The 53,785-nt window shown below is 44.9% G+C and overlaps 2 protein-coding genes and 1 long non-coding RNA gene across 3 annotated transcripts; 1 reads left to right on the top strand and 2 right to left on the bottom strand.

Annotated features, from left to right (window-relative positions):
* Window positions 1–13,787: 13,787 nt before the first annotated feature.
* On the bottom strand, window positions 13,788–20,362 carry LOC117842059 (probable folate-biopterin transporter 6). The gene is made up of 5 exons (XM_072292226.1): window positions 19,704–20,362; window positions 17,191–17,450; window positions 16,998–17,096; window positions 16,397–16,570; window positions 13,788–14,946 (listed from the first exon to the last, which is right to left on the bottom strand). The coding sequence occupies exons 1-5, from the start codon at window positions 20,089–20,091 to the stop codon at window positions 14,344–14,346; spliced, it is 1,524 nt and encodes a 507-aa protein (XP_072148327.1). The 5' UTR covers window positions 20,092–20,362; the 3' UTR covers window positions 13,788–14,343.
* On the top strand, window positions 14,822–16,546 carry LOC117842060 (uncharacterized). Its single transcript, XR_011897647.1, has 2 exons — window positions 14,822–14,960; window positions 16,264–16,546. It is a non-coding gene; the product is annotated as an uncharacterized lncRNA (long non-coding RNA).
* A 9,639-nt stretch (window positions 20,363–30,001) lies between the features above and the next one.
* On the bottom strand, window positions 30,002–34,056 carry LOC117842283 (uncharacterized). Its single transcript, XM_034722674.2, has 2 exons — window positions 30,753–34,056; window positions 30,002–30,652 (listed from the first exon to the last, which is right to left on the bottom strand). The coding sequence occupies exons 1-2, from the start codon at window positions 33,679–33,681 to the stop codon at window positions 30,237–30,239; spliced, it is 3,345 nt and encodes a 1,114-aa protein (XP_034578565.1). The 5' UTR covers window positions 33,682–34,056; the 3' UTR covers window positions 30,002–30,236.
* Window positions 34,057–53,785: the final 19,729 nt, after the last annotated feature.

The raw sequence follows: 53,785 nt of genomic DNA, 5'->3' as shown, positions 1-53,785 counted from the left end.
GAGCTGCCAGAGGCCGAACCCGTTGCGGAGAGTACTTCCGCAATGGTGACGGAGCTGGTGGCTCTGATGCTAAATCCAGAGGCCGAGAAGGAGCCAGAGGCCGAGGTGGAGGTGGCGGCTGTGGATGAAGTCCAGGCTACACTTGTAGCCCCCGAGACAGAAGCTGTTGTCGAGGTTGCTGGGACACGTCAAGTGTTAGCTGTTGTCCTGCCGTCTGAGGCGGAGCCGTCAACTAGTTATGGTGTCGCCTCCCTTCCGTCTACCGAGGTTGGTCCGTTGACTAGCCAAGCGCTGGTCCCTCTCGGTACACTAGATGCTGGGGAGCACACCGGGTATGATGATACTCTACCTCCTTGTGTGAACCTGGAGAATATCCAGCTGCTAGCGGACCCTTTGCCCACCATTGAGATAGAGGCCACGGTCCTGGAGATGCATCGCCATGTGGGCGAATTTACAGAGGTAAGTATCACTTTTGTCTGTTGCTTTGACTTGAATTTGGTACTCATCACTCATATGAGTACTTTGTTTTGTGTTGTAGAAATTGATCCAGCACTTTCGTGAGAAGTCGAAGTATATCCAAGGGTACGGGGACACCATTCTGCGGGCTAAGGAGCTGGAGCAGAAACTAGCCGAGGAGCGGCAATATTCCTCCCGGCTGTTGATGAAGTATGACGGCTAGACCGCTGAGTACCGGAACCTTGTGCAGAAACTGATGAAGAAAAGAACTAGCTCCGAAAACTCAACCGAGGCCCGAGGAACTGAAATGAAGGTAGACTGTTATCCTCCATTGTCTCCGAGTACTTGTTTGGCCTTAGCGGTACTGACTTGTTCTTTGCCTTCGTTCTTGCAGAGCTCACCAAGGAGAATAGAGATCTCTAGGTCGTGCCATGGACTGACAAAACTCATACTACTGAGTTATGGATGAGATTGACAAGCTGATCGCAAAGTACGAGATCCTAGAGCACAAGCTTGAGAAAGAGAAGAAACTGCGCGTCGATGGGGAGTTCCAATTTGTTGACTTGATGGAGAAACTCCGAGCGCAGCAGGCTGAGTTGGAGGCAAAGGACCTCGCTCTTAAAAAGCTAACAGAAGCCGCTCAACCTATTGCTGACAAGGTGGAGCCCCCGGAGGAAGGCGTAGAGCCCCGCACTTTAGCAGTAATACTCAGGGAAGTACCCGATAAGATTACCAGCTATGTCAAGAAGACGACGGACTCTGTCTCCAAGCAGTTCCTGGTCATGGTGAAGTCGTTCTACCCACAAGCCGACTTGCCTCATGTGGTAGAAGGCATCACCGAGGATTGTTATGATGAGCAGTTCCAGCAATATCTGGAAGAGATGGCTCCTGTTGCCAAGGAAGTAGCCGGTCAAATAGACCTTGAGTAGCTGCAAAAACAATTGTTTGTAATATAATCAAGTTATGTATATGAAATGTAATATTATTTGAAGTCTTGTCACAATTTTTGCTTGCTTGTCGAATTGTTTAAATTTTGTCAGTTTAGTGCATCTCGCGACCTACCCTGATAATTTCTCGTGCGGTAGTCGTGAGTGTTTGTGCACAAGGCTACTATTGTGAGCCTCTTCAGATACACGATGTTGAGTACAATTAGGATGCAACCCTTTTTGCGGGGTGCAAGTATTCTAGTACCTAGGCTGTCAAACTCTTTAGGCGAGTAGACTCTTCAGGACTTCATCATTTGGAGCCTACCTTTGCAACCTCTCTGAGTTGTTTAGGTGTTGTGCTCTGAAGGCTTGGAACTACAGAGTTGTTTTTACAAGTTGCGACTAGATAGACTTGTCTAGGTAAGAACTTGGGTAGTGTAGATAACTCCCAAGTGGCTTGACGACTTTTGCGAAGACCGTCGTTGGACAGATTTGTCGAAGGAGCTAACAAGCTTGCTTTGCTGCTATCCAACGAGTTTGATAACCAGAAAGATATGTGTGCAGACTTGTGAATACAAGTTGCGGGTGGGCAGAGACTAGTCTTTTGCGACAAAAAATAACTCTACTTTATTAAATTGTAACTATACAACTGTGGTCGATGGCCAATTTACATGAGTATGTGAACTATGGGTAGAAGCTACACAAGTGTTCAATGTTCCACGAGTTGTTGACTTCTTCGCTTGTGAGAGTTTGGAGCATGTACGATCCAGGTCCAGTGACCTTGGAGATGATGTATGGACCCTCCCAAGGCGAGTTTAGTTTGTGCAGCCCCTTGGTGTCTTGAATATGCTTGAGGACCATGTTGCCTATATTGAATGAACGTTCTTTGATGTTTCGATCATGATAGCGGAGAATTCCTTTAAGGTATCTTGCTAACTGGACAAACGCTGCACAGCGAGCTTCTTCGAGGCTGTCTAAATCTAGATGCCTTGTTTCTTCAGCCGCACCTTCCTCATACTACTCGAGCACTAGAGATTTCCACATGACGTCGGCGGGGAGGACAGCTTCTGATCCGTAGACCAGGAAGTAGGGCGAGTACCCCACGGTGGGCGCTAGATGTCGATGTTTTATACCGGCAGCCTACCAAGGGCGTACCCGAGGTAGTCGATTAGTCGATTGGGGGATCACTGGACCTGGAACCCGAAGGTAAAAGCGAGGGCACAAGACACGGATTTATACAGGTTCGGGCCGCTAGAGTAGCGTAATACCCTACATCCTGTTTTGGGGTGTTGTATATTGCGCCCTGCGCTTGGGTGTTGAGCTTAGGTGAGCTGCTGATCTAGGTACCCTCACCCTCCTTTATATACTCGAGGGGTCGGGAGTCCTAGTCGGATTACAAGGAGGAGTCCTAGTAGGAGTACACGGTATGAGTCCTAGTTAGATTACAGGGGAATCCTAGTAGGAGTCCAACTTCTTCCTTCCTTGCGGGTACTAGGGATCTATCCCTGACACCGCCCAAATTAAACCAGCTTAAGTGTGCTAACCATCATCTTAATGGTTAATCCGGTCGCACACACTTAAACGGTGTAATCTGACCATCCATCGGGTCAAGCCCGATTCAACCACTGAGTACCTCGATCAAAACAACATGCAACAAGTCTCACTCGAAGGTGAGCGTAGATGATACAATATGGTATTTCAGGTTACAAACTTAGAGTTATTAATTAATTTACAAACCAAGTTCAAATTTCATAAAAGATTACAAGTCAGAGTTCTTAAAATGAAATACAGTAGAAGTCTAATCGATAAAGCAAGAATAAAGATACATGATGACATGAGAAGTCCGCTACATGTCATCCAACATGATACCACCTCAAGGCGACGTCGGAGACCACTCAACCGACCACCCTTCAGGTAAAGGACGGCCATCCCAAGGTTGGCCGGCAACCAACTCTATCATTTCATCACTAAAACCTAAAAATAAACAACAAAGCAAGGCTGAGTATGCTAATACTCAGCAAGACTTATCCGACTATGGTATATACTTAGCCGACTCCTAGTATGAAAGGCTTTTGGCTGAGGGGTTTGTTTTGCCAAGAAGCAACTAAAAGTGGATCCTTACTTTCAAGTTTGAGCATCCAATTTAAGGTTGAGCTAACCAGTCTAAGTGAGCAACATTTTTCAAAACTTTTCAGTGTGGAAAAATAACTGATTAGATAACAACATCAACATCATTTCACATTTCCTTTCATTCCACTTCTTACTACGATGTGACACGGTGATCAAGGTTCTCTTAAACAAGAGTGGCGGCAAATCGATTTGATTTATAACTTGCAAGGTGGACCTATACACACGACATATGCATGCCCCGTCGAGCCGCATATGGCAAACGCTCCCCTTAGAGAATGATGGCAGTTGCGAACTCCTACGACCCTTGGGTGCTAAACCCCACCGGTACCTCCCCAGGCCTGTCGTGAGTTACTGACTAGCACACGAATAGGAAACAAGACCAACTCAATCTGCAATCGCGCCCTAAGGCACTAGGTTTTACCAGTTTCAACTACCTCTTACTTCCAGCATGTGTTAGTACTGTTCAAACTCGATCAGCGGGGCCACAACGAACAGATCTTAATCGATACAGGCGGAATGCAACCACAATACTAACTTCAACTTTATTTTCTGTGTCCGCTTGGTCTCCAACTTTTCTTTCATCAATGATTCATTCTCAAGTAACTTGCCATAAATATCGAAAGGTCCTATGTCTCACGAGTGATAGGCAATCACTCTACCTCTACCATTCTTAATTAAGCATGACACTTCTATCAACCTATACATACTAGTATTTTGAACCTAGGAGTCCTAGGGATCATGCAACTAAGGTTTCATTCAACTCCTAGGAACTTAATGCATAAAAGTAAACACGTACTTAAGATAATTGCATAGTTTTGAAATTAGGGGTTATGCTCTGGGACTTGCCTTCCAAATTAGCCTTGGGCTCTTTTGAACTTTGGTTCAGATCTTGGGATGCTTCAAATGGAGAGGCTTCACGCTTCTCACTCTCGGGCGCGACGATCAATTCATACAGACCATCGACTTGCGGGTTATCTACATGAAAATGCATATATATAAGTTTATTGAAAGATGATGACACATGCATGAAGTCAAGTTTAGAGAGTGCAACAACTCAATCATACAAGATTACGAGTTCCAGTAGAGCATAAAAACATATTCTCTCTACCCAAGAAATATGCTTAGGGCTAAAACTATAGCAATAACATACTAGAGGCCAATAAATGACATATACAAGCAACCAGAGAGATTCTACTAGCAAAATTTTCAGGGATGATCATGCTGTGGGTAAAGATCATAACAATAATTTATTAGCTCAAAATTCTAGCAGCAAGTATTTTTAAGAACTTAAACTAGTTTATCTCAAGAGTAATTATTCAGGAAGCATTCTATGCTATAAGAATATAAAGCATTTACAGGAGCTTTCTTATCACACCAAAAGTTTTTTGTAAAAATTTGAGCATGATTGGATTAACATAGAAATTACTAAAAATCAAACATGGTGACATGGTAGATTAGAAAGAATAAATTCTAACTGGAGTTATGTCAGTGATTTGTTGCTAAAAACCTCTCACAATAGCTTTCATCACTAATCTATACTACGGATAATTTAATAAGATTTTATGAACAAGTTGTGCCTTCTAATTAAAAGGAGATTAAACAACATGCCTTTTTTCAGTAATGGAAACATATGGTGCACCTCAACAATAAGTTTTTCCTAGGTAAACAGTTCATAAGAAACCTAACAGGATTTATTTCGCATTTTTATCATTTTCCTACAATTTTCTATAGATTTCACAAACTAGAGCCCTTTTAAATAAAATTAAACCCGAAAAGAAGAAAAACGCTTTTGCGAGAAAGCCCTCCGAAACAACTTTTCCCAATAGATCCGCTCTTCCTTTTATGAACCAGCCCCTGAATCTTTCACTTAAGCCCCTTGACTAACTCCCACCTCACACTTAAACCCAAACTTTTCTACATAACCCCCCTGAACTTTCTATTCCTTCGCAACTCGACCCCCACCCTTCTTCTACCTTGGGCTCGCACGCATCCAGGCATAGCGGCGGCGGCGGCGCAGCCACGCCAGCATGGCGACAACTTTTCCCCTCTCGATGACTACCCCCATGCCTTCCCCACCACTAGGCGCCTCTTCTCCCTTACTACTTGCCCTGGGCCCTAACCCTAGCCATGGGCGCGACGGGTGGTGGCGCACGCCGGCGGCGAGCCACGGGAACGGGCGTGGAAAGTTGACCGAACCGGCTCAAGAGCGAGAGCACGAGCCTCTCTATGGTTCGGTTTTTGTAGTTGGTTGGTGAGGAGGAGGCCGGAAAGGGAGGGTTCGATAGAGGGACGAAGCTTGGGCGGGTGGCGGCCATGGCGGGCGTGGGATTCTCAATCCCCGGCACTATGGTTCATGGCGACGGCCAGGGAGTGGTCGAGGAGGGAGCTGTGAAGGTGAGGCAGGTTTAGGCAGCGGTGATCTGGAAAATGGCAGGGCTGAGGCGATGAATTTTGCCAATGGTGGGAGGAGCTCGCTCGGTTCGGTTGGTTCTGGGTCCTGGCTGTAGGGTGGAGTGAAAGGGAGAGGGAGAGCGAGGCTGGCTGGTGGGAAAGATGAAGTTGAGGGCGCGATCATTGGTCGTCCTAGCAAGCAGTGTGGGCGCAGGCGCAGCAGTGGTGACGCAGGCGTGACCGTGGTGGTGATGGCGTGAGCGGTGGCGAGGATGGCGTGAGCGGGGCGGTTGGTGATAGGATGGCAGCAGTATGACGTGCGTAGGGTGGGCGCGTGTGCGTTGACTGCAAAGTCGGCAGTGGAACAGGCGGCGGCATGGCGGTCAGTGGAGCTCACCCTTGCCATTTGTGGCAGAGCAGAGGCATGGGAGGAGGGAGAAGATGAAGGTGATGAGTGGGCCCGTGCAAAAATTTTGAAGATAACTTTCCCCCTTCAAAAGTGCAAGGTGCAGCTGGTCAAAAATTCCCCAAAAATACCCATTGGAAAGATAAAATCACAAAGAACACAAAGGAGCTTGAACCAACTCCAAAGCTAAAAGGGGTTGCCCAGAATTTGAAAAGTAAAACATTTAAAATTGAAACTTCACTAAATATTTAACACTAGCAAACAACACCCAAAAATTATGGAAATTTTTGTAAATTCATCATTTTGCATCGAGTATTTAAATAAAATAACCGGAGGCATAGTTACATAGCAATTTTTTGAGTTACTTCGTAATGTTGTATTTGAACAATAAACAACAATAAAATGGTTTTACGCGATCGCACTACCATGATGCTCATGTTTATGGAGATGATTAACTCTAATTACCATTTAAACACCTAGGGTGTTACACCCGTGGGTTTGCACGGCTGTGTGCGAAGCCCCTAGAGGATATTTGGTAGCTCTTTGAGCCATTTGCCTCCTTTGGTGTTGCCAATGTCGTGTAGCCTCTTGTTAAGAGCTTCCAGTACCATCCTGTTGGCGTGCTCAACCTGGCCGTTGGCCCGTGGGTGAGCGACAGAGATGTTCCGAATGTCGATCCCGCTATTCTCGCAGTACTCCAAGAACTTGTGATTATTGAAATTCGAGCCCACGTCTGTGATGATGCGATTGGGGAAGCCATAACGATGGATGATCTCGTCGAGGAAGTCAAGTACTCCGTCTGGCTTCAGGCAGGTCACTGGCTTCACCTCAATCCACTTAGTGAACTTGTTAGTCGCCACGAGTACTCGGTTGAAGCCCTCGAGCGCCGTAGGCAGAGGGCCAATCATGTCTAGCCCCCAGCATGCAAAGGGCCAGGAGGGTGGTATGGTGATCAGCTTATAGGCATGGACGTGTTGCTGCTTGGCGAAGAATAACTGACAACCTTAGCACCGGCGAACTAGTTCTTCGGTGTCAGCGAGAGCTGTAGGCCAGTAGAATCCCGCTCTGAAAGCTTTGCCCACGATCGTTCTGGATGATGCGTGGTTGCTGCAGATGCCCTTGTGGATCTCCTCCAGCATGTCCTTGCCATCTTGTCGTGAGATGCACTTTATGAGTAATCCTGATGATGCGCCTTGTATATAGAGTTTGTCCCCGACGAGGACGTAGTTATTGCCGCGCCATGAGACTTACTCTGCTTCTGTCTTTTCAGGAGGCAACTTGTGCTCCTTAATGTAGTCGATGAAAGGGATTTTTCAGTCTACATCGATCATCATAACCTCCCAGTTTGGCTCATTATTTTGCATCGATCGGTGGTTTTTGAAGGTGCCGGCTCCACTATGGATGGCTTGTGTAGTTCATGGATGAAGACCTCAGCTAGGACTTGAGCACGAGTAGATCTAAGCTTGGATAAGACGTCTGCGGCTAGGTTGTTGTCACAAGCTACATGATGGAACTCCAGACCAGAGAACTTGTTCTCCAGCTTGCGTACTTCAAGGCAGTATGCATCCATGTTGTCTTTGTGGCGATCCCACTCGTCGTTGACTTGGTTGATGACTACTAGTGAGTCGTCGTAGACCAACAACCGTTTGATTCCTAGCTAGACTGCCAGGTGGAGCCCGTGGAGTAGCGCTTCATATTCTACTTCATTATTAGAGACCCCCCAAAAGATTTGCAACACATATTTGAGTTGTTCGCCCTTGGGAGAGTTTAAGAGTACTCCTGTGCCAACACCCTCGAGCTTAAGTGATCCATCAAATTACATGACCCAATGCTCTGGTCATTCTGCCGGTGCAGGTACTTGATTTTTCAGCCACTCTGCCATGAAATTGACTAGTATTTGCGACTTGATAGCAGTCCTTGGCTTGAATTCCAGGGACAAGGCTCCTTGTTTTACTGCCCACTTGGAGATTCTTCCTGTTGCGTCTCTGTTGTGGAGGATGTCTCCCAAGTTAAGTTTGTGATAACGGAGATGTTGTGTTCCTGGAAGTAGTGTTGTAGCTTCTGCGAGGTGAGTAGTATTGCGTATAGCAACTTCTGTACTGGCGAGTACCTGGTTTTAGAGTCTGACAACACCTCGCTGACGAAGTAGACGAGCCTCTGTACTTTATATACATGGCAGTGCTGATGACATTAGTAGTCGCGACGATGTAAAGCAGCAAGTCTTCATTGGGAGTAGGCACCGTGAGGACCGGTGGCTTTGATAAGAAGTCCTTCAGGTGTTGAAGGGCTTGTTCCGCCTCCTCGGTCCACTGGAACTTTTCTTGCCGCTTGAGTAGTTTGAAGAAGGGTAGTCCCCTTTCTCCAAGTCTTGAGATGAATCTATTAAGATTCACCATACATCCAGTCAGCTTCTGGACGTCCTTGATGCACGATGGAGCATGTAAGTTGGTGATGGCAGCAATCTTCTCGGGATTAGCCTCGATTCCTCGATGACTGATGATGAACCCGAGTAGTTTTTCTGAGGGTACACCGAACACGCACTTTGTTGGGTTTAGTTTCCACCGGTATGCTTGCATTCTTGCGAAGGTTTCTTTGAGATTCGCAATTAAGTCGTCAGGATTTCTAGTCTTTACGACCACATCATCCACGTACGGCTCCACGTTGCGGTGTAGTTTCTTCTTGAAGAACTCCTTGATGGCTCGTTGATATGTGGCGCCTGCGTTCTTCAACCCGAAGGACATTGTAGTGTAGCAGAAAGTTCCGTACGAGGTGATGAATGCGGTCTTGATTTGGTCTTCTTCCTTGAGCGCTATCTGGTGATACCCTAAGAAGCAGTCAAGGAAACAGAGTAGAGCGCACCCAGCCATTGAGTCGATGACTTGATTAATCCTAGGGAGCCCGAATGGATCCTTTGGTCAGTGCTTGTTGAGGTCCGTGTAGTCAACACACATCCTCCACTCGTTATTGTTCTTCTTTCGCACCAAGATAGATTGGCTAGCCACTCTGGATGGTAGACTTGTTTTATGAAGCCAGCTGTGAGTAGTTTGGCCAACTCTTTTTTGATGGCTTCTCTTCTATCTTGGGCGAATCGACGTAGTCATTGTCGCTTAGGCGTAGCATTGGGATCCACATTCAAAGAGTGCTCGATCAACTCCCTAGGCACCCCTGGCATATCAGATAGCTTCCATGCGAAGATGTCTCGGTTGGCCCGGAGGAAGCTGACGAGCGTGTCTTCCTATTTGGGATCCAACCCTGAGCCAATCAGGGCTATCTTGGAGCTGTTGCTAGTATCAAGGTCGATAACTTTGATATCAACCTCTTCTGCCGGCTTGACCTTGGTTGCCCCGACTTCTTCTCTAGGATTTCGAGTTCTGTCGGGGTCAATTTCTTGGAGGCGGGGAAGACTTGCATCATCAAATTTAGCACCTAGGTAGTCACCTCTAGCTCCACAGCTTATGTGTCGCAGTCGTATGATCTCTTCAAGTCTCCGCGCAGGGAGAGTACTCCCTTGGGTCCCGGCATCTTGAGTACTAGGTACACGTAATGTGGGATGACCATGAACTTGGTCAATGTTGGTCTTCCAAGGATGGCGTGATACAAAGTTTCGAAGTCGGCCACCTCAAATCGGATGTACTCGGTCCGGTAATGATCCTTGGTCCCGAAAGTACTAGCAAAACCACCTGACCCAGGACCCGAAGACGATCCCATAGAACGGAGAGTTCGTTGGGGTGAGCATATCTGTAACGTCGAGGCCCATCTTCCTAAGAGTCTTGGCAAAGAGCACGTTGAGGCCACAGCCACCGTCGATGAGTACTTTTGTGAGTCGAGAGCCTGCGACTACCGGATCTAGGACGAGAGGGTAGCGTCCTGGGTCAGAGAAACTAGTCCACTAATCCTTTCTTGAAAAGCTGATTGGCACTTTGGACCACTTAAGGAACGTAGGCATTGTTGATTCAATGGACAAGATTTCCCGAAGGGCTAGTTTCTGGGATCGCTTGGTAGTACTACCCGGAGTGCCGCCGAATATGACGCTGACGGTGTTGGACGGGTTCTAGAATTTCCCGTTGTCATCCTCATCTTCGTCTTCTTTGGCTTTGCCCTTGTATTTTGCTCCAGAAGGTTCCGACAGATCTTTCATGACTCTGCGAAGACTATAGCAGTCCATCGCAGAGTGCTTGGAGTGTGGGTGCCACGGGCATTGCTTCTTTAGGAGCTCTTTGAATGGAGTCCTTTCTTGATTTCCGCCGCTCTTCTTGGAGGACTGGGACATCGCCGCAACAGTATTTCTAGCTTCCTCTTAAGGTTTTGACCACCCGAGTAGTTGCCTCGGTTGTCGTAGGGGCGATCGTTGCGATTCTTGCTGTTACTTTGGCCGTTGCTCTAGTTGTTGTTGTTCTGGCCTCGGTTATGGTTAGACTCAAAGCGGTCAATCTCTTTGTCTTATTCATCTGCCCAAGCTTGGATCATAGTCTTGAGGGTGGATCATAGTCTTGAGGGATTTGATATTTTCTGGGCACCTCCTGCCAAAATCTTGGAACATCCGGCGATCATAGAGACCGTTCTGGAAGGACTCTATAGCGTCTCATTTCATGATGTCTACGATAGTGGCTTTTTTCGAAGAAACAGTGTAGATAGCTACACAGGTTCTCGCCTTGTTGCTGTTTGATCTGCGACAAGTCGATCCTGTTGCTAGGACATTGCATTGCCCCTATGAAGTTTTTCGTGAATGCCGTCTTTAGTTGACTCCACGTGTTGATGGAGCCCGCTTCTAGGGATTCAAGCCATGTGAGTGGCCCTGCTTCTATATTGATGGGGAAGTAGATGACTTTTGTGTCATCGTTTCCCCCTGCCGCCTGGACTAACAATGAGTAGCACCGCGGCCATTGAACTGGATCTTGCTTCCCCTCGTACTTGGTAATACCCGGGGTTTTAAACTTGTCGGGTAGAACCGTCTTGCATACTCGTTTGGAGAAAGCGGGGAACCTGTCGAAGTTTTCTCCCAACTAGTCAACTTCTTGATCGCGTTCGCGGTGGCGTCCTTCGATAATGTTACAAGCGTTGCGATTCTAGTTGATCTGCTGACGGAGGTCGCGAGGTTGCTCAGGCTCTTGGCGGGGCCCACGGTGGCCATAGCCTCTCGAGGGTCCCATCCGACTACCTTCTACCCTGTGTTGATTTGCTCTGGGGTTCTTGATCTTGAGAACCTCATTTTGACTAGGTCTAGCAGCTTCGTTGCGACTTGGGTGCCTGCCACTGCTGCCATGATTGGAGGAGGTGTGTCGAACCGAGCTGATCGGGTTTTGTCAATCGAGTTGCTCGTACGCATGCTCCGCCAGTAGAGCCAGTTGCCTGGTGTACTTGTCTTGTGCCATCACGCGAGTGAGCAAGTCAATGGAGGCGATGGTGATCAGAGGAGTGTGGTGGTGATGCGATTGAACTGCTTCAAAAGCGTGATCCAAGTTCATGATGGATAGGTCAGATGCAAGGCGGCGGCGACGATCTGCTCATGCCGCATTTCTTGTACGCCGATGATTTCTTTGACTCTCGGTCTCTTCTCCTTGGACATTGGCAGAGAGTTCATCCGTCGACACATCATCTGGATGGTGCTCGCGTCGTGGATTTCTTTCTGGTGGCTCCTCGCCGTTGCCCCCATGAGGAGCGACGATGGCGAGCAGTTCTCGCTCTGGGGAGAAACTACTCGAACTTGATGTGAGAATCTCCGTGGGGCCGTCTTCTTTGTAGATAGGCGACAGAGGTGTTCCCTCTTCGTATGGAAGGTTGTCGAGGTATGTGACAAGGCGTGACTCATCGTCCTTGGTGAGGGCAGATGGCTTCATGTTGATCCAGTAGACGAATCTGCCTTGTGGAGTAGATGTGATTACCAGGCCCTGCCGTGGACCTGATAAAGGAGTCTCCTCGTCTGGATCTGAGTAGTAGTCGAGGTCCTCGATTGAATCCGAGTTGGATTGGGATCTGGATAGGGAAGCTTGGTAGACGGTGCTCGCGTTTTGGAGTCCGAACGGGAATCAAGTTGTATTGTAGACCGATTCACACGATGACTCGAGCGCCAGCTCGTGGGAACCAGTCCGACTGGTGGGAGAAGTCGAGTTGTACTCGAACTCATCCCTTGGGTCTCGGAAGAGGTTGAAAATTTCGTTGAATTTTTCAACGAAATCCTCCAAAGCTTGGCGACGGAGGTTGATGTCGTAGTGCTTCTCCTCTGGGGCTAGCGCAATGTGGCGGTGGAAGTTTCCAGCGCCGTCTGTGACACAGACCCAGGAGCTAAAGACGAATGTTGCGCCTTCTTCGAACGCGACAGTGGGCTTGATGATGAATGGAGCCATCGAGTTCGCCGATGGATCTTTGGCGAGAGCCCCTACCTGGCGCGCCAACTGTCGGTGTTTAGACCCAGAAACCTACCGAGAAGGTATCTGAGATAGTGTTTTATGTGTGGGGCTCACTGAAGACTAGGAACTCGAAGGTGAACTCGAACACACGATTTAGACAAGTTCAGGCCGCTTATGTCGCGTAATACCTTACATTCTGTGTATTGGTTGGATTATATTGATTGATGTTGTTTGGAGGGGATCCCTACCTCGCCTTATATCGGGGGGGGGGGAGGGAGGGGGATAGGGTTACTGGTCGGTTGTTTACAAGAGTACTAGTCGGATTCGACTAGAGAGTCCTACTCAAAGTACTACGAGTAGTTTCCTAATCCTCGACTAGTCCTTATCCTCCATGTAGCATGTAGACCACGCCGTTCTGCACCGTAGTCTCTATGTCTGATACGTCTCGGTGTACAACCCTGTATCTAGAACTATCCAAACCTCCCGGTGGGCCCATAGATGTATGGCCGATAATATACATATTTGCATAATATTATTGCTGGTCAAACTTTGACGTCTTTGATCATCAATATCTTAAAAGTCATATGTATTGACATTACTCAATTTATCATGAAATTATTTTATAATATGTATAACTCTTTCTATTTTAAATAATTAATTTTCTGCATATATTGCCAGTCAAGGTATCATATTGAAGGCGACCGGTGTCGACACTACAACAACTTATATTTGGGATAAGAGGATAATGGTGATCTGGTCTACAAAGATGAGATTTTTTTTCTAGCAATTTCTACAAAATGTCGTATTCCAATTTCCAACAAAAAAAGTTAAATAGATGAAGTAGCTTTCACGACGAATATAGTACACCGATCTTGCATTGTAAATTAAAATAATTATTTATATGTTTATGGGCAAAGTGGAACTAACTTTGGTTGTAAACCTTAGAGCATTGAGTTGCTCATCTTTCTTCACCTTTAATTGTATATAGTTAGGCTTTGGACCTTCCTTGTTCACAACTCGTAGGGCCTAGGCATTAGTACTTGATGTTTTCTTTTTGTCAAACTTTTAAAATTTTGGCAATCAATAACTCCAAAAAATTCTAGTTAAAAACATAAAAAATAAATATTCGGATTGACCTTGAAGATATTTTCTTAACTTCATATTAATTTTATTATATCCTACAAGCATATGCTAATAGAAAGTAGTGGTCAAAGTCGCATATCAAGGATGAAAAGTCAAAAGACTCGAGTATCTTTTACTAGAGTGAGTACATGCTATTTGATTTTAGAAATTCTGACTCCTTTTGACCAACAATCAGAGGGTCCCAAGTGGGAAACTTATCGGTGATTGGACCAGCAACTCTAGCAACTTTTTTCCGAGAGCCCGTGTAGTACCCATGAGTCCATTGCTCTTTTTTTTTTCCTTTAAAAAAATTCCTTTGCTCACTTTGGCTGATTCATTTCCTTTTGTACACAACAACGTGGATCATATATATCATACAACGTCAGTGTGGGCAGTGAGCATCGCGAGCTGCTGCCTTTCCTCGTCATCACCGGCCACAGCCGCCGGCGAGCTCACCACGAGCTCTCGCGGGACCAGCACGTCGGTCTTGTCGGCCGTGGGCACGAGGCATGCTCACTTTGGCTGATTCATTTCCTTTTGTACACAACAACGTGGATCATATATATCATACATCGTCAGTGTGGGCAGTGAGCATCGCGAGCTGCAGCCTTTCCTCGTCATCACCGGCCACAGCCGCCGGCGAGCTCACCAAGAGCTCTCGCGGGACCAGCACGTCGGTCTGGTCGGCCGTGGGCACGAGGCAGATGGCCCCCAGCGTGGCGAGCCTGAGCGCGTTCCTGAGCAGCACGGCGAGCCAGAGGCGGGCGAAGTCGTCCCTGGTCACGTGCAGCGCGCGCAGCACGGCGGCGCCGCCGGCCTTGGCCGCCAGCATGCCGAGGCTGTCGATGCACATGAGCAGCGCGAAGAAGGTGCCCTCGACGCCGGGCGGGCACAGCTTGGTGCTCAGCACCATCATCGGCATCAGCCGGACGCGGCCCACCACGCGGGAGACGCACTCCTCCAGGATCACGAAGGCGGCGTCGGGCACGCCGAGCGCCAGGTTCCAGCGGAGCACGAAGGTGAGGTCCAGGAGACCGGAGACGCCGTAGAGGAGCTGCGCGCAGAAGAGGATGCTCCGGAACGGGTAGTCCTTGAGGCACTTGTGGTAGATGAGCACGCCCACCATGGACGCCACCGCGCCGATGGCGTGGACCAGCCCGACGAATTCCTGCATACATGGAGGTGGGTGCAACAATGATTTTCATGCATACATGTATTATTCTCATGATAGTTTTGGCATTTTGTGGAAAAAAGTTTCATTAAAAAACGCAGGACTTATCTTTTCTATATTACAAGTAATTTTTCCTTGTTGAGACAGACAAACCTGGCCACTGAATCGGTAAAGATTGTTGTAGCTACTGCCTAGCAGGTTACCCTTAATTGCACAGCACAACTCCACAAAACAACCACAAACTGGCCATTTTGTTCCCAAATCCCAAGTAGTTTTTAATCATTTGTAAGGGACATTTTGCATTCTTCTTCTTCCACAATTCAAATGTAAAGTGTAGCACTCATTGTGCTAATACATTTTTTTTGGGTATAAACATCAGATGACTGATCTTTCTGAAAAAATGCTATATTAAGGATTCCATGGATTACTTTTCAGTTTAAACCTCTAAATCTTGGCCTAAGAGTCATGAAGATGCAGTGTTGCAGAGACGCTATTCAAAAGTGGACTGGCTATTCAAATGATCAAATCCAGGCTAAGATTCTAAAATATGGAGAGAGAAAAACTTGGGATAATGTAGTTTACCAGTCTATCATATAGTACAAAGGGACATTCAGGGCAGCATTATTGAGCAGCAATATTGGTGGACCAGGACCTGCATCCCAGATTTCCAGTCTGAAGGAGGGCAGCTTTTATCTAGGTTTCTTTTTGATAGATCTTGCTTTTGTTAGTTTCAGTTTACAGATAGTGATTGGTGTTGTACCTCAATGTTCTATTTCTTTCTTGCTTTTTGTACTTTCCTCCCAATTTCATGCACTTTTAGTATTATAAGGATAAAGTTATAAAATATGCTTCAGAGATTAAAAGGTAACTGTATGTCTGTATATAATAAAAAGTGAAAATCATCTTGAGATGAAGATGCGAAGAAAGCAAGCAAGGAAGTTGTATGCCTACAATTTGCTCACATGCTGCACTCTTTCTAAATGTTTTGAGAGCATAAGTATTATAATAAAATCAATTCATGTCAGGCTCGTATCAACGCAGAACAAACCACATACACCAAGTTTATTTTCACTGGTGTCTGGTAGTATTACTTCCAGTTTCCAGTTCAATACACCCCTTTCCCCATCACATGTATGACTACAGCAATTACTTCGACTAAACCTTTTGTGAAGATCCTGCACATCTTACTGACTGGCAGTAGATTCAGTTGGTCTATTTACTCTAAAGGCACTTCACCAATTGGGCTGCAATTCCGCTAGCAGAATCCAGTTGACCAATATGAGTTATAAACTAATTTTTCTGAACATTCTGTAGGTCAGGCTTCATATTTGGGTCAAGCATGCCATGGAGATTCAGATGGTGCAGGACCAAGCCATTAATTATAGCTCTAGTTAACAGATCTGCTAATTAACAATGCCATTAAGGAGGTAAGGAAAACTACTTTTACCTGCGAAAATCCAGGATTTGGTGGTGTTTTGTTAGTGTACCAGTAGAACTGCCCCTCATGGGTGCTGATACTCAAAGCCAGCGATAGGAACATGTAAAGAGATGGTTTCCACACTACTGGATACTTTATAGTCCGAACCATTCCCTTCAATGCCCCACTAACCTTGTTTAAAACCTGCATTTCATTAGCATATCAGTGAGAATATTCTGCACTTTTCATGTATCTTTCATCACTATAATTGTTACATATGCATAGATTCATAGATTCTTATTTCTTCCCCCACATGTATGCATCTACACCTCTTCAGTTAACTCTCTAGGTCAACTTTTGAGAAAGTATTTGTTTAAAGATTTACCTGAAGAATATCAAATAATGAAGCATCAGATTCATATTATTCTGAACTTTGCTAGGAGTAGGTATTTCGGAAGAATAATGTAGAAAATCACAATTCAGCTTGGACAAAACAAGCAACATAAGGTGACTTCAAATAGAACATCATGTTTGCCAAAGCGAAGCACTAAAATAGATTCAAATTTATAATTCCAATTCAAATAAATAAAACAATCACAACTGAATGGTGCAAGATCGGTGATCAACATACCTTCTCTTTAGCATTATGTTGGTATGTTTTCAGCTCATATATAAAAAATCCAAGGAAAACCACTGTAGCAGGAGGTATAGCCATCACACCTAATGCACCCTGTAGTGAGCCAGAATTCATTCAACATATGATTCCTCAGTGAACCAACACAAAGATGAAGCTTAGCAAATTAGAGCATTTGACTTAAATTGACCTGTGCCCCGAGATGGTGGACAAACATGCCACTTGTGGCATACCCAATAAGTGCACCTAGAGATGATGAGAATGCACAAAGACTCTGCATGTCTGGAGCCAATGCCGGCTTATCAATACTGTTCTTTGCGATGCAAGCATCTATCGTTACATCAGCAATGGCAACTGCTGTTGATATTCCCACCAAGCAAAGTACAGCAGAACTAACTGGGAGTCCGGTAGCCATTGCAACAATAGTAGCTGAAACCGTTCCAAGTATTCCTACCATCACAAAAAATAAATGAGGATTTATCAGTGAAGTCTAAAGTTGATGCTCTCAATTGGGAGCCTGACTGTTTCCCAAAAAGAAAACGCCTATATTTGCTGCAACTAATTGGCCTGCTATGGCCAAAACATGAAGTAAGAGTGATAAAGTAGCCTGAGAATTGGTAATCAAATATGTAGCTATAAATAGATCACTACGCAGCACCTTAAGCACAAACAACTGGATCAAAGACCTCGACCTGCGACACACAGCCTTCTCGGTGCAGACGTTCATCGAATATGTAAATCTGTGGACTGCAACGCAGCAAATCACCTTAAGACAGGAGCAAGACGATGAAATCACTTGGAAACTCAGCAATACAGGACAATACTCCGCAAGTTCAGCCTACCACGCACAATTCTATGGGGCAGTCAGTACAAATTACAAGGAACTCATTTGGTCAGTTTGGGCACCGCCAAAGTGTAAATTTTTCAGCTGGCTTGCGATCCAAAATAGAATTTGGACGGCGGACAGACTGAGTTCAAGAGTGTGGCCACACAATCCATTATGTGCATTATGTCGACACGCACCAGAAACAGATGCTTACATATTTTTTCAATGCCGGTTCACCAAACGCATTTGGACCAACGTTTCAAATTGGCTTCAAGCACCGGAGCTTCATCCAAATACCTGGGGACATTACGAGTCACTTCAAGCATGGTGGGAGGACAGGGCAAGAATGACAGGGATCTCGCGCAAAGGCCTGTCTCTCTAATCATTTTAGTTTGCTGGGAAGTGTGGTTAGAGCACAACTCTCGCATATTTCAGAGAGTTGAGGCACCATCGTTTAGGATTGCCACAAAGATCAGAGACAAGGCCAAGACATGGGTTCTAGCTGGGGCCAAGCATTTGGCACGTTTGATGTGTAGAGTGACCTTTTTGGGTTTACATGCCCCACTGTAAATCTCCGGCCATCGGCCGTCTTTTCTTCTAAATTAATATAACAAGCAGCTCTCCTGCCGGTTCGTTTCAAAAAAAATATAAACCTATAATATACTAAATATCATTTTTTGGGGACAGTGATAAAGTAGCAGTACGCATAACAATTATCTTTTCATTTTTCTCCTATTTTCACCTTATAATCTACTAGAATAAAATATTAAAATAGCTAACTCCAACTAATAATTTACAACACGATGTGTTACAGGTACAGCATTCTGAGAATCGGTACCAAAAAAATTAAGAAGTGAAGGGCTAGTGAAAAAAAGTCAAGAGCTTAGCTTAAATGTTCCTGTTGCCCAAATGATTCAAGAGGAATAACAACTTTTTACCACAAATTAAACTGATATAGCATTGCTTAAAATGAATAATCACACTGGTTTCAAAACTGCAGACATGGATTGAAGTGCGTACAAGAACAAGCCTACAGCACACAACTAGACAATACCTAGATGAAATATATTGAAATTGTGCCACAAATTATTAATAGGCCGAAAGTGACATGCACCAAATAGTCTCCGTAATGAGGGAAAAGCACCACACATAAATTTTCACTGACTAAATAAAATCAAACATCTAATAAACAATGCACAAATTGCCAATGACTTAAACATACTCCACGCCAGTGCGTCACAGTCAAAACACTACATTATCCACCTTTACCAAATCCTTTCCAACCTCACATAGAGGGCAACCAGAAACAGTCAAGCTAAATTAGAACTACACTGAGAAATGCTGAAACTGTGCTGAAAGTGACACATACCAAATAGTCTCTTGCACCCCCGTAAGAGGGCAGAACATCACCTCATTCATAAAACTTTTCTCCTAATAATTAAGATTTAAGATCAAACAACCAATAAAAAACACGAACATTGTCAAGGATTCAAACCCATTCCACATGACCTCATCAGTATGCCAGTCAAAACAGTTTCTCATCTACATTTACCAAATCCATTTCAGCGCCACATAGACAACAACCAGCAATGGTCAAGCTGAATTAGAACTATGTTTTCTGTTACACCACAACATCCGTCAAATCATTATCAAGCAAGAACATAAACAATTGCAACAAGCTAAAATATCCAAATCCGAAGGGCCTGATAGTCAAGCATTGGTAAATCCCTGAACTAAATCTGTATTTGCGTAGACACATTACTGAAATTAGTATATACATGGTACTAATAGCAACAGATAAAAATCATGGCTTTGAAATGATTCGTTTGAAGGGAAAAAAAAGTCTTTATAGATGGATCCCCGGCCGGCTGGCTGACCTGAAAAGAGGAAGTACGGGCGGCGGCGGTACCCGTGGACGGGGAAGACGTCGGTCATGACCCCCCAGAGCGGCTTGAGCACCCACGGCACGTAGAAGAAGACGGAGAGGAACTGCACGGTGGCCGGCTGCACCCGCTGCACGTCCTTCCAGTAGTAGTCCGACGCCACCCGGAAGAAGGAGCCGGCGAAGCCCTGGCTGAGGCCGTACACCAGCACCACCCCGGCCACGAACGTCGCGCCCAGCTCCCGGCACAGCATCCGCACCCACCGCACCGGCTCCAGCACGGCGGCCGCCCAGGCCGGCTCGCCGCCGGGTTCCCGCGCAGGCGACCCCGGCTCCTCGCCCACGAGGTGGTCCGCGTCCATGGCGCCGTCCTCCTCCAGCATGGTTTCTTGGCGAAGTACTGACGGTTCGTTTCTTGGCGAGTTCTTGAGCGCAGCGCGTGCTCACTGCTCAGATGTAAATGGGGTCGGAAATGGAATTAAGAATTGGAAGCGATCTTGGCATTTGGTATTAGTCTATGGAGTTCGTGCGTGGGGGTTGGAGATGGAGTGGACTGGGGAAAACTTGAGCTTGGGAAGGTGAAGCTGAGTGCGGACCAGCAGATCAGGGGAACGCGTTGACAAATTGGTGGAAGGCAACGAATGTAGCCGACATGAGGCGAAATTTTCGCCAAAAATTTGACCGGGAACGTAGACGTGCAGGTGCCGACAATGCCGTGGAGTATGGACAAATTGGTGTTGAAGGGACAGATCGTGGAATTTCAGAGGCAGCAAAGAGCACATTGTAGTCTGTCAGTCACAGAAAGACGAACAGGTAAAACCCAAACTAAATTTCTTATTGATTTTGATCTCTCGTCAGATATTGAAGGCACTGTCCCGAACGTAGTGATTCAGCTTTTGTTCTTTTATCTTCCACGCCCGTGGCTAAGTCACGCTCTTCAGTTGTTTGGATTTCAGGTTACGGGTATTGATAGACTTTTTTTCTTTCTTTCGAAGGTTAACTGAGCCAACAATGATAACAAAATGTAACATCTTAACTGTTGAGTATAGAGGCCGAAATAATATTTTATCTTAAAATAAGTTTATATTTATCTAAAAAAAGATTGAGCCAATAATAATGGTCTAAGCTCATACCGCTGCCATTGACTCAATTAACTAAGAACAAGCTTTGTTTTGGAAGGACTTTGAACTTCTTATTATTTGAAATCCATTGTGTTGGCTTGATGTTTTCTGGGAGAGGTTTGTTGTAACCAGGGAGGTGGCACATGTCTAGTTGTTTTTAGAGTAAAATCACATGTCTATTAAGTGCTTTTATAGCTAGCAAATTGGATGTAATTCAAATATACAACTTGACCACTTGTTCGGGCAATTCGGGCCAATCGGAATAAGAGGCCATTTTGTTTTCTGGCTAAATGGGCTGACCAGGCCCGCCGGACCGACAAGGGGTATTGTTTCTGTGGGCTGAGATGGGCTACCGACACTGTAATAAGACCATCAATCTATAACCCCCGGTCCAATTCGGCCCGACATTCTGCTACCCAGTCTCGGCCTTGAAGTACAATCAGCCTTAATTTGCGAGTAATTCTATTTAATATCCTTTTATTATTCTTGTTTTGAAAATTTACCTACTAACTTATTATACTCTACATGGGCTCTTTATTATATAATTTTCTTTCAAGTATCAATGGAAATCGAAAAACCATTTTTCATTATTTTATCCTAGATTTAGTTATTTATTAATTGTATTTGGCATAGATTATTTATTTAGCTATTTTGCTTCTCATGTGGTACAGAAATTAGCTACTAATCTCCTTGTTTTTCCTAATTCTAAAGTTATATATTTATTAGTTGTCAATATAAAATTTTTATCTCTTCCTTTTCTTCGATTAAGATGGCAACTTCTAAACACTCTTCATGGAACGTGGTGACTTATCTTAACACTACAATGCTAAACAGTGATAGATGAGATATGTTTCCATAAAGGAAAACCCTTTTTCTCTATTGCAGTTCTGCATAATCTATTACTATTTCTATGTATCACTGATACTGATGAGCCTCACATGTCATTAAGGTACATATGACCAAAAAGGAATTGTGAAAAAGGAGGTGAGATGTTGTAGAGATGAATTGGACCTCCTTTGGAACAAATGTAGTTCAGTTGGTTTTGTTCCTTACGATAGAACATGTCCATGGGTTAAGCCACGTTATTTTTTCAGTGGTAGGTGGTTGATAGCGAGGCGGCTATCATGACTTCATCAATCTGAAGATATATTGACATAATCTCTCAAAGGTGCTTATATAGATAGGGTATACATGCGTGTAATCATAGGAATAAGCTCTTTTGATTGTAGGAACTCAAATGATTTAGCTCCTACATGAATTTTCCCTACGGAAACCATTTAGAGATAGGGTTGCATTGAAAAAAAATTATGCATAATATTCTCATTTCCACCACATTTTGGAGGATTGTAACATTAGTTCCAACTTCCAACCTAATATTTAGAATCCCTTTAAATCTTTAATAATATGAGTGCACAATTAATCTATCTCTTTTCCAATAATCTTTTCCCGCCAAAAAGAATTGTGTGTTCTTCCTTGCGCACATCCAAATAACTTTGTTGTACAATTCCTCCATTTGATCTCACGTAGGATTTGAAGTGATTAGACAGTTCAATCCTATGTTTTTTCCTACTCCCTATTTTCCAGGATCTTGCATTCCAAAGAGGCACTTACTCCAGTTAGTGTTTTTCATAAGACCCTCTCTTATAAGCATAAAAGAACTTTGCATGTATACTACTTTGAAGAGTGTCACAATGATTACTCCCATCTCTCTGCACATCCTAACTACGTACCCAATGGGAAGCATCAGAAGTGGACCATTAGCGCATTGGATTTGGCTAAGAGCACGACACGACTCTCTTGCATCAGCTCCAGACTATAATACTATATGCATGATTGCATATCCAAATATCCAGTAATCCTTCACCGCTGGGATATTGTATTTGCTAGGCTGGTCCAGTTTAGGCATCGCTACTCGCGATGTGCTCCGGCGCACGCTCGATAGGTTTTATCCGGATCACGCAAACACAACTTTCCATCCAACTTTGGCACCGGCCTTAATTGTTCGTTTTGTATATGCTACCACACTTTTCCAGCCTGAAAATCTCAATCGTTATGCAGCTGCTTTTACAAAAGTCTATGCAGAAAGGCGCATCCTGACCTTGTGTTGCATGATGTGTATGCTGTTGGATATAATCTGAATTATAACGTGAGTCTTGTGGGGACGCTTGGAGGGCTCATGGTTTGGATTATGTGATTAGCGGATTTGTTTTCGTATTTGACCGCAGTCAGTTTAGTCCACCCTATATATACATTTTGTAATCGCACGGTAAGAGCAAGACGACTCATTGTATTCCCTGCGTTGTAACCCTCTCATTATATATTTTCCCCGCAAGAGTTTTCCATGTAAAAATCACGTCTCGTGTTCGATCTTATTTTCGCATTATTTGCTAACAAGTGGTATCAGAGTTGATTACGAGGTTTCAACCCTATTGGTCTCTCTGCCGCCACCTCGTCTCGTCGCCTATTGCTGCCTACGTCATCGAGGCAGATTCGACGGCTTCATTCACCGTCTTCTAAGTTCTGATCGAGTTTTGTCTCGGCTGTTTTGCACCGCGCGCGTGGTTTTGTGACCGAATCGAAATCGCCGGTTCGACGGTTCCACCGCAACTCCCAATTTTGGCACTATGCAAAAAGAAGATTCCTCATCACATCAAATTTCCGGTACATGCATGGAGTACTAAATATAGACGAAATCAAAAACTAATTGCACAGTTTTGTTGTACTTTGCGAGACGAATCTTTTGAGCCTAATTAGTTAATATTTGGACAATAATTTACAAATACAAACGAAACGCTACAGTGTGCTACAGTGCTACAACAGTAATTTTGAACACCCAAATTCAGGGCAACTAAACAAGACCCAGGTTAGCTAGCTGTCTCGGGGTTTGAGCTTTCAAGTTTTTTACACGCGAAGCTGAGCGAGTCAGAAGTGCGCTCCTGCACCGGCAAGCTTTACCTAAAACTACCAAACCTGCTCTAATTCCCTGTTTGCTGTCTGTTGCCGCGTGAAGGAAAAATTGCTGCACGTGGATCGAGCGAACAGAGACGACAGAGCCGTTGTTCCGTGAAAAAGAAATTCAGCAATTGTGTTACGTGCACCAGGAGATTTATTACTGTTTTCCTGTGTACGCGGGCTGCAGGTTCTGCTAAGGTTACACAGTAACATACCTAAATTATTTACTGCAAATTATTTTCTTCTAGTTATTTTTTCTTAATGGCTTCTATAAAATATGATATTCCGCTGCTAAACCGATATACCAGGTTCGCTCTATGGCAAGTCAAGATGCGAACTGTTTTAGCGCAATCTGATTTGAATGATACCCTTAAAAAATTCAAGAACAGGGATTCAAAGTCTTGGACTATGATGAGAAGATGAAAGATCGTAAGGCTTTATCTCATAGTCATCTTCATCTTTCAAATAATATTTTGCAAGAGGTTCTGCAGGAGAAAACTGCAACTGCTCTATGGCTCAAGTTGGAGTCAATTTGCATGTCAAAAGATTTGACAAGCAAGATGCATATGAAGATGAAGTTGTATACGTACAAGTTGCAAGAAGATGGTTCTATGCTAACCATCTTTCGGTCTTTAAGGAGATCGTTGCTGGCCTACAGTCTATGGAGGTAAAATATGATGATGAGGACTTGGGTTTTATTATTTGTGCTCACTGCCTAGTTCTTTTGCAAACTTCAGAGATACCATATTATATAGTCGTGATACTCTAACCATGAATGAAGTTTATGAGACATTGCTAGCCAAGGAGAAGATGAAACAGATGGTGTCTTCTGAAGGTTCCGCTTCCAATGGAGAAGCTTTGTCTGTTTGTGGCAGGACACAAAACAAATCAAATAATGGTTATAGAGGTAAGAGCTCGAATGGTTATAGGGGCCGTTCAATGTATAGAGACAAGGATGAGAAATTCTGCAATTATTGCAGGAAAAAGACTCATTTTATATCTGAGTGCTATAAGTTGAAGAACAAGGAGGAGAGAATTGGCAAATATAGATCGAAAGGTACATCTGATAAAAGTAATACTTCTATTGCTGCTACTAATGATAGTTCAGATGGTTCTGAGGTTCTTGTGCTTTTGCTGGATGTGCAAATAATGGTGATGAATGGATTCTTGATTCTGCTGCTTCCTTTCATATATGCATTAATAGAGATTGGTTCATCACTTATGATTCTGTCCAAGGTGGTTCTGTTAGAGTGGGTGATGATAGTCCACGTCAGATTATTGGCATTGGATCTGTAATTAAGATGCATGATGGTGTTACCAGAACTTTTGACAGATGTGAGGCATATTACAGATATGAGGAAGAATCTTGTTTCTTTGAGTACTTTTGATGGCAAAGGGTACAAGTACTCCGGTGGAGATGGAGTTTCAAAAGGTTCTCTTATTGTTATGAAAGGTGATTTGAAATCTGCCAATTCGTATAGTCTTCGTGGTACTACAATTACAGGTGATGCCGCTGTAATTTCTAATTCATTATCTAGTTCTGATGCTACTAATATTTGGCATATGCATCTTGGGCATATGAGTGAGCTTGGCTTGGCAGTGCTGAGTAAGAGAGGACTTCTCGATGGGTATAACATCACCAAATTGAATTTCTGTGAGCATTCTGTGTTTGGAAAACACTAGAGCGTGAAATTTAATACATCAAGTCATACAAGTAAAGGTATTCTTAATTATGTGCATTCTGATTTATGGGGATCATCTCGTAAGCCTTCTCTTGGTGGTGCTCGTTATATGTTGACCATAATTGATGATTATTCTAGAAAGGTACGACCTTATTTCTTGAAAAGATAAATCAGAAGTATTTTCAGCATTTAAAGAGTGGACGATTATGGTTGAAAACCAAACTTAAAGAAGGTTAAGAAGCTTCGCACTGATAATGGGATGGAATTCTGTTCTAATGAATTTAAGTCATATTGCAAATCTGAAGGCATTGTTAGGCACTACACTGTTCCTTATACACCCCAACAGAATGGTGTGGCTAAGCATATGAACAAGACTATCATCTCTAAAGTCCGTTGCATGTTGTCTAATTCTGGTCTGAATAGACATTTCTGGGCTGAAGCTGCTTCCACTGCTTGCTATCTTATTAATCGTTCACCCAGTATTGCCATTGATAAGAAAACTCCAATTGAGGTATAATCTGGTTCTCCAACTGATTATTCACAATTGAGAGTTTTTGGTTGTACTGCTTATGCTCATGTTGATAATGGTAAATTAGAGCCTATAGCTATTAAGTGCATCTTTCTTAGTTATCAACCTGGTGTTAAAGGTTATAAGTTGTGGAATCCACAAACTCGAAAGGTTGTAATTAGCAGGAATGTTATCTTTAATGAATCTGCTATGTTACCTGATAACCTATCTACTAGTGCTCCTGTTCAGCAAAATTCAAGTGTGCAGGTGGAGCATTTTATTGATGTTGAGAATACACTAGATAATGATAATGTTGTTGTCCAAGATGCACCTATTGTTAATAATTCACCAATTGTTGATGATTCACCTATTGTTGAGCATTCTTCTCCAGTTGTGCAGCCTCCGCAACAGTCTATTGCTACTGATAGGGCCAGAAGGGCACCTAAGCCAATTAAAAGGTTGATTGAAAAATGCAATATTGCTTATGCTTTGAGTGTTGTAGAAGATATTGAAGGTGCTGAACCTTCTAATTATTCTAAGGCTATTACTTCTACCAATGGCAACAATTGGATGACCGCTATGCAAGATGAGATGGAGTCACTTGAAAAGAATGGTACTTGTGATTTAGTAAAATTGCCCAAGGATAAAAGCATGTCCATTGTAAATGGATTTTCAAAAGAAAGGAAGTTATTTCTTCAAGTGATCTGAGCCAGCAAGCTATAAAGCAAGGTTGGTTGCTAAAGGTTACAATCAGATTTCAGGTATTGATTTTAATGATGTCTTTTTCCCAGTTGTGAAGCATAGATCCATTCGTACTTTGTTGAGTATTGTTGCTATGCATGATTATGAGTTGGAGTAATTAGATGTTAAAACTGTATTCTTACATGGGGAGTTAGAAGAGGTCATTTACATAGACCAACCTGAAGGTTTTGTTATTCCTGGAAAAGAAAACCTTGTTGTAGATTAAAGAAATCTCTTTATAGCTTGAAACAATCTCCTAGGCAATGGTATAAGAGATTTGAGTCATTTATGCTCTATCATGGTTTTAAGCGATATGTTTATGATAGTTGTGTCTATTTGAAGACAGTTAATGGTTCAGCTATTTATTTGCTTCACTATGTTGATGATATGTTGATTGCTGCAAAAGAAAAATCAGAAATAGCTAAGTTGAAAGCTCAATTGAGTAAAGATTTTGAGATGAAGGATCTAGGTGCAGCTAAGAAAATTCTTGGTATGGAAATTATCGGAGATAGAAAATCCGGTATGTTATACCTCAGTCAGCAAGGTTATATTGAGAAGGTTCTTCATCATTTTAATATGCATGATGCAAAACTAGTGAGTACTCCGTTAGTTGCACATTTCAAATTATCCTCAGCTTTATGTCCAGTGTCAGATGATGATATTGAGTACATGTCTAGAGTTACTTATTCTAGTGGAGTTGGTTCACTTATGTATGCCATGGTCTGTTCTCGTTCTAATTTATCTCATGCATTGAGTGTTGTCAGTAGTTATATGGCTAATATTGGTAGAGAACATTGGACTGCAGTTCAGTGGATTTTTAGATATCTGCGTGGTACTTCTAATGCTTGTTTGCAGTTTGGCAAATCTAAAGATGGACTTGTTGGTTATGTTGATTCTGATTATGCTGGTGATTTGGATAAGAGGAGGTCTCTCACAGGTTATGTTTTTACCATTGGTGGTTGTACTGTTAGTTGGAAAGCAACTTTGCAGGCTACTGTTGCTTTGTCCACTACTGAAGTTGAATATATGGCTATTTCTGAAGCTGGTAAAAAAACTATTTGGTTGAAAGGTTTATACTCTAAGCTTTGTGGGATTTCTTCTTGCATTACTATACATTGTGATAGCCAAAGTGCTATTTGTCTTACTAAAGATCAGATGTTTCAGAAAGAACAAAGCACATTGACATGAGATATCATTTTATTCGAGGTGTTATTGCTGAAGGTGATGTTAAAGTATGCAAGATACTCGTGACAATCCCGCTGATACGATGACTAAGATTATTCCTACAGCTAAGTTTGAGCTATGCTCAAGCTTGGTTGGTGTTAAAGTTTAAGTCCTAGTGACTTTTGGTGTCGGTGGTTATTTATTATTAAAGTGAGTTCATTGATGATACTTCTTTTGCTAAAAGATGAAATTCGTCTCAAGGTGAAGTTTGTTGGGTATAATCTGAATTATAACGTGAGTCTTGTGGGGAAGCCTGGAGGGCCCACGATTCGGATTATGTGATTAGTGGATTTGTTTCTGTATTTGACTACAGTCAGTTTAGTCTAGCCTATATATGCATCTTGTAAGCCGCACGGGAAGAGCAAGACGACTCATTGTATTCCATGCATTTAACTCTCTCATTACAGTGAAGATCGTTGATCGGCACCCGTGATTTTTTTACAGGATTTTCTACGTAAAAACCGCGTCTCACGTTGGATCTTGTTTTCGCATTATTTGCTAACACACGCATCCTTTGAAGAAAGAAAAGAAGTGATAAATTGTTCAGGTATACGAAATACACAATACTGACAGATAAATCAGAAGATCAGAAGACATGCACGAGTCACGAGAAACGGATGGGCAATTCAGTAACTCCATGCATCGTTATTGGTCAATGTGGCTCTGCTCTGATGAAATTGTTTTAACAATAAACCTCATTCATCTTATTTGCAGGCAGTTTTCAAGGGGCCTCCGCTAGCTAGCCCGCTGCGCTTCTGAATGTTGCTACAGAAAGAAGATCAAAAGGAACGACATCCTGAACGCATGCCTTGTCTCGGAGATGGTGGTTAAGGACATTAATATCAGCGAGAATGGACGGTGGTTTACTATATGTAATAATTAATTGATCTTCGTGTCGCTTATGTTTTTCCTTTTGATCATTCATGATAAAATAATGCACTCCCTCCCTCCCAAATCACGATTCATTTTATCTTTTCTAGGTATTTAATTTTTTTATATGCACCTAGCTAGATATATATTATGTCTAGATCCATAATAAAAATTAGGAGACGCAAAGCTAAACTAGCACGCGAGCGTCAGCAAGTGTCCCTACGTTCGATCTTGGATCGCGTCCACCGCTTCCCACCTTTCCGACCTTCCACGTAAATGGGTCCACAACTATTCCATACTTTATCCTCTTTCTCTATTCACACGCTTGCTAATTGCGTGTCTGCATCCTTCTCATTCTCTTCCTCATTTCTCCTCCCTCACCTGATCTAGATCTATCAATGAAATCACCAAGTTCGAGAAGGTGCTGAGGAGGGGAAGGAGTGCAGGAGCGGATGGCCTGCTAGGAGCTATGGTGTAGCGAGCTCCCAGTGCGGCAGGCCGGCAGCTGCGGCAGGTGCTGGCGGAGGCAGAGGCACGGCTTGCAGCGACGGGCACGGCAAGAGCGTTGGCAGGCATGGCTGGAGCAACGATGGGAGCGAGTGGGAGGGTGCATCGGTGGCCGCGGGTGGCGGTGGAAGAGGGAGAGCGCACCTTGCGGTGGCGGGCGTCGCAGGAGCCACAACTGGAGCGGCCGACAACGCGGCGGCCGCCGGAGTCTTTGTTGTATTTTCTTCTTTTTCTTTTCCTCTTTCGATATAACTTTGTTAGAAAATTTTTGTTCAAAAATTTTGTACATAGCTTTTTGTTTCCAACTTTTATTCCTAATTTTGTCCTCAAATTTTTATGTTTAATTTTTTCTTCAAAGTTCCGACCTCAATGTTTGTTTCCAGACTTTTTTCTCCAATTTTTTTTATAATTTTTTTCAGATAGTTATCTACAAATCAATGTTTAAACATTGTATACAAATTAATGTGCATAAGTTTGTCTACATATTTGTGCGTATAAGTTTTGTCTATTAATTTATCTCTATACGAGAAGGGGACCACTCATGATTCAGAAACAGAATGTACGTCGGAAATCGCTCTCTGTGCTGGCGCGCGCTAATTAGCAATCCCCGTTAGGAGAGAGCAATAGCTAATTGTAAGGCGGGTAATAGCTAATTGTAAGGCACCGTGCTTGAAAGATGCAAAAAAAATTAACTAGACACCTCTCTTCATTATCTAATAAAAAAACTGAAATCATAACTCGCTGTCGATAGATCTATGGCCAAGGCTTATATATATATATATATATATTACATCAATCAGACACATTCAAAGAATTAATCCTATGTTCTTGCATATTAATTTACTGGTTAAAATAAAATCATACCTCCAGGACGAATGCTAGCTATGCATCACAAATTCGTAGTACCTAGCTGCTCCTACTAGTCAATCGATGTCTTCAAATGTCGTCGAGGAAAATCCCAGCGACGACGCGAAGGTGACCGTGGTGTCGCCGCCGAGGTACCGCTTGAGCCGGTCCAGGTCGTCGGCAGCGTCCATCATGGTCGGCCGCGCAGACGGTTGCTCCTGGGTGCAGAGGATGCCGAGCTCCAGCAGCTCGCTGATGGCCACGTCCGACATCCTCCTCACCTCCGGCGTCTGGTCCCGGACCATGCGCACCAGTGCCGGGTCGACCACTGCGTCGGCGCGGCCGTGGTAGTGGATCTTCACCCACTTGTGCAGGCTCAGCCCGGCCTCGAACATGTCGTCGGTCGGCTTCCTCCTCGTCACCATTTCCAGCACCAGCACGCCGAAGCTGTACACGTCGCCCTTCGTCGTCGGGTTCGAGCCATAGCCGTACTCTTCGGACCATCATCAAGAACCAGTCAGAACTGACCAGGGAAATGAAGTGAATTGATCACGAGAAGGAAGCGTGCAATTTGATGCCACAAAACAACGTACCTGGAGGGATGTATCCGATGGAGCCGCAGAGCATGTTCGCGGTGGAGGCGCCGACGTCGGCGGTATTGGCCACCCCGCCAATGCTCATGACGAGCCGGGAGATGCCGAAGTCAGAGACGAGCGCGGTCATGTCGTCGTTGATGAGGATGTTGCTGGGCTTGAGGTCGCAGTGGATGACCTTGACTGGCGAGTGGTGGTGCAGGTACGCCATCCCCTCGGCGACGTCGCTGCAGATGTTGACCCGCTGCACGAGGCTCAGCTCCGCCGGCGGCCCCGCGTAGAGGCACCGCTCCAGGCTGCCGTTCGCCATGAATGGCAGCACCAGCGCCTTGAAGTCCGGCAGGCTGCACGCCGTGACGATCCGCATCAGGTTCCGGTGCCGGATGCGCTTCAGCACCTGGCACTCGCGGTTGAAGCTCTTTGTCGAGTTCCCCGTCTGCAGCTGCAGCACCTTCACGGCGACCATGGTGCCGTCGCGCAGCGTGCCCCGGTACACCCGCCCGTAGCTTCCCGTCCCGACGAGCCGGTCCGCGCTGAACTCCTCCGTCGCCTCGACGAGCTCCCGGTACGTGATCCGCGGGTACTTGTACTTCATCACCGGTGACGAGCCGCCGCTGCGCCGTCCCATGAATATGTCCTCCCGCATCGCCGCGAGCCGCTCGCGGATCTTACGGACGCTGACCGCGCAGATGATCGTCAGCGCGAACGCCAGCACGGCGGAGCAGACGCACAGGACGACCAAGAACTTCCGGGACTGGTACCACGAGCGGCGCCTTCCACACAGGCGCCTGACCACCGGACCGCACAGCCGCTGGTTGCCAAGGAAGGACAGGATGGTGAAATTTGAGAAGGGGCCGGCTGTGGGCACGACGCCGGTGAAGTCGTTGTACGACAAATTGAGATATCTCAGCTTGGTGCACTTGGCCAGGCTCTGGATCTCGCCGGTCAGGGAGTTGTTCGAGACGTCGAGGTTCTCGAGGCTCTGCAGGTTGCCGAGGGACGACGGCAGGAAGCCCGAGAGCGAGTTGTGCGACAGGTCGAGCACCGTCAGCTCAACGCAGTCGGCGAGGCCGGCGACGATGGCGCCCGTGAAGTTGTTCCAGGACAGGTCGATCGTCTGCACCTGCGGCATGTTGCTGATGAGGCCACCCGGCAGCTTGCCCCCGAGCTGGTTGCGCGAAAGGTTCAGCGTCAGGATGCTGGTGGCCACATCGGGTATCACGCCGGTGAAGTGGTTGCTCGAGACGTCGAGGTGCTGGAGGCCGGCGTGGCGGCCGATGCTCGCCGGTATCACCCCGGAGAGCCGGTTCCTCTGCAGGAAGAGATGGGTGAGCTGGACGAGGGTCCCGATGCTGCCCGGGATGCTCCCCGACAGGGCGTTGCCCGACAGGTCCAGCTCGCCGAGGTGCGTGGCGTTGCCGATGCACGCCGGGATCTCGCCCGTCAGGGCGTTGTTGGAGAGCACGAGCTGCTGCAGGAACGGCAGCCAGCAGAGGGACGTCGGGATGGTCCCGTTCAACATGTTGCTCGACAGGTTCATCAGCGTCATGTTGATCACGTCGCCGATGTCCGCGGGGATCGGGCCCTCGATGGAGTTTAGCTCCAGGTTGAGGTGCCACATGTCGCGCGGGAGCATCGAGCCGAGCCGGCTCGGCAGCCGCCCGCCCAACCCCACGCCGCTGGCCTCGACCTCCTGTAACGCGGAGCAGTTGGACAGCGCGGCGAAGAATGGCTCCAGGTTCCTGTTGCCGTCCTGGCTCCGGAACTGGTTGCCGGACAAATGCAGGTACATGAGGTATTTCTTCCCCGAGACGATGCTTGTCGGCAGCTCGTCGGCGAGCAAGTTGTTCTCCACATCCAGCATGTACAGACGCGAGCAGTTGGCGAGCCACCGTGGAAGCGTTCCGGTCAGCCTGTTAGAGTAGAGGTTGAGGACGGCAAACGTTTCCGCGAGGGTGTCCGAGGACGCCATGCGGGGGATCTCGCCTGACAGGTCATTGTTGCCGAGGTCGAAGACTCCCATTATTGTGCAGTTCAGGAAGATTGCTTCTGGGATGTGGCCAGACAAGCTGTTATGATGGAGGCTGAAGTAGTACATGACCGTCAGCTCCGAAAGGGATGGTGGTATGCCGCCGGTGAGCTGGTTACTGCTGAGGTCAAGCGCGCCAATTTTCCGGAGGTTGGAGAGCTCGGCTGGAATCTGTCCGGTGAGGTTGTTGCTTGACATGTCGAGGTTATAAAGCACCGTGAGGTTGCAGATGGCCAGAGGGATACCTCCAGAGATTATGTTCTCGTACATGATGAGGTCCGTGAGGAGCGTCAGGTTGCCGATGGACGGAGGGACGGCGCCGGAGATGTTGTTGTTGGAGATGTTGAGGCTCTGGAGTTGCGAGAGGCTACCGAGGGCCGGCGGGATGGCACCGGAGATGCGATTGTGGGAGATGTCGAGGTACCGGAGCTGAGAGAGGTCGCTGATGACGGGAGGGATGGCGTCGGAGATGCGGTTGTAGTTCATGATGAGCCTCTGGAGGCGCGTGAGGTTGCCGATGGACGCCGGCACGCCCGAGAAGCTGTTGTTGGACACGTCGAGGCTCCGGAGGTGCGAGAGCTCCCCAATGACCGGAGGAATGGCGCCAGAGATGTCCATGTTGGATAGGTCGAGCCCAACGACGTGCTCCCTCCGCCAGTCGCAGGTGACGCCGGTGAAGCTGCAGACGTGGCCGTTGGACTCGTTCCAGTCCGCCAAGGCCGCCGCCGAAGCCGAAGGCAGCGTGAGCCCTTGCTTCAGGGACAGGAGAGTAGCCTTCTCCCGCAGAAGGACCTGCCGCCGCATGCCCATGCCAGGCTTGTCCGCCGAGGTCAACGACGTCGACGCGGCGAGGAAGAGGACGAGATGGATTAGGAGGAGGATGGCCTTGCGGACCCTCATCCTCTCCTCGTCGGAGGGCACTAGTAACCACTGGAGGATGGAGATGATATGACCTACTAGCTAGTAGATTGTACCAAAGCTACTACATGACCGTAGCATCTGCCATCCGCGCTAGCTCGATCGTGATCAATTGAGCTTACGCGACGACCAGAGAGAGCTGCACCTGCTGGAGAGTGGAAGGAGAAACATTGGAGCTGCTGCAGGGATGGAGATGGTTGTGGAAAACGGCTGTGCCCATGCCTGCCGTGGGTCGGAACGGCCTAATGGAGGCCGCAGAGGTCTCCCGGGATGCCATGATTGTGCGGCGCACGAAGCGCGGCTTTTCACCTCGGCTTCGTGCATGATGAGTGGGCAGGGGCGCGCGCGAGCCACTGAGGCAGTCGCGTCGGAGGGCGCGGGGAGCATGTGTGCGCGGCCGCGCAGGCCCGGACAGTGATGGTGGCGAAAAGGACGGGGGTGTGGCAGCGGTGGTGGGCTCCGGTGATTGCGGGAGGGGATGACAACAGGGCTGTTGATTTCTGGTTTGGCGCCCGCACTCAGCGCGAGCGCCAGTAGCTCAGTGCATGCATAGGCTGAAGTAGTGCCTGCCAGGCACCTCTCGAATGGTCCGGGCAACATAAGTTGTTCCCCTCTTACCCGAGCAATCTGCTTCGTCGAATCCGGCATTAGTCTGAAAAATCCAGGATTCCAGGAGCTATCAAAAGCCTTGAGACACCACATGAAACAAGTCAGGAGAAACTGAAGAAAAATAATTACCGGCAACAAGCATCCAAACATGTTCCAACTCATACAATATTGACTTCTCCAGGGGGAAAATACCCTTTGGGGTTCAGAAAAAGGAAATGAAGAATATTAAAATTCGTCTTTGAGCTGAAATTCCATGGGTGCTTGGTGATAACATCATAACTTTATAGTTAACTAGCGACTAGCCTAGGCCATACGTCCTAGTTGTACCTTCAAAAGTTAAGAGGTCATCAGACAATAGCAGAACAAAGGAACTGTTCCCTGGCATTAGCTATGCTATTTTAGAGGGCAGATAATGAGGCTATCAGAAGAATATTATATCACAGGATTTGAAGGTTAAAAGCTTCGGGGATTCAATAGAAGGAAACAGGGAAGACAGAGCTACCAGAAAATGCAGGCAAAATTCTGCTCGATTGTAGATATGTTGCAGTCATTGACTTAGGTATCAGGCAGCATCAGGGGGACATCACTGATATTCTTGTTGCCATCAAGAATTCCCAGGGTATGGACCCATCGTACTGTGCCAAACATGCACATCCACCAGAGAATAATCTCAGCTTTCACTGGACACACACACATGATTCACATATTAGCTTTTCAACGGTTTGGTCCATGCAACAGCTTATGATCTATACTGTGCACGAGTGGGTGGTCCTGAAAGCTTAACCTAAGACATGTTTATGTGTATAGGTAACCAAGAAATGTCAAAGAATGATTAGCACTTTGTGAAGCAGAGCTCTGGCTAGAAAGATCAGCCTATACATCTAAATGGTATTATTTAATGGTCTTTTTTAGGTACATCATGCCTTCCTTTTAACCAAATCTAGTGGGGCACTCTTGTTATTCCCATTTGTTCCCTGCTGTTCCCACTTCAACCATACTTAGTTGGCAGATTTTTTCTGGCACTATCCCACCTTGAGAGATATGCCTGTTGCTAAGTAGAATAGTAGATCACATAGGCTACACTGATCCCATGAAAAGCAGCAGGACAAAACAAACTCAAAGTTTGCAGACTCGATGGGACAAAGAGCAAAGTTTGCAGATCCGATGGCATAAACTGGATCTAACCTTTTACGATGGATATCTTGGGTAAGGGAAATTTGCAATGGAAAATCAATATTTTTATCTTAAAGATCACTTGCACGCTAGTTCCCGAGCTGTGTAATGTGCAATAGACAAAGCAGAGTTGCTCCTCCTAGTGCTCCAATGGTTCTACGCTAACTAGTTCTTTTTAGATAGGTAGACTATAAGCCTGCCTCCTAGTACTCAAAGTATGTTGGTAGTATGTTTAGTAAAGCTTATTGAGCACTTGGTAATGGTTCGTCAGATTCATACCTGAGACAACCCTATGACCTCAAGAGTTCGAGCAATGGGTATGGAAAGCGCAAGGCGTGGTGCTATCTTTCCAAAGCAACTAGTTAGCATCCTAATCAATGTTACACCTACAAAAAGATTGCCCTTCAGACCTTGAGGATGGAAATGATACATATAGGCCATCGTTCTGTGCCATCCACTTCAGAGTGAGAAGATTGCCCTTCCTTCTTCTGTCAAGGGACACGACGTGATCAGAAAATGACGTTTAGAGGAACACCTGTGGTTCTACGAATTGGGTGGCATTTGCAGCACACCTACACATGTGATGTGACAGTAGCACACCGTTGCTGCTCCCTCTCGCTTCCCTCGGCAGCGATGAGCTGCATCATCACTGATTCTTGTTGCATCGCATATCTCAAACCATGAATCAAGCAGAGAGCAGCTCAATCCTCGAATTTGATTCCTGTAATGCCAATCCTCTCCTCATGGCCCCGTTAGCCGCTCTGATTCCCATATTAAACAGGTGGATGATAAGGGGGCGGTGCTGTTTTGGGCTTGTAGCCGCCTAGCCGGCCACCCCCTGCGCATTTGCACGAGCAGGTGGCGGGCGCGTGGCCGGGTCCTTCGCTGCAGAGTACTGCCGGAGACGGCCGCCTTGAAAGTTGAAACGCGCAGCGCCTCGATGCGTCGCGCTGTGAGGCTAGCATCTACCTGCTACCGCGGTGGCGTGGCTCAAACATGGCACTGCCACGCGGGTGCCATCTCGCTTGCTACCGCGCGCTGCCGCCGAGTCGGGGCTGCATCGCGATGCAGGGTGAGAGGCGTAGGCGGGTCTCGGAAACGAGGCTGCGAGCGAGCTAGGGAGCGCCGGCTCGAGGCGGGGGTACGCGGCCGGAGTGACAGAGAGGAGCACGGATCAGGACTTCCGACGATCAAGCGAGATGATGGGCTGGGTTTGAACGGAGATTTTCTTTGACGAGCCTATGCCCATCATTGTAGGATTGGATTGGGCTAGTAGCAGAAGGCCTCACAGCAGCCTATGCCCATCATTTTGTTTTGTGTTTGTGGCATGGCGAAAGGGATTCGGCCCAGTTGGCCTTTTACGTTTGCTAAAACAAAACAGGCCTAGAAATAGAGACATGGCTTTATGGCTTTAAGTCATACGGTGATGCTAGGGAGCGGGCGTCCCACACCTCACTCACCCATCCGGACGTGCCATCCATCAGCTGCCAGATTCGATGGCTCAGCTCACGTCACTCACATTTCTCCTCCCACTCCTCCTTCCACCGCACGCCACCCTTCCCATTCCTTTGCCCCTTCCCTTTTTCTCGCTCTCACCCGACGCGACCCCGAGGCGGCGATGCGGACACCGCGGCCGGCGGGAAGGACGGCAGCGGAGGCCACCACTGGAGGTCACCCCTACGACGCGGACGCCACGGCGGCCCCGGCGGACCATCCCGCCTCAACCGAGGCCGGCAATGCGATTTTGGCCAAGGTGAACAAGCGCGCGAGGCTACCCAGTGAGTTCATCGTGCCCCGCATCTTTCCGTTGCCAATTGTGCAGATTTAGGTTGGGATTTCATTCGATTTAGGGTTTAGGAGTTCATCCTTGAGAACAAATTCACTGAGTTCATATGCCCCCTGCATCTAGCGGCTTGATTTTGCAGGTATATTGACTAGGGATATTGTTCGATTTAAAGGTTTGGTTTGCAATGTTTCACTGAGTTCATCCACTGTTCATGTTGCAAGGTTTCAAGTTTGGCAGAAATGGTTGATATGTAGTTGTTTCTCTGGTTAGTTTCACATAGTTAGCATGAGATCCACCAGTTCATATTGCGAGATTGTTAAGCCCTCCTCCCACCCATGTTACACATGAACTGAGCCATGTACTGTCAAAATGAATTGATCCAGTAATTGGATTTATTAGGTTTTTAACCATGTGATTTACATCTTATGTATGCATTTGCGGTGTTTTTGATTTGATCCATTCAGGATGTATGCTTTTTGGTGCAGATTTAGTTTATGCATGATTTTTAGCCCTGCAAAATACACCATGTTTATTTTCTCTGTGTCATGGATTAAAATACAAGCATCTTTTTACTGCTCATACTCATGCAGATGCTTGTTTTTTATTTTTGTTTGCAGATAAGGCACTTAACCAAAGATGAGGAACACTTCAAAACAAGGTTTTCAGTTTACAAGATTCGTGATCTTCTACCTAGTCTTGTTGATGAGCAGAAGTAGTGGGTCCGTGAGGCAGGCTTTGGCGCCCTTCTATTCCTGGCTGAGTTTTTTTGTCCTAGTTTATAGAAAATTGGTTGCAGCCAAGTAATGAGATCCAGACAAACGAGTTTGTTGAAAAGTATTGCAACTAGGAGGAGAAGTAATTGAAAGTGCATCTAAGTCCCTAAGTGGGTTTTGGTAAATAAATGACAAAACGATTAAAGGACTAACTTGTTTACTTAAGATTATGAGCAGGGTTTTATTCTCATATTTATGATGTGCTATTATCTCATAAGTTGAATATGTATTATATGACTCACAATAAAGAAAAGCAAGCAAATATGTGATCCCGTGATGCAATTATATGATCAATGAAAAGTAAGGGTGAAGTAAAACTTGGGGATATGTTTTATGGTTGATCAATAAGTCTCCAAATCATGTGATAGCTTGATTGACAAGTAAAGGGATCATTAAGAAAAGAATAATGATATTCGCAAATGGATATTGCAAGACTTCATGTGCATATGATAAAAAGATATGAGCTTATGTGTTACATATTGGCCTTGTTATTGGAAGTTTGCAATTCATGAGACATTCTTTATCAATCAAGAACAAGCATTTGAAGAGGATTTCAAATGAAATTTCATTGTTGGTGTCAAAAGCAAAGCTAAACTCAAAGTGTCAAGAATAGGTGAAGAAATCAAACAAGGTACTAGAGCGAGAGACTAAGCAAGCTTTGGTCAAGCGACGGCTTGAACTATGTGCATTTTGCTAAGGTGAAGTGGCTAGTATCGGGGGGTTTCAAAGTATCATATCTAAGTTTACCAAGGGAAGCAATGCAATGCATCTAATCTATTGTGATTTATAAAATGGAGTGACTTAACGATTCAAGTATATCTTATCATGAACGATGGAAACTCTTAAGTCACTAGCTCAACATGGATGTGCTTAAGATGATAGCTATGTTGAGAACCCTCAAGTGACTATTGATCAAAGTATGGTATGGATGAAGACTTACAAGCTCAAGTGGATGACATAGTGTTTATATTTATTCTTAAGTATAGGTATGCTGTACTATCAAGAGGGATGCAACATTAGCTAATTTACAACACCAAAAGTGCTCTTAGTTGACCTATGTGAGATTGGCTTTGAGAAAACCCTTGAGTGAGCTAATTGTTCCAGCTCAGCTAACTTAAGTCGGTTCAGCCAGTAGGTGGACTGAGAAAGTGTCTCTGGAGGTTTTTGGGAGTAACTCAACCGTCTCAGTCTGAGGGTTCAGGGCGCCAACAGCTAGTTTTTCAAACCAGATCGATCTGACCGGTTTGGCAACCGGTTTGACCGGTTTGAGCAACTCTAACGGCTAATTTTTGGTGTGTGGGGGTATTTATACCCCTTGGTCCCCTCCTTGAGGGGCTGCTAGTTACACACGTATTTGACATCATCTAGTGAATAGATAAGCTCTCCCCAACCTCTCTTTGTGAGACTTGAGTGATTCTTGAGAAATCTTTGAGTTGGGTTGAGAGAGTGATCTTGTGTGAGCATTAGTGAGCTGAAAAGAACAATCCATAGCTTGAGCACTTGTGGTTTGTGTCAAGAAAGGCTTTGAAGCATTTGTTTCTCTTGGAGGTGTGCCTCCTAGATGGCTAGGCATCACTAGCTAGCTCCTAAGGTGTGGTGAGCAGCGGCAAGTTTGTGAGGGCTGCGATCTTGCCTCCACAAGGAAAAAGATCATCTAGTGGAGACGAGAAAAGTGGTTGAAAGAGACCCGGCTTGTTGGAAGAGAGTTGAAAGAGACTTGTATTCCAATAGGCTCCTCAACGGAGACGTAGAATTCATTGTGGTGAATCTGAACTTCGGATAAACAAATCCTCATGTCTTCCTTTAGTCTGCCTCACTTGTTGATTTCTAGCAAATTACTTGTGCTTCCGCTTCGATCTACTTGGGTGTGCTTGTCTTGTGTGCAGGGCCTACTTTACCCTGCTAGATATCATCTACAAAAGCCACTCTCAAAGTTCAGTTGGTGCTAGAAGTTAAGGAGGGACACGAGCAGAACTTGGTGTGTGTTCTACCCTATACCGGTCGGAGCAACCCATCTTACCGGTTTGGCTCTGCTAAGTGGGTTGAAGTTTTATAAATTTATCAACTCACCTATTCACCCCCTCTAGGTGGCATCTCGGTCCTTTCAATTAGTATCAGAGCTTGGACTCACATTCAAGCTTAACCATCATGAGAAAAGATGTCGACAACATGTGAGGTATCATGTGAGCCACTCGCTTGCGATGGCTCAAACTACGCTTCTTGGTTTGCTCATATACTCAACTACGCTTGTGAGGTCCATCTATTGAGCAAATTTTAGTTACTAGCATTCTTCCTCCAAATTTTGACATCGATCGTGTTGATTGGTCCAATATCACTCAAAAGGAGTTAGATTACACGCAACTTAATGCTTGTGTTACTAACTTCTTGTATAGCACTCTTTGCGAAGATATTCAGGATATCATCTTTGACATAAAAGAAGTTCATAATGATGCGCATCTCATTTGAGCACTTCTCACGGAGACATATGCAAAGCCTGAATGTGATGATGAAGAGCAAGCAGAGGAGAAGTCACTTGAGGAGTGCTCAACACTACCAAAAATTAGCACTGATCCACAAGTGTCACTTCTCATTGAAGAAGAAGTCCAAAGAAGGCAAGTCATGGTTCCTTTGCAGGATCCGGCTAGACCGGTTCAAGAAGAGAAACCGGCCCCGTGTGTAACATGGGTGTTTGTCAAGATTCAAGCCAAGCTTCATCTCTTCCAGAATCCACTCCATCCAATGATGATGTTGATTTGTGCTTAATGGCTAAGAAGAAGAAGAAGGCCGAGAAAGGGAAAAGCCAAAAGATTGAGGTGTCAAATCCTTTAGTTGAAGAACTTGAGCTCCTTAAATCTGATCATGCCTCCTTGGTCTGTAAGTATGATTCATTAGTAAAAGATTATGCATTTGCTACTAAATCTCTACCTTATGTAGCATCCTTAGAAAAAACTAATGAAGTGCTCGTAGCTCAACTTGAGAAAGTCACTAGTGAACATATGGCTTTGCAAGATACTCACAAGGAACTTGAGTGTTCCCATGAGAAGCTTGTCGAATCATATGATATACTAGACATAGCTGATGAGGTTGTTTTAACATCGGTAAAAACTATTCAACCTCTCTCACACATATGCATATGCTCACAAGTCAATATTGATTTATATTACACTAAACTTTGTTGTTATCAAGCAAGACAATCTAGCATTTGAGCATGTATTTGTAGAATCTTGTGATGACCTCGTTACCCAAGAAAATGATGAACTCATGAAAGAGGTTGAAAGGCTCAAGAAAGACTTGAGTGAGTTGAAGGGTAAGAGCCAAGTACAACCTTCTCAAGATAACCATGAAATCATGGTGAAGAAGCTTGAGAAGGGATCAACCGTCACTTACTCAGCCTCTCAACAATATCTCAAAATCAACAAGAGCAAAATTCAAAAAAAGAACAAATTCAAGCATATCAAGTGCTTTAATTGTTCAAAAATAGGGCACTTTGCATCTACATGCCCCAACAATCTCAAGAGTGAGGAAAATCTCTCCAAGAGGCAAAGAAGCCTTGCCAAGAAGAAGGTGTGCTATAGATGCAAGAAGAAGGGACATATTGTGGCTACATGTCCCAGTGTTATAGGCGAGGGTGGCTCTAACCTAGACCGGTTCCCCAAACCAGTCAGATCGGTTTGTGGCGAAGGTAGCCTCTCCTCACTGCAGTAAGAAGAAGGAAGCCACCTCTTAAACCAACATGTCCAGAAGCAAGCATAGGCAAGAAAAGCAAGATACAGTGTCAAGCAAGGACAAAAACTGTATTTGCTACACTTGCCGACAAAAGGGTCACATGGGTAAGGATTGTCCAAATGGTAACACTCTCAAGTCAAACCTTGTCCATTATGATTTCAGTAAACTTGGGAATGACAAATCTGGTACTTGTGCTATAAGAGTGATTGGTTCACCTCGAACTAGCATAAGGGTCATTTGGGTTTCTAAGTATCTTGTGGCTAACCTTTATGGACCCAACAAAGTTTGGGTACCAAATAATGCTTGCTGAGTTTGCAGGATCGTCAGGATGCATTAGACACTTGGTTAGAATAAAAGAAATCAAACATGGATCAAATGATCAAGTGAAAAGCTATGATGTTAAATTCATATAACCAATGTCATCATCTCGGTAACTAGTGCTTAATTGTTGGAGCAAGACACAAAGATTGGTCTAACCAATTTTCCTAACCGGTCTAACCGGTTCGGCCCTGAGCAGGAAATTAAGCTACTAGAACTTCCAGCACAAGGTCGGAACTTCCCGATGACCACCGGAAGTTTCAACAAACTTCTGGCAGAGGGTGCTTAGGAGATTGGATTTATTTTCATCGGAACTTCCAACAAACTGCTCAAACGCCAGCTTAGGTTATGATGATCATGCATTGATGGTAATAAGATCTTTGGCACAATTTCAATTGATAAAATTACCTATGTGCCTTGACCAAGATTGTGAATAATCTCCTCTATGTCCGTCAATGGATAATGTGCAATAAATAAGAAACTCAAATATCTCTTGCACAAATTGAGGGGGAGCTTATTCCAATACTTGTGTCACTTGTGGGACTAACAATTTCCTCTAGTGATCTTGTAGTCTCGTATACTTGTGCACTTTATGCTGTCTCACTTTTCATGCTATGGCCAAGAAAAATTAAATAAGATCTTGCATCGTGTTTCAAATAAAATATGCACAAGATGGCTAAGTAAAAAGGTATGTTCTCATGTACTCTTATTTTAACCTTTATGCATCTAGGCCATATTCTCATGCTAGTCTGTGCACTTGGATGTAATCATTTCAAGTTATCCTTGTTGTACCTCTTTTAGATATTCAGTTGATACCTTCCTTAAAATTGACTCCGTGTCATGTGTTTTTCTCTTGTGTAAGGTATAAGCTAAATATACTAAATTGGTCGTTGACTTGAATTGATTGCATGATCTTTGTGGCATAGGATAGAATATTTGAAAATTCAACTAGCATGTATAGGAAGTGTGATTATTTGAAATATTTGGCTCTTGATCTTTGTGACTCAATTGACCCACTTGTGACTATTATTCACTTTGTTTGATTGATGGCTAGTCACAAGTGGTGAGATTTTCTCAAGTCCATAAATCTTTATCTATCTCTCACATCTCTCTTGGAAGAATCAAGAAGTGATAATTTATTTGGATTATCAAAAATTCTTCTAACACATGTCAACTTTGGATCAATATCTATCTCAAATCTTATATTCAATCTTGTGAGAAAGTGTGGGACCATAATCTCTCAAAATCAACCTTTCTCTAGTTTCCTGGTGGAAACTGGTCTGACCGGTTGGCCTAACCGGTCTGATCGGTTGATTCCGGGAGTTACCTTTTTACCCCTCCCATGAATATACAGTGGTAAAACTCGTCCATTCTTACCCCTTCACCACCAACACCTCCTTTCTTCCTCCTCTCGTGCGCCCCTCCACGGGTCTCTATCTCCCATGGCGATTTGAGTATTCAACCAAGGAAAAGATCACCCCTTTGAAGAAATCAAGTTCCCTAAGGTGGCCTAACCGGTTTCCCAACCGGTTATTTGGATTCCTCTCGAGTTTCTCTCTCCAAAGGTATTCAAATCTTATTTTTTCCCGATCTATCAACTCCATGAGTAGATTTGAATTTCCCTTGGTGAATTATCTCCTGGCAACCCTTAGAAACAATTCCTAGAGTATCATTCAATTTTATTGACTACATTGATGGGATTCATGATTTTGGTGTAGACGACCCTGACCGATCGGGCAGACCCGTCTGCACAGTCAAACCCTAAATCATGTTTTTCTATTGTATGTTCAACTTATCTGCATAGGAATGCCTCAAGAACCTAAATTTCCATATCTTAAATCATCTATCTGCTCTGGTTGGTGTCTAGAACCATAGGTCCAATTCTGGGCACAACCGGTCTGACCGGTTGCTCAAATCAGTCTGACCGGTTTGGTCCAGAGATGCCTCAATTGTTCTAGTTCATGATTCTTTCATCTAGTTATCCATCCAATTTTTATACTAGTGTCTTATGCACTATGTGTCATATCTTTGTGACCCAAGATCAGTAGCCATGCCTAAGGGCTCTCATGCCGAAAGAATCAAAAAGAGAAGAGAAGAGGAGCCGGTACTCCAAGGAAGCAGCTCTAGCTAGCCTACTGTGGTTTATAGCAGATCCTTGAGGCCGAGAGGACAGAAAATGGCTCCTATTAGTGATGATATTGAAGCAGTTGAGGAGAGTGAAAGAGAGACAAGTAGTGATGATGATGAGGAGGAGGAAGAAGAGTACATTGTTAAGCACCGCAGTGGCAAGGCGCTAGCTGGTAGTGATGATGGCAGTGGTGATGGTGATGGAAATGATGGTGATGATGGTGGTAGTGGAAATGATGGTGATGGTGATGAAGAGGATGATGACAATGAGAAAAGCGAGGATGAGTATGTTGGTGACATAGGTATGCCCTCCGTTCGCAAGCCAACATATCCCATTCAAAGAGGACCTACAAGTTACTTTGGGGATGGGATGTTTGAGATAGTAAAGAGGTTGATAAGAGGGGATCCATATAGTGTTCCTAAGAATACTCAAGAATACAGATTTTGGAGTACTTTTTAACAGGACTTTTATACCACTGTCATTTTTAATAAGCCCAGAATCACACATGAGGCACAATGGGTGGATTGGGAATATATGAGGAAGAAAAAAATCCTATCTTTAATGAAATCATAGATGCTTGTGCAAACAAAAAAAATCAAACATCTCATGGGTTTCAAGCATGGTTGGAACAAGGAGATCATTGCACAGTTCTATGCCACCGTATACTTTGGACATGTTGCGAATGAGAGTGCTATGTTTTGGATGACAGATGGTGAGAAGCACCATATCACTTATCCCGCTTTTGCATCATTGTTCAGAGTTGGAGATGATAATCACACTGATCCTAAGCTCCATGATGAAGGTGTTCTTGAAACATCAAAGATGCACTTCATGTATCCCAAGAACAAGAGAGGAGATTGGGGGTGTGGCGGAACCGCCCGAATTAACTTAGCTAAAGCACACTTAGGTCGCCTAACACGCGATCATGTACTTTAATCAAGTTAACTCGGTGATCCGTCGAATTTCATCCGATAAACCACTTAACACAGGATCGAGAAAGCAGAGCTCACACGAAGGTGAGTGGTTCCAGAGATTACAATAGTCCATCCAGATTAAATAGGTGCATCAAATTATTACAACATCAAGTTCAAAATCCAAGCATAATTTGCAGAGTTCAGGCAGCAGAAATAACTAGGCGGAAGCTAACGTCGTTGCAGGATATCATGACGAAGCCGATCATGACATCAATGATCCCGATCCTCGTTGTCCGAGGAGGGATCCCACTCGACCGTCCAACTAGGAGGAAGTTGGGGAGGCCAAGTGCCACTTGCGGCGAGCTCAGAGGCATCAACATCACCTGAAAAGATGTGCCACAACAAGGCTGAGCGACTACGCTCAACAAGACTTAACCGACCGATGGTACTATTCCACCCACACCTGGACATGCAAGATTTTTGGCTAGAGGGGTTTGTTTTTTCCAAAAGCAACTAGTGTAGGTCCTTACTTTCAATATTTTAGCCACAAGTTCTACGTTCAATTACCAATCTAAGTTAGTAGCTATACTAAACAAACATAGTTTTCCAAGCAATTAGTACAGGTAACCATATTATATCATCGTCATCTTTACTTCTTACTCAGTGTAGCATAACGATCAAGTAGTCCCAAAACTATGAGAGGCAGACGAATCGATTCGAATTTCTTAACCATGCATGGCAAACCTAATCCCACGACATCCATGCACCGCGAAGGGTCACTTCATTTGTCAACCATCCCCATCAATTCTCAGACCCGTGTCGGGTCCACTTCCCTTGGTACAAGGCATCATTGACCCGACCTCTGCCGTTCTATGATCGCACTTGTCACCACATGCGGCCGCAAGGGAACTCTGTTCCAGAGACAGTGGAACGATCTTCTCATGTTCTGGTTTAATCAGGTACTAGGCTTCCCCATCCCATACTAGGTATGAGATTAGAACTTTCAACACTTGATCACGAACACTATCACATCTCGACCTTAGTCCAATTTCATGTAGACAGACGGGGCAATCCACCGACCACCAAAATTGTCCACAGAGCCCTACCCCGTCCATCGTCCTTATAGTTGTAACAAAAAGGAGAGCAAACAACTCCTATAACTCGCAAGTGACAGTCAATCGCTCAACTTTTACCAAGTCTTATTAAGCATTGCACTACTCGGCCTATCATACTAGTGTTCAGATCAAAAGGGTACTAAGTTCATGCATCTACGGTTTCAATCAATTCCTAAAAATGTAAATCCATAATCAAAAAACCAAATATATTGCAAGTAGTTAAAGATAGGAATTTATGCTCCAGGGCTTGCCTTCACGCGAGGAGGTAGCGAACTGGTCTTCGGCTTGCTCGAGCTCGGCTTCGACTGGCTGCAGGTCAGCTACAGCTCCTTCTTCTGGCGCCGGGTGAAGCTCGTAAGTCCCGTCAGCGAGGTTCAGCTCTACACGAAATGCAATGCATCAAGTTAAATTCCCAAACTTTCTCATAGGATGTAAAACTCGAGTTAGTACTAAAAAAGAAGTTATATTAGGGCCACATTCACCTAAACAAGGTTCTACACCTTCTTTATCTACATAAGGAAGGTGGGGTGTGGTACAAGCCTGGGGTTGATTTGATGGCGATTGTGTACATATATGCACCTTAACTTTATTAAACTTTAGATTGGAAAGTTATCCTATTTCTGAATGTTCTTTTGTATCTCTTCCAATATTACCTTTATTACCTTAAGGTAGCATATACTTAAATATTTTTAAAACAGAAACAATAATGAAACTAGTCATGAAATTTTAACAGTGAGTTATAGGGGTGATACAGAGCCTTTGATGAACTTTTCACAATTTTTAGTGAAGGGTATCTTTTTCCATACATTTGCCCTATTTATTCTTCCCTAAAAAGGAAAGTGGTTTTTCTTTCTGTTTCTGATTAGGTTCCATATTTTTCCTACAAACGATACTATACCACAGACTTATTCCAGTTGGTTTCACATTTTTATCATCTCTGGTTTAATTATTGTGCAAAATACAAAAGCAACCTTAGATTTCCATGACAAAACTAAAATAGAGATTTAAACATCTGAGCCAGGCTTCACATGATTTTTATGAGCTTCCATTCTCTTAAACAAGCACTTGAGAGTTGGATTACCTTTTTAGCATTTTTCTATGATTTGTTATGATTTAAATAGCTTAAACAAGGATTAAATCATATAACATTAATCTTAGCAGAGACATGTGCCAAAAGTATTTTTATTAAAAACTACACTTTATACTGAGTCTAGCAAAATTGGTTTGACATTTTTATGAATTTTCCATGAGTTTTGGTGAATTTTCAAAGTTAAACACATATTCTGCCGATTATAGAAGAAAAATCGAGGTAAACTTGCGGTCTAGTCCCTAGGTCTATACTTTAATTGCGTAGGGGTCCCTGGTCTTTGCACTAAAGGCCCTTATTCGACTTTCTAAATCGCAATCAGGTCCCTGGCACGCGAGCGGCGGCGGCTGGCCGAAATTCCGACGACTCGCCGGCAGCCTTGGGACAGTAAGGGGCCGGGGTGGCTTACGGGCTCACCTTGGGCTGGTTTGAAGCAGTTGGGGGAAACGGGAAGGCTCAGTCGGGGCGGAACGGTGCAACGGCGGGGAGCTTCGGGTCGTGGTGAAGTCTGGCGGCGTTCCGACGGCGGCGGCGCTCTTCGCGGGCAACGGCCGGGCTCGAGAGCTGCATGAGGGGGAGACGAAGCGGCGGGTGGTGTCGGCGAGGTGCGGGGTCAAGCAGAGGTAGGGGCTCCATGGCGAGCTCACTCGGCGGCGTGTGAGCGCAGAGCAGAGGAGCTTGCGGCGGTGAAGCTTGGCGAGAGGGGTGAGGTTCTGGGCAAGGACAACTGGAGCGGAAAGAGGCGAAGGGGATCATGGTGGTGCCGGCGGGTTTTATATAGACGCCGGAGCTCGTGGCTGGCCGGTGGGCCGAAGGGGAGCGGGGTGCGTACTGCCGTGTCCATTAATGGCGGCAGCTCCTTTGGCGCAGTTGGTGCAACACGCGAGGTGCGGCAGACGTGCGAAGCGAAGCGAGCATGCACGGGAGCGACGGCTTTGTCGGGGCGTCAGGTTGGCGAGGCTGGGTCCGAGGTGTTGCGGCCGGGGTGGCAGTTGGTGGAGCCGGCAGCGCTCTGGCAGGCGTGGCGCAGGGGCGTGCGCTCGACAGGGCACCGGCGGGGCGTGCCCTCGGGCGAGGCGGATGACGTCAGGGTGACCATGGCGCTTACTGGCGGCGGGGCGCTCGAGGCTTCGACCTGTCGGGCCGAAGACCGGGCACAGCGGCTCCGCCAGTGAAGCCGCACCACGTGGCGGCGGCACCACATGGAGGCGGCGCTCTGGAGCGTGCGGTGCGCGTGCCTTGGCGCACTCTGGGCCGAGGGATTTGCGGGATCCCTCTCCGGGCCGATTTCCAAGCACAAGATCCTCTGATTCTTGAACTGCACAACATTAACTCCCTTTACAAAAGTTGTAGTCCCCAGACCAAAGTTCAACTTTTGTAATTGAACCGAGTTCAAATTCATGGTAGATTCGGAGATACAAAGCTGCAAAGTTTGGAGGAACGCCGGTTTTCCAGACTTAGAGAAAAACGGTGGTTCGGCCGATTTTCAGGTCTTTGACTGACTTGAGCCCAAAATTTGAAAAGCTTCTGATGCAAATTTGACCAAAGTCCAATTTACAAAGTTGTTGTATAAAATTATTTCTCAAATTCTTATAAAGGGTTTTTCTGATGTCCTGTTCAACTTTTGAGAGATAAACCCACGCCAAGATGCTTGGTTCAGTTGTTTTCCAGACTTAGCCTGGACAGATTGAGGCTGGGTTGACCGAACTAGCTGACTTTGACTTGGGTTTTGAAAGCCTTCTGTGCAGATTTAGAACTTACTCCTTTAATCAAAGTTGTTAAGGTCTCGAAGCTCTTAACCTTTGGTATAGAGCTCAGCTTGAGTTTATATTAGAAATTTCAAAATAAAGAGCCCCAAAGTTGAGCTTTTCTTAAATTGACACAAATTCAAATGTCAAGTTTTTGAAGGTCTTCTACTCAGATTCAAATAAAACACCAAAAATAAAAGTTGTTGGGAAGGTTTATTTCTACAACTCTTAGTTGGACAAATGTTTAAGTTCTTAAGTAAAAATCTAAGTTACTATTTAAACAGCGGTTTAGCTTGTGAGGGACACAAGTGTCTTTTTACCTGCCTTTTCCACTGCCAAAGTTCTTCTTTATGTTCTAATGACTTATTTAAGATTTCAACATGGTTTAATTAAGCTAGGTCATTACAGGGGGAAGGTGAAAAGCCTCTACACATATTATACCATTCTAAACCGGCTGTTTAGAAAGACCCTCCCTCCTAAAGATGGAAATACTTTCGATGTGACTCTCTTCCAAAGCAACTTAATGTTGGCTTTGAAACCAGGAGAACCTAATTTTAGTATGGGTGACTTTATTCGGCAAGAAATCAAGAACTTATCAGAGAATTCTCAAAAGAATTGCAGTTATAGTCCCTATATCATGTATATGATTGAGAAGGTGACAAAGACAAAATATCGTAGGGATGTGAAGCACAAGCCATTGAGACCTCCTGTGAGCAAGACTCCTAGAATTCTATCTCTTCCAGCAGAAATAGCACTTGAACAGTAAGGACAAGGGGCAGAAGGGCTTGAGCAGCAGCAGTTTCAACAGTCGGCTGGCACCCAGCCAGGAACCGGTCTGACCGGTTCCCCTGACCGGTCTGACCGGTTTGGACCTGGGTAGCGCAGCCACTCACAGAGGCAGCGTGAGAAGCCCTCCTCTCATATGAAAAAATTCATAAATTTTCTGGTTGGCATGTGCAATAGTCAGAGGGATATTGAGGTAGAACAGCAGCGACAGTGGAAGGCTAGCAAGAAAGAGTGAGATTCAATTAAGATGACGCACACTCACATATACCTTCAGCCTCCTCTCTCTCCCATTTCTCTCTTACCTCCAGAAGTTGAAATCCCATCAGTTGAGGCAAGAATTGGAGAGTTCATGACATCCGGCTACTTCGATCAGTGTGGCAGCATGTTCTATCCGGATTTGGGAGGTTCATCCTCAGCTCCTCCACCTTTTCAGCCTCACACAGTAAGAGGATTTGATGCGTTCGTCATAGATCAAAGTTTGAGTGCTCATGGAGGTGTCTATCCGTGTTATCCGGGATCCACCTTTGGTCCATTCATAGGAGCTTCATCTTCAGCAGCAGCTAGTGGCAACATTCCGAGTTATTCATTTGCAACAGCTTCTCCACCTCCTACGGACAGAGCCGAGTTTGCAATACAGGCTATCTTCGGACCTACTCCTCCTCTTCATCCATCTACCCAGGGTAGGTCTGATAGCAATCTTGCTCCTCTCTCTGAAATCACAATATCAGACTCTATTCATCTTATGTCTCCTATGCCTTGGATGCATGAAGGAACTCATTGGATTAAGCACTCGCCGGGAGGAAGTGGAAATGGACATGAGGATCAGTGACTACAACTACATCTTCTCCGGGCCCTTTTATGGATGCTTGATGACAAAGGGGGAGAAGAAATGGTTTAAAGCAGCTTCATCTTTAGGACTAAGTGTAGCTGGTCAATATTCACCGATCTGACCGGTCAGAGGGACCGGTCTGTTCTATTGGCTGAGAGATAGTTCTGTAATAATTCAAAATAGTTCTGCGTGCTACTGTGTGTGTAGAACTTATTTATTCTCTTAAGTGACTTTGTATTAGTTTGATATGCATGTTATGTTGATGATTGTTTTGTGTGTGTGCTGACTGGACAAACTGGTCTGACTGGTCTGGCCCTTGACAGCGCACACACACTTATCTCTTGTTGAGTGTTGTTACATGTCATATGCATCACGTAGTCTATTTGTTACACACACTTGTTGCACCCCCCCCCCCCCCACAGATTTTGAGATATAGGGGAAGCTCCCATGGTATTCATGTTTATGTGCATTTGGCATGTGAGGTCAAATTTTTGAAATTCCACTCAAAGCACATATTAAGGGGGAGCTCATGATATATCTGAGAATCTAAAAGCGCTTTATTGTTATATTTATAAGCTTTAATCGGGTTGTTATCAATCACCAAAAAGGGGGAGATTGAAAGTGCATCTAGGCCCCTAAGTGGGTTTTGGTGAATTGAATGATAAAACGATTAAAGGACTAACTTGTTTGCTTAAAATTGTGAGCAGGATTTTATTCTCATATTTATGATGAGATATTGTTTCACAAGTTAAATATGTATTATATGGCTCACAATAAAGAAAAGCAAGCGAGTATGTGATCCCGTGATGCAATTATATGATCAATGACAAGCAAGGGTGAAGTAAAACTTGGGAATATGTTTTATGGTTGATCTATAAGTCTCCAAATCATGTGATAGCTTGGTTGACAAGTCAAGGGATCATTAAGAAAAGAATAGTGATATTAGCAAATGGATATTGCAAGACTTCATGTGCATATGATAAAAAGATATGAGCTTATGTGTTACATATTGGTCTTGTTATTGGAAGTTTGCAATTCATGAGACATTCTTTATCAATCAAGAACAAACATTTGAAGAGGATTTCAAATGGGATTTCATTGTTGGTGTCAAAACCAAAGCTAAACTCAAAGTGGCAAGAATAGGTGAAGAAATCAAGCAAGGTACTAGAGCGAGAGACTAAGCAAGCTTTGGTCAAGCGATGGCTTGGACTATGTGCGTTTTGCTAAGGTGAAGTGGCTAGTATCCGGGGGATTTTGATGTATCATATCTAAGCCTTACCAAGGGAAGCAATGCAATGCATCTAATCTATTGTGATTGATAAAATGGAGTGACTTAAGGATTCAAGTATATCATATCATAAACGAGGGAAAATCTTAAGTCACTAGCCCAAGATGGATGTGCTCAAGATGATACATATGTTGAGAGCCCTCAAGTGACTATTGATCAAAGTATGGCATGGATGAAGATTTACAAGCTCAAGTTGATGATATAGTATTTATATTTATTCTTGAGTATAGGTATGATGTACTATCAAGAGGGATGCAACATTAGCTAATTGACAATACCAAAAGTACTCTTAGTTGACCTATGTGAGATTGGCCTTGAGAAAACCCTTGAGTGAGCTAATTGACTTGGCTCAACTAACTTAAGTCGGTTCAGCCAGTAGGTGTCTCTGGAGGTTTTTGGAAGTAACTCAGCAAAACCGGTTTGAGGATTCAGGGCACCAACGGCTAGTTTTTCAAACTAGACCAGTCTGGCAACCGATCTGACCGGTTTGAGCAACTCTAACAGCTAGTTTCTGGTGTGTGGGGGTATTTATATCCCTTGGTCCCCTCCTTGAGGGATTGCTGGTTACACACGCATTTGACATCACCTAGTGACCAGAAAAGCTCTCCCCAACCTCTCTTTGTGAGACTTGAGTGATTCTTCAGAAATCTTTGAGTTGGGTTGAGAGAGTGATCTTGTGTGAGCATTAGTGAACTGAAAAGAGAAATCCATAGCTTGAGCACTTGTGGTTTGCGTTAAGAAAGGTTTTGAAGCATTTGTTACTCTTGGAAGTGTGCCTCTTAGACGGCTAGGCGTCGCTGGCTAGCTCCTAAGGTGTGGTGAGCAGCCGCAAGGAAAAAGATCATCTAGTGGAGATGAGGAAAGTGGTTCAAAGAGATCCGGCTTGTTGGAAAGGAGTTGAAAGAGACTCGTATTCCAATAGCCTCCTCAACGGAGAAGTAGGATTCATTGCGGTAAATCTAAACTTCGGATAAACAAATCCTCATGTCTTCCTTTGGTTTGTCTCACTTGTTGATTTCTAGCAAATTACTTGCACTTCCGCTTCGATCTACTTGGGTGTGCTTGTGTTGTGTGCAAGGACTACTTTACCCTACCAGATATCATCTACAAAAGCCACTCTTAAAGTTCAGTTGGTGCTAGAAGTCAAGGAGGGACACGACCAGAATTTGGTGTGTGTTCTGCCCTATACCAGTCTGACCGGTCAGAGCAACTGGCCTGACCGGTTTGGCTCTGATGAGTGGGTTGAAGTTTTATAAATTGGTCAACTCACCTATTCACCCCTCCCCCTCTAGAAGACATCTCGGTCCTTTCAGTAATGGCATGTGTCGTGTTGTAGGAGTTTAGCTTCTGTCTAGTTATTAGTATTGGATCATAGAGTCTGTAAGTATCAGCTAAGAAATGTGAAGCTTAGGAGTATTCGCTTATGTGGGATACTATGTTGCAATAGGGATATGCCCTTGTCTCAAACTATGTAATCAAATGTCGCAACCTCAATGGCATGTTCGTCATGTTATAAATCCCTCTTTTCATGGCCCCTGCATGTTCTACATCTGTTACTAAATCCAGGTTTATATGCAAATGAGTTCAACAAATGTTGCAATACATTATTTTTTATTATTGTCATAGTGTACTATATATGTTGCAAACTCTGCTCAACCTATGTTGCATAACATTGTCGTGCCTTTTATTTTTTGCAACATGCGTTGCTACCATATGAAACACCACAAAAGTGCACATGCAACATCAACTGATAAAATCTTTCAGCACATCATGTTCGCTGGTGCCATATTACAAATGTTGCATTAA

The sequence above is a fragment of the Setaria viridis genome, chromosome 2, assembly GCF_005286985.2.
Source record: "Setaria viridis chromosome 2, Setaria_viridis_v4.0, whole genome shotgun sequence".
In the NCBI taxonomy this organism is placed as follows: Eukaryota; Viridiplantae; Streptophyta; class Magnoliopsida; order Poales; family Poaceae; genus Setaria; species Setaria viridis.
This window is presented reverse-complemented; position numbering and strand designations above follow the sequence as displayed.

Excerpts from the sequence above, each read along its gene's own strand:
- LOC117842059 (XM_072292226.1), bottom strand. The coding sequence starts at position 20,091 with ATGCTGGAGGAGGACGGCGCCATGGACGCGGACCACCTCGTGGGCGAG. Across the intron at positions 16,571-16,997 it reads AACATAATGCTAAAGAGAAG|GTTTTAAACAAGGTTAGTGG; the intron begins GTATGTTGATCA and ends AATGAAATGCAG. Across the intron at positions 14,947-16,396 it reads CAAATCCTGGATTTTCGCAG|GAATTCGTCGGGCTGGTCCA; the intron begins GTAAAAGTAGTT and ends CCATGTATGCAG.
- LOC117842283 (XM_034722674.2), bottom strand. The coding sequence starts at position 33,681 with ATGAGGGTCCGCAAGGCCATCCTCCTCCTAATCCATCTCGTCCTCTTC. Across the intron at positions 30,653-30,752 it reads CATCGGATACATCCCTCCAG|AGTACGGCTATGGCTCGAAC; the intron begins GTACGTTGTTTT and ends GATGGTCCGAAG.